The sequence below is a fragment of the Papaver somniferum genome, chromosome 4 (assembly GCF_003573695.1).
Source record: "Papaver somniferum cultivar HN1 chromosome 4, ASM357369v1, whole genome shotgun sequence".
NCBI classification, from domain to species: Eukaryota; Viridiplantae; Streptophyta; class Magnoliopsida; order Ranunculales; family Papaveraceae; genus Papaver; species Papaver somniferum.
Genome location: NC_039361.1, coordinates 78,033,241 through 78,105,329, shown reverse-complemented (window position 1 = coordinate 78,105,329; position 72,089 = coordinate 78,033,241). Strand labels below are relative to the sequence as shown.

Sequence of the window (72,089 nt, the reverse complement as noted above, 5' to 3'; positions counted from 1 at the left end):
GTATCGCCTTCCTTTTCCACCCCTTCTTTGATTCCTGCCATCTCTGTGTGTCCGATTCCTATTTTCTATGTTAGCACTAGATCTCTCATTGTACGAAGTTCCTGACACAGCGCCGATTGTGGTACGCCAGGTAGATTCTTTGGGTATGTCTTCTATACAGTCGGCGATCCTGTCGGCCGCTTCTTCTAGCTCTACAAAGGTTTGGAACTTGCAATTAATCAAGCTTACTTTGAAAGTCGGGGTCATTCCTCGTACGCAGATCTCCACAAGTGCCTCCTCATTGATATCTTTATGACAGTCTAAAGTCAAGCGTCTGAACCACGAGATATGTTTTCCTATGTCTTCACCTACTCGTTGTTCGCTCCTGCTTATATCTATTGCAGTGATTTTCCTTTTAGCCGAATAAAATTTTCCAAGAAAGAGTGTAGACAAAGTCTTCCAGGAATCGACACTTTCTTCTTTTAAATTGTCATACCAAGAGAATGCCGTGCCCGTAAGTGACTTTGGGAATTCTTTTAAGCACAATTTTTCATCATTGGACCTGTCGTTCATAGCTGACAAGAATCGTTTGAGATTTTCTCGCGCACTCCTTTGTCCTTCATATGTTTTGAACTTCGGAGAGATATAATCTTCGGGGTATGAGTACGTTTGGATATGTGCGGGGTATGGGCTGCTTACGCGGCAATGGTTGTCTTGTTTTACCACATAGTAGTTCTGATCTAGGTATTCGGCGATTGTATCTTGTGACGTTACTGTTGTTCTGTTGGCCGGGTGTTCTTCTTTTCTCGCCTCTTCTGGGGCGCTTTGTCCTGCTACGACCGCTTGGGTTATCCAGTTTTCCAATTCTTGTATCCTTCGAGCACGATGTTTCAATTCTTCTTGCATGCTCTGTAGTGCAAGCTATGCGGGTTCCGTTGATCAAGCTGCATGATTTGCCGATTGCTTGATGACTCTTAGGATCGGTGTTTCCTCCTCGCTGTCATCATCCTCTAAAGTTACTTGATCGAGGTTAATGGGTTGATTAGCCGCTTGATCTCCTGTAGCGCCTAGATCGGCGCCTCCTATGTTTGTCATTTGTGAGCTAGGCACGAGTCTCCGGGTGTGGTCGCCAAATGTTAATACCCAAATTTCGGTTTTAGGCCCTACCCGTCCTAGCTATTGCACATGACCTCACAATACCAATAATAGTAAGAGAGAGAGTTGCTTTTCCATTGTACTTTGTCCTTACTTATATAGGCTTTTCTGAAAACCCCTCTTTTTATGACATCATGCCACATGTCCCAAACCTTCTTAATTACCACTAATGTCATTCCTTAACATAACCTCTTCCTTCTTTGTTAATTCCTCCTTTGTCCTTCCACCCTTTATGGGTATCTTTTATGTGGGCTTGGGTTTAGTCCCCAAGCTCCTACGTCTTGACCCAAATTTTATCTCTACTCTTTGGGGTATCCCCATCCCGCTAAGGGGTGTCATTTTTCATGTATCAACACTTGCAATTACTAATTCTTGGAGTATTAAGCAATTAGATGTTTCAAATGCGTTTTTACATGGATTTCTCAATAAAGATGTTTATATGGTTCAACCTCCATGCTTTGTGGATCCCAATTATTCTGATCATGTATGTCACTTGAAGAAAAGTTTATATGGGTTAAAGCAGGCACCCAGGGCATGGTTTGAGAGATTTAGTACTTTTCTTGTGCAATATGGATTTGTTAGATCTATTTGTGATTACTCCATGTTTGTGTATACTTCAACTTCTGATATGATAATACTTCTACTTTATGTTGATGATATTATATTAACTGGCAGTTCTGATTCTCTTATTGCTTCTTTGATTCAAGCATTGAGTACTGAATTTTTTATGAAGCAACTAGGTGATTTAAGTTTTTTCTTGGGGATTGATGTTGTTAGAACTGACAATGCTATTTTACTAACTCAAAAGAAGTATACTATGGAGTTGTTATCTAAGTCAGACATGCTTGATTGCAATCCTTGTAATACTCCAGTAGTTAAAGAATCCAGGGTTTTTATACATGATGGTAATTTACCAGACAGATGTTGCATAATACAAACAACTTGTAGGTACTTTATAATATTTAAACTTGACAAGGCCTGATATTGCTTTTCGAGTGAATTATGTGTCACAATTCATGCATGCTCCCACAGACTTGCATATGCTTTTGGTTAAGAGAATTTTGAGGTATCTTAAAGGGACAATTGGTATTGGTCTTACATTATGCAAAGGTGATATATCATGTTTAAGAGCTTTCACGGATTATGATTAGGCTGGATGACCTGATACAAGACGATCAACATCTGGTTATGCTATTTTTCTGGGAGATTCTTTAATATCATGGAGTAGTAAAAAACAACCAACAGCGTCACGGTCCTCTGCAGAGACAGAGTATAAGTGTTTATCTGTCACAGCTTCTGAGTTAGAATGGTTATCAAACTTATTAAAGGAATTACATATAAATGTTTCTTATCCAATTCAGTTGTTCTGTGATAATACTTAAGCTATATGTTTAGATTCTAACCCTGTGTTTCATTCCAGGGTTAAACATATAGAAGTACAGTATCATGTGGTGAGAGATTTGGTGTCTATTGGATTTTCGAAGGTTATTCATGTTGCATCTGAGAATCAGCTGGCAGATCTTTTTACCAAAGGATTATGTTCTCCAACTTTTACACATTTAATTCATCAACTACTTGGTTCTTCTTCATCTGTCACTGGGATTGGTTCCTCTGCTTTTTCAACAGTGTCTCTTGTTCTTGAAGATATCTCTAAAACTTAAAAAATGTTTTTCTTTCAAGTTGATTCCCTGTGTGTAGGTATCAACTTGGGGGTGGGGGGTGGGGGGGGCTATTAGTAAGTCAAATAGTCAAGTCAGTCTTGGTCAAATAGTCAAGTTAGTCTGGTTTTGTCAAAGTTAATGATTGGCTTTTATTATTGTAATGAAACTTATAAATACTGTCTTAACAGAGTTAAATGCTTGTAACGTTAACTTTGGATTATTTTTAATAATAGAAAACCTTTCTCTGATATTTCTCAATTATATCTTACATTCCCAACTTAGATTTTACAAAGTCCTATAGAGTAGAACCTCTATATAAGAATACTCCATATAAGAATAACCTCCATATAAGAATAAAAATTTCTGGTCCCGATTTGGGCTAGTTATATTTAAGAATAAACTCCATATTGGAATAAGTCATATTTTTTCCGGTCTCGTCTTAAGGAACCTACCTCCATATAAGAATAATTCATAATAGTATATAGACAATATAGGTCATATCGTACATCGAAGTTTAAGACGAAGAGATTCTTTTAACCAATTTGAACTTTTTAGAGGGTATGATGTTTTATTTTTGTACGACTCACTCAAATATCTTTGATCATATGATTTTGTTTCTCAATTTTCCATATCATTGTTCAATTTTGCATGAATTATGTTACATAGAAATCTTTGTATAATTAACTAATACATGTGAAACTAAACAAATTTTACATGTGAAACTAAAAAAATTTATGTTTTCCTAGGTACTTCCTAGGTACATTGTGTTGCATAAAAAACTTCGTATATTTAACTTTCGTATCATACATGTGAAACTAAACAAAATATAACTAATATTATTTTCTAGGCACATTGTGATGTTTGTTGTGCGTAATTACGTTTTCTCCTAGGTACACATATAGTAACAAATTTTTGTTGATTGTTTCAAGTTAGACCTCCATATAAGAATAAACTCCATATAAGAATAATTTCTTGTGGTCCTTAGGATATTCTTATATAGAGGTTCTACTGTACTTCTTGATTCACGAGTTGTTTTCGGTTTGTTTCATTGGTTTTTGATTCTATTTTGCGACGTGTTACCATGGCACAAGAATGCATAAAAAACTAGAAAAATAATTCTTTAAACCGTCAGGGTCTATGTACATCAATGTGATGAACAAAAACCGCCAGACTCTAAGTACATTAGTGTAAAAATGCGTACAAGATAAGAAGATATGTATTTTCTTGGTGGATATAGCATCATTAATCTAATTGTCATGCATCACTTTTTAGTAGGTTATCATAAATAATGTCTATTTTAAATGCAAATGGGTTGTTTCAAACCTACTTATCATGCATATTCGTTATGTACGCTATTTTTTTCCTTCCAAAATACAGGTTTTCTTGTAATTAATGTAAAATTTAGTAGGATAATAAATCATTCAATTACTACGCATCTACCTTTAAATTGAATTTTAATTAATTATTACAACCAGTTTAGTTATAAGTTGATAAGTAACTTCTCGACTTTTAGAAAATCTTTTCAAGTGCATTTGCATCACCAAAATAAACTTTGTGATGGCCAGGCAAAAGTGGCCCAAAAGCATGAGTTGCATCATAACTGGGTATGGCATTGATAATTATTTCCCAAAAATAGATTACTCATAATGTTAACTAAACCAATAATTCTTCCAACATTATTGATTACTTAGTGCAACTTATTGAATTCAGTTTGGAGTGCATTCTTACATTAATCAGTTGATGCATAATGTACTTATCTATCTATTTCTGTTTCATCAGAAACGCTTTATTTCATTTTCAAATTTCTCTTATCCATTAGCACTTATGAACCTGTTGTCTCGTAAACAAACTTGCCTCATTTCAATAATTTCATGAATTGGCGGAGATAGTGAAATCCATTGCATAATTAAACCATTTGGGTACAACAACCAAACTAAAAACATATCTAAATAACAAAAAACTAAAAACATAGAGCGAAAAAACTAATTAAATGGTCAAAATTGTTGTGTGTGACAAATTAAATAATAAACGAGGTGGTGAATGCTGCATTCTTCAAGCATTGGATTACATCCAAGCCCCTTTTTTTTAAGAATCTCGAAATCCATTTCATTCATTGTATTGTATAGAGAAACAAAGGATATTTTCGTGTATCGAGGAAGATGTTCCATTTGGTCGATATTATCTATTGTACATCATTTCTTTTGGTAACTTGGTTTTTTACAATTGATTCAGTCCGGAGGCCATAAAAGTCAGACCTTTTATCTAAACACTGTACCATTTTGAAACATCAAATAAAATATGTAGGCGAACAAATTTCTTTTAGGATGTTTTTTCTAGTTCCCTACCCATTGGTACATTTTCTGAGTTTTTCAGGGCTCTTATGTCAGAAATCAGAATTTCCGGTTTTGAACATTAAGGACAATGTTGAGTTTAAGTGTGGGGGAGGATTTAAGTATCATACTATATGCATATACACATAAAAAAAAAATACAAAAATAATAATATTCTTTGATTTCTTGCATTCTTGAGACTTCACCTTTTGGAGTTAATTATGAGCTACTTAGGATGACACTCTAAACCTTTTAAGGTTGAAACAGTTCTTACAGCTATAGATTGAGTTCCACTTTATCATTCTAAAATTCTTATATATAAGTTCATAATTGATTGTGAAACTCAGTTTCTAGCAATAACATGGTAGTCGTTTGAAAGATTCATCCTCGCAATTAAACAATACTGAATCACTTTCTTATTATTTTTGCAGTTACATGTTTCTCTGAAGTGATTTGCTGGGATCCTGATACTGTCATGGATGTTGTAGCAAGGTAATCATTGGTTGAGTGTATAAGATCCCCATAGACAATTATCTTACACTCATAAAGGTGGGCCGAAAAAAATAAAAAAATGAAGAAAATAAAAAAATGAAGAAAATAAAAAATAAAAATATATATAAGGCTCCTCTTCATTTATCGACATTAACAATTCATAAGTCCGGAATATCGGAATAATCATGAAGTCGATGAAAACAAAAACATATCATCATTATATAGCAAGTCAAAAGACTATTGATGAGGTTCTCGATACTTGGGTAGCAGTATGTGTGAAACGTTGTCCCTGTCTTTGTCGCCTAAACAGGCGTGGAATGCAGGATCCAAGGCAACTATCACATACTGGCTGAAAAGAAACATGCGCTTAGAGTATCTAATCATGTATTTGAGTTAAATGGGTTCTTCTCTCAACTATTGTGCTATAAATAAGAATCCTTTGACGACATTCATACAAATATTGTGGGTAACATATTTCACTTAAGTCAACTTTTGCACACTTCAATTTTCTATTTCCATTCTTTTATTTATCCATGTGATTTCAGTATGCGAGTGTTTTGGAAAACGTTGCAACAAGTACGATGACTATCTTAGTAGAGTTTTGCAATCAGGTTGAATGTCATACGCAAGTAGTTGCTTGTGTGATGATTGGAATGTATGTGGGATGTTTGCAGCTAAAGAACTTATGCAGGCTAATTATTTGGCTTTCTACTTTGTGCCTGTCCTTAGTGGTTATTCCAAGGCGAGAAATTGGAGTAGGTTTTGTGGGTATACCTCTTGTAAAACCTCACGAGACTATAACTCGTCCACTAGGGATACCTAGGGGTTTAAATGCTTGTTGTACATGCTAAGTGTAACCGTAGTCTCAACGAGATGGAGTTTTATATTTAGGATTGGTTTGATTTAGTTTGCTCGAGGACTAGAAAAATCTAAGTGTGGGGGAATTCGATAAGTGCATAATTCATATGATTTTAGTATCCATTCCATGCTTGTTTTAGCTATTATTCTTGCATGTTTTCGTATTATTAATCTTGTTTTCTATTATTTGTCTCTATTAGGTGAATCATCCAAAAAGTAGCTACAAAGTTCTAAGAAGATCTAGGAAGAGAAGAATTCCAAGTATCCAAGTGCCCAAGTCCAAGAGAAGTGGAAGAAGTGCGACGAAAAGGAACAAAACGCTCAAAATCAAGAGAAGGGCCAAAGACCAATCTTAACTCATTCAAATTAAGGATTTCTCATCATCATCTTAAATAGAATTTAAATATAAAAAGAATCCAAAAAGAATGAGTTCGGACGAAGAAGTTGTGGTCAAAACAAGTTTTTTTATCCAATACCGAAGACAAGCAAGTATGCAAACGGGTATGCATACTTCGTTCCGAAAATTTCTGCTGGAATATGTGGTACACATACCGGTACGCATACTTAGCAAGTATGCGTACGGGTATGCATACTTGTGAATACCTAAGGTCATGTTTGGGGTCGTTATTTCATATTTTCGGGTCGGGTTCTTGAATCGAATTAGATACTTGATGGACAAGTAATGTAAACCGGCCTATATAAATATGTATTATTCCTTTTACATATCATACCGATCATCTCATATCAAAAGTTCTATATCAAAACCTAGGGTTTACCCCTTTAGGAGGAAACCACTATTCTTCATCTTCTTTGTAATATGAGTAGCTAAGTCCTTTGTTGATTAAGGATGAATTCAATGTTCCAAGCGTGAAGCTTTATTAGTAATACAAATTTACTTGAAGTTTTAATCATCATCGTTTGTTTTCACTATTTCTAGGTTTTATGATTGATTAAGTAGATTATTTGGAGGGCACGCTAGATTAATCTATTGATCATTCTATTGCTAGTAAAGGGTTATGATATCGGTGTAATTGTTGAATAATCTTTACACAAGTAGATAACATGAGACCTCGTAGAGGGATTTTGTAGATAAATCGTGTGTGAAGACAACATTAGTAAGTGGACCTTGCGCTAAGAGACTAACTGCTAGGATCAACGTAAGTTCACATAACTTAAAGCTTACGATTGGGTTACACCTTGAGTGCGCTACTCTTGGTGGTTCAGTTGGATAGAACTTGATATGCGAGCGCTCCGGTATCAAGTTACACAAGGAACTTTGAGGATAACACTTCTCTAGTTGTTATTCTATGGTTGGTGATGAATGGTTCTTATGAACGATAGATAAGTATTTTAATCCTGTTAACACTTGGTAACGGCGGAGGATTCCTTGATCATCTCTTTTCTTTATTGTCTTTCTATTTATATTATAACCAAATCCCCTTTGTTATTTACTTTATCTTGTTGATTAAATAACCTATCAATTACACAGCTCTCTGTGGGAACGATCTCTTACTACCGCTATATTACCAGTTAATTAGTGGGAAATATATTCATTAATTTGTTGCATTAGCGACACGCATCAGAATGTCAATTCCCTCAAGGCAAACTTGTTCAGGTAAGAATGAATATTATGCATCGTATTTCGATGATAGTAAGTTTTATGATAACTTTTCACATCATAACGATTTTCCTCCAAAGATCAAGAGAAAGAGGATTAATCGTAAACAATGTTCATTTGAAGATATCAAGGCTCATACTTGTGCCAATTAATCACAAGGTTGAATTCTCACTCTCGAAAATCCTGGTGGAGTGAGAGTTGAATAGGTATACTTGATGGAAAAAGTTTTTCCTGATTCTCCAGCTACTCTCTTATCGTTCTTAGCCGGTTTATCATTTACAAACATTTTTTGCACGAGTATTTGTTTGTTTCGTATTGTTCTTAATTTCTCAAGCAGTGTCAAAAATTGCTATGCTCTAAATTTTTCTCTCATGAGAACAAATTTATTTGTGAGCCGAGTTTCGTGAATTTACGCACCTAGTAAATATTTGCTAAACTTGTTTTTGCAATTTTGTTGTTTTTGGTATTTTTACCAATGTGGGTAAGTCTGCGTACGTGCGTATACCTACTTTACATGGCACGAACCAAACTTGGAAACCCTAAATTTTGTTTCATGTGAAACCCTATAAAAACCAAACCTCTCATGAGAGTACACATACTCTAGTTTTGCTTTTTAAGGATGAGGTCTCCTCCAAGTTCTTGGGATTTACCAGCTAATTCTATTTATGATGTTGTTTACCTTGAGTTCGTTTTAAAGAAGAAAAGGATCCTTTTAGAAGCTGACATACTCGAATATTGTGCATCATGATACTATGCTTTTTCTCATCAAGATCGAGAAAATGCTGAGATGGTCTCTGCTGAATGATTCTAGAAGAACCCTATATGTGATAACCGCAATCGCACGGTGTCTAACTAGTAGACAAAGGCTAGTACGAGTCGTTCCCACGAGGAGCGGTGGAAATACTGTAATCAACATCTCTGATGAACTAACAAGAATGAATTTTTGGGATTTTTAAAAGAATAATAACAAAGAATAAACTAAATTAACAAAATGAAATCAATGGAAGAGTCGGTAACCAGGGTTCTATGGTATCCACCACTATTTCTAATTGAGTACCGAAAAGCATCTGAATTCCAAATATGCATTTAAATCTTCATTCTATCGCAACACCTATTATTTTTATAATTATCGATAATAAACTCGTATCTCCTAAGTATAACTCATCAGAGTTTCCTAAGCATGGACTATCAAATTATAATGACAAGAAGATTATTGAAAATATAATTATCGGTTCACAATCACATTTGTGTCGTCTAAGCATAACCCATCAAATGATTTAACCTAAGCATGGATTACCAAATACTGTAACAAATAAAATTGGAACACGAAATATATTTATGCATTTAGGCTTTTACTTCGTACAAATCCGGTGGAGCAATAACAAATATTATTTATAAAATCAATAAATCATAAAAATTGGATTTCGACAATTCTATTCAAAATAGCCTAATATCAAATCAATCCAAATTAGTTCATAATGGTCTTTGCTTGAAGTGGTTTCTACCATAAAACCCTAGTTACAAATTACTAGCAACATATAGGCATAGATTTCTTAAAAATCTATAAAAGTATTGAACAAAAAGAGAGTTAGAAGATTAAACCGAAATAAAGACGGAACCTTCTTCGTCCTTGATTGTTTTCAACTCTCAAGCCTTCACAGTATCGTCGTCCGCCGACAGAAAATCCATCAATGGAACCCCAGCCAAAGAACTCCGAAACTGCCTCCTCTTGTCCGAATTTCCCCCAGACAGACCACCAACTGAGAACCCCCCGAACATGGTTGACACTCCAATTATATAACCACTATCTACTTCCCAAAAGTCCAAAGATATTATTACACATCCAAAATATCATAAATAAGGAATGTATATATCTTTTGTCGTCACTTTACCCATTTGAATCATATCTCAAAGCATCTTTCACGTGACTTTTTCCATTTCTTTATATACTCTCTTCAAAGATATTCCACATTTAGTGCTCAGTAGTAAATCACATTCCATGCATTGTATAATCCACTAAAGAAATGAAATGGAAACAAAACCAGTATAGTAAGTAGAAATGAAGTTAATTAATGTCGCCATATTCTTGTAATTCCACCACGAACAAAATAGTATGCCAAATTAATTCGAAGCCAAATCTCATTCCATTAGCCACGACCGTCCATATTTCTTTGACCGGCTCTGATTGGTCAAATACGCGCATAAGTCTAATTTCAGCCGTTTTATTATTCGGGTTACCAGATTTACTTGTATTTCCTACAAAAGCCTTAAAACAATATTATTAGTAAAATAATGAGTTCTAGATAATGCAGTTATGGGTGTAAATGTATCGCACTTACGTGCTTATCACTAAAGTGGTTCATGGTTTTCTCACTGATCTTGGGAAGACTCAACTGAAGCTTGAGAACTCTGTGAAGGATCTTAGTATGCTACGAACTGAGTTGAAAAAGGTTAACTCTGGCCTTGTTCTCATGAAGTCACATTATCTTCTCTGGAGATATTGTTGATGCTATCTGTCACAAGCTTGATGGTCCCGAGACCCATGAAGGTTCAGGTCGTGAACTCTGATTATCGCTTGTGGTCTCTCTTTGGTTTTTAGAATTGTTCTTGATCTTTTTATTTTTGTCTAGGAAATTTCTTATGAGAATTTATTTCTTGTCTTTTTTAAGAAGGATAACTAGGGTTTGGAATAGCTTATTGTGAGTACACATAGCTATTTCCAACATTTTCATCTTCAATGCTTTTAGATTTATTTATTTAAATTCTAAGTTTTTTGGAAGATGATTTTTGCAATATTAATCTTTATAGTTTCATATATTGCAAATTGTTATGGGATATGTTGTTTACGTCCGTGAACCTTGACTATCCCATATTTGTTCAAAAGTTATTTCTATTATATGTCGGTATGAAAGTATTGATAAAAGATAGAATTAAATTTTGACAAACAAAAGTTAAGCCTATTATGTCTTTCTGAAAATATTGATGGAAGATAGGATGAACATTTGTTTACAAATATTAAGTCTATTATATGTCATTGTGCAAATAGTGATGAAAAATAGAATGAATCTTTGTTTGTTCCGCAGTATTGATCCTTCCCTGATCCACATCTTTGTGCATATATTGTGTTGCTCCGTAAGTTTTCTTATGTCGAGCATGGCCAATTGAATTTATCATTTTTGTGGCTAATTCAATTGTAATTTTTGGATACAAATTCATGTTCTTGTGTGATTTGATTATGTCCAAATAAATCCTTCTTTTCTCGTAAAAGTAAGGTCGCTCTTGTTGTTCTTTCGGGAATGGCATTTTATGGGAGAGAGTTCTTTTTGGACTTGTGCTTAATCGTCAAATCTTTGTGGGGAGTGCGGCTATGGAATATTGTAGGAGTTATCTTGTATCTTTATAAACTCCTCGATGAATGCATTTAGCTTCGGCTATATGATTGCATCCAAATAAGTTGGTATGTTATTCTATTTTGGTGATGAAGTATCTCTATGAAAATTTCATGAGGATCCCACTAGTTTTCGTACCTTTTCCAATTTATATTGACATAAAGGGGAGAATTAATGAGTAGTTTCATACTACAAATACATATAGTTTACGGATCATTATGTAAGGGGGAGCGGTATTCATGTTGAGATGAAGTATTGACTAAGGGGGAGTGATACGTATCACCATAGTATTATTGTCAAAGTTGTGATACAATTGAACTTTGATGTTGTGTAATGATACTATGACACTGTATAACAATGATTGAGAGCGTTTTTTTTCTCATTGTTATCGCTACGAATCTTCAAAAACTATGATGCTGAGTTGAACACGTTTAAAATCATGGAGTACATGGAAGTGACGAAGATTTTGAGTCGTGTTGAAGATGCCAAGGAGATCAAGCATTTGGATGAGAAGCTACAAAGTTTTATTTATTTTGTAATCCGTATATATTGATAGTTTTGTCTCTAAAATTGACAAAGAGGGAGATTGTCAGAGCGCTGCTCGGTCGAACTCGCATGTGTTGCTATCTCAAGCATGTTTGTCAATGTTAGTGATCAAAACTATAAGTCTTGATTTCTAGTCTACTTATATATGTCTAGGAGTAGGACATAGATTGTGTAGTTGAGCCGTAGACTTCACGACATTCATCATTTGAAGACGAAGAACTACTAAGGAGAGTTTGTGGAACTTCATCAACAAAAGGTATGTGGAGACTAAAACTCATCTATCACTTGGAAAGTCTATTTCTACTCTATCTCCTATATTGAGACATAAATCGTGTTACGGTATAGTTTTCTATTATACACATTTGAGATTTCGAGTTGAGTTTAACTCGCTTACATATTTCTCGAAATATCTGTAGGTAAGATTTCGCTTCGACCTAGTTCATCTTATATTCTTGACGAAAGTTAAAAGATGATCATGTGAAAATTTTCGAGTAACATCTTACATGGTTTGTGTGATACAATCATTTGGTGTAGACTTGAAATGTTTCGTTATGATTATTTCAATAACTTGAAAATTGGTTTGAAGCTAATAGTGTGTGAAAACTGCTATTGTCATCCTCTAAGAAAGTTTCAATGATTGAAATAAGAGTTTAGAACACTTAACCATTATTGGATATGACATGTTGTGTACTCTTGCACATATGTAATCCATGTCCGGGAACCATAGAATACGTACCCGTACGCGTACCTGTTGGCTTGAGAAATCCGGGAACCTAAGTATGCGTACCCGTTCGCGTACTGGTGTAAGGTTCATGTCCGAATCTTCTGGGATTGGAAGTACGCGTACCCGTTTGCGTACTGGAGAAACCCAATCTTGGTCCGGGTATTTCAAGTATGCATACCCGTTTGCATATTTGAAGGTTAAAGTTCTAAAATATGTTGTATACATGAACTTAAACATTTATATAATAAGGAATGAAATCTTTGCAAACAGTGGCTATAATGTTCATGAATTGATTCGAGTGAATCAAACCAAATTTGTTTTAATTGTGTTCTTGTATATTTCTATGAGAATCTAAGCAATTGAACAACTCTTTACCTAGTTTCATTTGATTCATTTGAACTAATTATGGTTAAGATGAATAAGTTTGATTTGAGAGTGATGATATGGCTAACCTCGGTTAACTATTGTTGAACCAACATGGTGTACACATTTAGGTACGGTTACATAAACCTAAATGAGGGTACTTTTCATTTGTGTGTAACAAGCTAAGTTTGATCTAACAGTTGAAAGATATTAGCTTTATTGAATCGGGTTTTTCATCTAACGGTGAATATTGAATGATTTGTTACCAAGGTAACTTAGATTGCAAAACCTGATTAGAAAACTATATAAAGGAGAACTCTAGAAACTGGGAAACCTAATCCCCACGCTTATGTGTGTTACTAAATGCATATCTAGAGTCGATTCTCCTTTAACCTTATGTTTCTCTCGAGACCTTGTAGGTTAATAACTTGAAAGACTTCATTGGGATTGTGAAGCCAGACCCAACTATTTTCTTTGTAGTTGCGTGTTCTGATCTTGCCCGATTTTATCGTCTGAGTACTATCTTCTCTAATATTTGCTCGAGATCTAGTCTCCGATAGGCAAGATAAAAAGTAATCACAAACACCTTTGTCTCATCGTTTGTGATTCCACAATATCTAGTTTCGCTTCCATACGATTTAGATTATTGTGAGGTGATTGATAATACTAGGGTGTTCTTCGGGAATATAATACCGGTTTGTCAATTGGTTCCTCTTCACCTTGATTTATAAAAAGACGGAACAAAAGTCATAGGTATTTCTGTGGGAGACAGATTTATCTATTCCAATAGACTTTTATGTGTGAGACGGATTTGTTTATCAAGTCTTCGACTTTGGGTCGTAACAACTCTTAGTTGTGGGTAAGATCATCTAAGGGAATCAAGTGCGTAGTATCATGCTGGGATCAGAGACGTAGGAAACACAACTGTACCTTGAATCAGTGTGAGATTGATTAGGGTTCAACTATAGTCCAGTCCGAAGTTCGTTGGTAGTAGGCTAGTGTCTGCAGCGGCTTAATACAGTGTGGTATTCAAACTGGACTAGGTCCCGGGGGTTTTCAGCATTTGTGGTTTTCCTCGTTAACAAAATTCTTTTTCGCATTGTATTTTGTTATATAATTGAAATATCACAGGTTGTGCATTGAATCAATCAAATGGGAAATCCAACCTTTGGTTGTTGATTGAAATTGATTGATCCTTGAACATTGGTCTTTCGTACCGTTCAAGTTACTTCTCTTATATTCAATCGGGCTCGCAAATTACTATTTGATGATTGCAGATTGAATAGAGAGTAAGAAATATGAACTCTTGTGTATAATTTTCTCTAGATTGAGTCTGACTGTCTAGTTAATTCTCTAGAAAGTATATTGGAATAAGTCCTCTCAGATTTCTAAACAAATTGTTGGGTATGGTTGTTGTGCCCTCGCATTTTCAATATTTGGCACGAATTATCATTGTACACAGTTCTAGAACCCTGAATCTTAGTTTATACTCTTTTATGTAATTCCAAGACAAACTTCTCACATTCTTACATGAATTCCTTGCAAGAATTTAATATAAACTGAGAAAGTGTTTGTGTTATCTCAAGTTATCTTAGCTTGAATTCAAATCCACCTCGAGTCTTGAAAGTCTATAAATAGAGACACTCATGCAACTGGAATTCTTAATCACACTTATATGTCCTGTTTGTTTGCTAGAGTCGTCCTATATTAGCTTAAGTTTCCTCTGAGAAACATAATTAGGATTACGACTTGAAAACTTCACTTAGGGATTCGTAAACTCAGTCCTGACTATATTTTACCTGGTAGTTCGTGTATCATGATCTTGTTCTTATTGATCATTTAGGTTTTTGGCAATCTCCAACCAAGAACAAGATAAATAAAAATCACAAAGTTCATTCATCTCAGACTTTGTGATTCCTCATTTGTTTAGATTGTTCTTGAGAGTTGCTTAGTAATCCATGCTTCTCAGCTAACTAAGTGTTGAAAAGGTGAGGGTACCCAAATATACCTCAAGTTAAAACTTTTCCTACTTATAAGTCCTTTCTCCGAAAGTGATTGTCTATGGACTGAGTCGAGACAATGCAACTAATCGGTTCACATTTCGTGTGATCGTCTATGGATACGAGATCAAGACAATACAACAACGAAGTATGTTTACTTGATAAAAAGGTTCGGACTTAACCAAACATAATAGGATTGCTTATCAAGTAAATAGGAATTAATGTTTGTGTAATTTACTTTAATTATAATAAAACAATTATAATGCGGAAATATAAAGTAAATGACACAGCAAGATTTTGTTAACGAGGAAACCGCAAATACAGAAAAACCCCGGGACCTTGTACATAATTGAATACTCTCAGGATTAAGCCGTTACACAAAATTAAACCAACTTCGTATAGTTGAGACCAGGCAACTAAACCTATAGTTCACCTAGTTCCGTCTGTATTCCCACGCCTCCAACTTATAAATAAGTCACATACTTGGAACAATTCCTTTGGTTCGCATTCCAAACAGTAAAGGAACAACAAATCTGTTTGGTATCAACTCTATTCAACCAAGTGATGTGAGTCACACAAAGGCTCTTCTATTTATCTTAACATAAACTCCTTCGTCAGGTTCTTAGATCTATCTTATGTTCAATCACTAAAGCTAATTGTTAAGATTTTGCAATCAATACTTTTAATCACAAAGAATTGTATTGATGCCGATATACACAACTAATCAATCCAATCTACCACAAGGATAAACCGATTATAGTTGGATCCTCTTATACCGAAACAAGTATTGTGCACACCAAAGATTATGAAACCAAATCAGAAATTTTCAATATCTTTTTTGTCTTCAAATATTCTTAGATCTTCAATAAACACCTGCACACAACAACTTAAATCTCTTGTGATCAATCACGCACAGAACGGAGTCTGTTAACAATGGATTATCACAAGATCGTCTTTAGCACTAACAACAGTCTAAAGATCCATGTCGAAACTTCGATCTAGTTTGAGTGAATCTTATATCAGAAGAGAAGATTCTCAAGCATAAACAAACTAGGTGCAATCAAAGTTTAACCACCGTTATTCAATCAAATCAATCGAAAACACAAGATAAACCGCAATTATCTAGTTTCCCACCAACGGTACTCGTAGAGCTTCTCAATCCCAAAGAAGACTTTAAATTGAGCGGTCGTAAGAGATTTCACCTAATTAGGTTACTCTCCTCTCCGAATATGCAGCTACACCAGTAACAACACAACCGAGGAAGTTTGCTATCACGAAGGATTAGTTTGCTAGAAATGCAAACTTCAAGTATTTATAGACAAGGAAGTTAGGACACCTAGGAATTTCCAAAACCAAAAATATTCTCAAAGATATTCAATATATTCCAAATTCGTTTTCCGTAATTCCTGGAAATTATCTGTCCAAAATAATGACCGAAAATCTCTCTGGAAAATCTCAACTAGTAAATGCACATTACTAATTCTCATTTTCCTAAAATAAACTAACAACCTTAATTAAAAGATTCTTAACTTATTTATATTTCGATCCTGGGATTTTCTTCCGGTAGCTATTAAGGAATAACTTTGAACAATAAAAGATAAACATTATTGTACGTGTTCAAAGTATGTCGACATCCTTACTTTGTAAGTCCTCTTTCATACTTACAACATTGAAACCGATTTGCCACACTTCCAAACAAGTTTAGAATTGGTTCATATGACTTTCAAGAACTATGCGATTGATTAAGAAACACTTAATCACAAATCATGGGTTTAACGGTTCTACCAAAACAAGTTTCGGTTCTACCTCCATGTGAGTACTGTGCATAGTCACACTAGATTTCCAAAATTCGGTTGACTAGGTACTAGGATCGGTTCCCCACATATATATGGTATCTAATTATATGTGTTGCACATGTCCATAGAATCGGTTCCCATTTTGCCTAAAAACGTGTTGCACATGTCCATAGGATCGATTCCCCTTTCTGCTACAAACTTGCTGCACCTCATACAAGGATCGATTCCCCTTTGTGATGTGTTGCACCTCTTCATAGGATCGGTTCCCCTTTACCCAGATTCGGTTCAACAAATCACAAACTCGATCATACCATCTCATGTGATTACTTAAGATCGGTTTCACTAATAAAATTCATACCAATACATAAATCATGCCTTTGTTAATAGTTTTACCAAGAACACAAACAAGTCGTGAGCGGTTATACTAAATCACACATATTGGATGTTCACAAGATATGCAATGAATAACAATCCCAATAACGCCTGGCGATTTCCTTTTCAATTCATAAACAAGTTTATGAACTTACTTCCTTAAAATACATGTAAAAAATTATTTCCTAGGATGAAATCCTCACCTCATACCCATACATAATCACAATAGCATTTAAACGATTATGTCGATGTCTTATCTACAAAGTTTAATGGTTAAGCAATAAACTTCATATTGTATTCCTTAATACTATGTCTATCTAGAGTGTTAATGCTTCGCAGTTTCGTTTTCAATATGCACGACTTGAAAGATACGTTAGGGAATGAAACAGTTCAAGTAAAATATCACTAACCTCAAGTGGAAGAATGATGTTGTCGTTGTAGCTTCTTACTTCTTCACTTCTTCAAGTCTTCGCAATACTTGTAATGTCTCATATCCTAATACTTTCAAGCTAACCTATACGAAGTTGACTCTAGTACATACTCAAGCGACTCTTACAATGAGTTTTGATTCACTAAAATATGACAACCAAACTTAACATACCAACGCTTGGTGGGTTCAACCGAGCTATGCTCTAACAATCTTCCCCTTTGTCAATTTTAGTGACAAAACTCTTACAATCATATGGATAAACAAATTACAAGAATTCATTACACATACGCTTGATTCCCGAATTCAACATCACAATAACCTTTATTCATTCAATCCTTAAATGTCGTTGTTGACATTATAATAACAAAGATAATACTCCACCTAAAGGTGAGATAGGTAGATTTCATCAATCCGCACGTCTTTGTTATACCAATTAATATGATATGCTACTCCCCCTTAGTCTATGCTTTCACTCTTTTTTTAGATAAACGTTTAAGCACAATTGTTCCTTTCCTTAGTGATACCAATCAATATAAAATCAATACCAATATCACTTGTTTACTCCATATATTTCTCTCCCTTTTTGTCACAAAATGACAAATAAACGAAAAAAATAAAGGACAACAAGAAAAGAATCTTATAAATCTCAAAATATACTTGCAAACCTATAGAGTTAAGCACGAGGGTTCCACACACCATTTTTGATAACCAATATCAAAACCTAAACTACAAAGTAATTTTCTTTGATATGTTATCAAGGAAACAATTGCCCGAAGGAATTTTCCCAATTTAGTTTAGCAAAACAAAAAATCAACTAAGCAACTTAGTCCCTTTGCTAAACCGATTGTACAAATACAACCTCTTCATTCGATAAGACCAAAATAAAGATAACTCTATTTTTCTCATCAGGTTCTAATTATCCATATAAATTAGACCTTTCAATTTTAAACAAGACAAGTACTAGGTTAGTTAACTAGCATCTCTTGTTAAGGAATTCGATTAGACTTGAATAACCGAAACCTCCACTTTGATAAGTTTAACTAAGATAAACTTAGCTTCTCTTATCCGGAATCGAATTGGACTAAACAATCCATCCCGTAAACCTTTTATTTAAGCCATAAATAATTCATACAAACCAAATTAATCAACTTTCAAAATTATTCACCTCAACCGGAAGCAATTGAATCAACATAAGCATTAAAACACAGCAATTTCACCGAAATTTTGTAAGCCTAAACAATTGATACCACACAATAAAACAAGATAACAATAGTTTTTCTTAAACGGAACCAATTGAATCACACATACATCCATACACACATCATGGAATAAAACATCAATTGCACCGAAATTTTGTTAAGCAAAAGCAAAATATATATGAAATAAAAATCAGGCTTTTCTTAAACAGGAAAAAAATTAACTAACAACATTGTTACCTCAAATTTCGCATCCACTTCTCCAATATGTTTGCATCTTCGTCCAGGGAGAATTGATATCGAAATATCATCATGTTGTCATCCTTATGCAAAAACAAAAAAATAACAACAACCAACCTTTACCAGAGAAAGGTTGAAAATCGGTTTTTAACTATTGCAAGCAAAAGTTGAAATTCGTCGAAACACATACGCTTTTATGCTAAACCAAACTGATTCAACATATTGTGACTTTTTCACATATTGTTTCTATCATATCCCCTCATGATCCTTTGATAAGGCCTACCAACATGGGTTAGAACTTAATCCTGCTAAATCAAAAAGTCACCCAAACCATAAGGGTTCATAACATAATGAGATCGAATATCAAGGTAATAAAACCAAAATCAAACATCCCATAAACATCCATAGAAATAATAAAGCATTCAAGCACAGGCTATGAAAATCAAAAACCATCATAAAAAAAATTATAAATCAAATAATTTTATTCATAATAGTTTTATTCATAATAGACTTAATACAATCATTGAAAGAAATAAAAAATTGATGTTTATTTCTCCTTTGCAACTTAGTCCTTTATATCAGTGCTAAATGAATGTGGATTACTACTTTCAGACTTCAGCTTGTGAATTTCTTCAAGTAGAAAACCTTGTTGCTTGACCAGAATCTCTTGCAGGTGAGAAATTTTCGTGAAGGATTCTGCAAGAGCATGTGATTCTGTCTTTGATTGAACACAAAAGTGTGTCAATGCTTCAATACACTGATCTTTTTTCAGAGTATTCTCTCTTTCCTTCTTGCTAAGCCAATCTCCTTTTCTAATTTTACTCTTAATATCAAGTGAAAATCCAAACTTAATCTTAAGTTGATCTTTTTGTTCTAGCATCTTGCCAAAAGAAGATGTTGGATCCAGACTCATGGTTCAGAAAAGAAATGACCAAATAAGGAGAAGGATCTTTTTATAATTTTTGTACTTCCGAAAATATAATATTCCTAAAAATACGAATATATCAAATATTTTCAAATACTAGATTTTAATTCCATAATCTACACATAAGTGCCTTGATTTTTCTTCTTCCCCACTCAAAATTCGGCACACATGGTGAGGAAAGAATTCTAATACCGATTATGTGGTATTAGTATGAGATTTTCTCTCATTATGGAAATTAGAACAAACAGATTGTCCTTATCTAGTATAGTATGAGAAATTCTCTTCTTGTTACCTCGAACTAACGAAGTATCTTGATATTGACTTGGGTTGCCTATGCAACTTTTAGCAATTCTGTTTTTGAGGCAGTTTTTGCATCTTGTCTTATTGTTTCCTTTGCCATTAGATGATTTAATAACATCGGAAGACATGTCCAATTTTAAAATGGGTAAATCACTAATGTAGGAGGAAGAAATAAGATTGACAACTAATGCAATTAATATTAGATGTTTCCTCTTCTTCAGAATCATATGAGTCAGAGGTCTCATCTAGAGTTACAGCCAATGCCTTTCTTCTAGTGTATTTCTTAAGATTGGGACAGTCTTTATCAATATGACCAAACCCTTTACACTTAATGCATTGCGGCTGATATTGATCATCTTCTTCATGATCCTTTTTGACAGGAACTCGATCTTGTGGACGAAAAGATCGATGACTATCCTTAATGAATCTCTTATTTCGCTTCTTTAAGAGATCTCAAAACCATCTAGTAATCAATGATAATGATTTTTCAATTTCATCATCAGAATTTTCTACAATATGTTCATATGAATCATCCATCTGTCTACTCCTCTCCATTGGAGCTTTCAGAATTTTTGCAGCTTTAAAAGCGATTCCTTTACTTTGAATAGATTGTGATTCACGGTCAAAGATCTTTAACTTTCCAACGAGTGTGATTCGTGGGAGAGTTGAGAGATCATTTGCTTATATGATTGCATGCTTCTTAGAATTGTATCTTGGTGGCAACGATCTGAGAATTTTGTATACTATATCCTTTTCAGAGATAGTCTTTCCGAGAGAGAAAGAGGCATTGATTATCTCAGAGAGTTTAAGATGAAACTCTTCAAAAGTGTCGTTGTCATCCAGTTGAAGGTTTTCCCAATCGGACGTAAGAGTTTGAAGTCTAGCTTCTTTCTCGGAAGTGTTTCCTTCGAATACGATCTGAAGATTATCCCAAGATTCTTTCGAAGTTTGACATGTTGATACATGATGTTGTAGATCACGGCTTACAGCATGTATTATAGCATTCAAACCATCTGAATTCTGCTTTGCAAGAACCTTTTCTTCATTTGAAAAATCTACTAAGCGTTTAAACTCAGTTTCTGAATTTTCTATCTTTGGACGAATATAACCATCAACGACTAATAGCCAAGTATTAAAGTCCCGTGATTGAAAAAAATCATAGCAGATTTCCACCATAGATAGTTTGTTCCGTAAAATCTTGGAGGTACGTTAGTTGAAGTCGATTCATGAGAACTCGAGTTCATTCTTATAGGTTGGATCGCACCAAACACAGATTGTTAGATCTTTTCGTGTTTGCCTGCTTTGATACCAATTGAAAAGGCGAGGGTACCCAAATATACCTCAAGCTAAAACTTTTCCTACCTATAAGTCCTTTCTCCGAAAGTGATTGTCTATGGACTGAGTCGAGACAATGCAACTAATCGATTCACACTTCATGTGATCGTCTATGGATACGAGATCGAGACAATACAACAACGAAGTATGTTTACTTGATAAAAAGGTTCAGACTTAACCAAACACAATAGGATTACTTATCAAGTAAATAGGAATTAACGTTTGTGTAATTTACTTTAATTAACTTGTAATGTCTCATATCCTAATACTTTCAAGCTAACCTATGCGAAGTTTACTCTAGTACATAATCAAGCGACTCTTAAAATGAGTTTTGATTCACTAAAATATGACAACCAAACATGACATACCAACGCTTGGTGGGTTCAACCGAGCTATGCTCTAACAAGTGTAAATATTCTAGATTCATGAGGTTTACTAGACTTTGTCCATTGTAAATAGATTTCTAAACCTAAATCGAAAGTTCAAAAGGGAAATCAAATAAGATTATCTGTTAGAGGTTGATTGGTATCAAAAGTCTTCGCTTAGGTTAAAGCAACTTTTGGGATGTAAAGGATATCAGCTAAGAGAAGCAATTGCGTGGAACCTTGCGAGGTTCAAGAGACGTAAGGAGCAGAATTGCTTGGAGGGTTAATTCAGTCTCAACTACATTCCAATACGAAGTCTGATAGTAGGCTAGTGTTAGTAACTGCTTAATACAGTTTGGTGTTCAAAATTAAACGAGGTTCCAGAGTTTTCCTGCAGGTGTAGTTTTCCTCGTTAATAAAACTTATGATGTCTTGTATTTTTCTTTTTCCATACTATATTATTTTATCTTTATAATATGAATAACACAAGTAATATTTATTCAATATAGGTAGTTTAAGTCCTTATTAATTGTGATATATAAAGAGACTTGTTCTTGTTGAATTCGTATCTTGAAAGATAGATTATAAGTTTTATAATTGTCAGAATTTGGATCTCCTTGATTTGGATACAACTAGTTTGTTATTGGATATTGATTTGTTAGATTTTCAAAGAACTCATCTATACAGTCAGGTTCACAGATTTATTAGTCTATATATATATATATATATTGATTGTGGAAGAGATAAGGGAAAAACTCAATATGCATATTGTTCAAGGATCTTTAATTTAGGTATACTTGTAATCGTATTAGGTTTTATCCACACGGGTTTCCGAACGAAAAAATTGGTGGTGTATTGGTACCCTCTCCATTTCAATTGGTATCAAAGCAAGCGAAAATCGTTACACCTAACAAGTCTACGTTTGTGTCTATATGAATCTAAGGATAAGAGTTCAATCTCTATTAACGCACCACCAGCTTTTGATGACACAAATTACTTATGGTGGAAATTAACTATGCGCTCTTCCAAGATCGTGATTTCCAAACATGGGCTCTTGTTGTAAAGGGGTATGTTCCTCCAATAGTTACAAAAGGAAAAATAATTGTTGTTAAAGGGATAATTATACATAGTGAAATCGGAATCAGTGCTACAAAGCATGATTCTGATGGATTGAATGTTATCATCCATTTCATAAGCTAAGATATTCAATATCATGTGTCTACGTACACTACGTCGAAGCAATCTTGGGATATCTTGGAAACCATATTTGAAAGGAATACCTCGGGAAAAGAAGCAAGTCTTCAAAACCTAACTTCTGAATAGGAAAACCTTTGTATGATTGATGAAAATTCATTTGAGAAATTTAGTCACCAGTTATCTGAGGTAATGAATGCCTCTTATGTGTTAAGTAGGGCTATTTCCGAAAGGGATATTATGATGAAAATTCTGAGATCTTTGCCAGATCAATACGACTCTAAGAAACATGCCATCACTGAAGGATCTTTCAACACTTTCCAGATTCAGCCTCGTCGGAAAGTGAAATGACGAGGGTACCAAGTACACCACAATCTTTTCGATATCAACCTATATAACACACACCTTGCATGGTCTAATATAGACAAAGACTGTAAAGAAGATAGCAACAAACATGATGTACACTTGGTATATAATTTAAGTTCGTTAACGAGGAAACCATGAATGCAAAAAAAAAAAAAACGGGGACCTAGTCCAGTTTTCAATACTCTCATAATTAAGTCGCTACAGAAAGACTACTACCAACTTCGTATAGTTGAGATCATGTAAACTAACTCCAAGTTACCTAGTTCCTTTACTATCCATGCACCTGCTACCAATCTGGTCAACTCACGTGAATCCTAAAATAGATTCCACTATCTTAAGTTGCTCAGCCGTTGTGAAGACTCTTACCACTCAACTCCTTTTGATCGTATTGCGAAACAGTAAAAGACTAATATGTATAAGGCAACCACTCTAAATCTCATGAACTAAATCAGAGATATTGTTGAGTATACAAAGGATCATTCGTTTAAACTACTAAACTCCTTCGTATCCGTTCAGATCAAATAAGATATCGACTATCAATATAATCAAATCTTAGCTCAATCTATCAGATTCGTATCCTAAAGAAGACCACCAAATAATAGATCGTCGATCCACACAACAAGTTATGAAATATCAAAGATAATAAAACTTGTTGGATCCCAGCCAATCAAGTGTGCACGAAGTATTTCACAAATATCAGATTCCAATCAAAAATCTTTTTGTCTTCGTATCTTCAGTATTCAATGTACCTACACGAATAACTTAATTCCCTTATGATCAATTACGCACAGAACGGAGTCTGTTAACAACGGATTACAAGCATATCTTCATATCTAAAATAGGCATGAACTTTGTCGATCCTTGACCTAGTTTGAGTGACCTTATATTAGAAGAGAAGGATCAAGGAATAAACAAACCAGTGATTATCAAGGTTCAACCAACGTTAGTCAATCAAATCAATAATTGTAAACTAAAATAACAATATGATTTTAGTTTTCTACCAAAGGTACTTACAGACGCTTCTTGATCCCACATAAGACTTTAAAGTGTGGACATAAAAGATTTCACCTAATTAGACTACTTTCTTCTCCAAGATAATAGTCCAAATAATATTAATAATTAGCTATCACGTTTACTACAAAATGAAGTGCGTGTCGGGATAAGTCGGTAAGAAGAACAAACTTTATTATTTATCGAAGGTAGTTTGGACATCAATGAATTTCCCTAACCAAAAATATCAAAAGATATGCAATAAATTCCAATTTCTGGTTTTTTCTAATTCCAACTAATATATCGAAATCTCTCATGGATGACAACTTGAAAAGACGATGGTGCCAAACACGCCACAATCTTTTTGGATCAACCTATTCAGATATACCATAATCATTTCAATCTAATAAAAATTAAAAATTGTCTTAATTATGATTAATCATAATTATAATACTTTAATTATAATATATAAAGACAATTATAATGTGGAAATAAAGTAAAGCACACACCAGAATTTTGTTAACATGGAAAACTACAATCTTTTAGAAAAACCCCAGGACATAGTCCAGTTTTGAATACTCAAAGAATTAAGACGCTACGGAAAGTAATCTGCAACTTCGTGTATACGAGACCAGACAATCTAAAATCCTAGGATTTAACAGTATTCCTGTTTTGATAATAGCTAGCACAACCTAAGTTCTCAATAGACGTTAGGATATTTGATATCCTAGCAGAACAAATGTTCCCTTTGAGACTAGATCTAGTAGATCTTCTTAATGGTTCACAAATTGCAACCAATCTTTCAACCGGTAAGATAAGATTCCTTTGGATCGTATTCCAAATAGTTACAGGATCAATACAGTTTGGTAACCAAACTCATTTTCCAATCACAATACAGAAATATATGATAAAAACCCAGTTTAGGGTCTGTTACCAGATCTGAAACTCCTTGGTTAAGAGATCAATCAAGACAATGACTACCCAAACAATCAATCTTGATTACAATAATAAAGTCACAAACAACTTGTAGATTTCAAAAGATTTATGTTTACCGAAATAAACAACTTTGCAATCAAGTCGCAGAAAGTCACACCTAAATAAAACAAAAAATAAAGTCTTCAAATCTTCAGTCTTCGATTTTATCTTAAAAGTAACAACCTACAAAACAACTTGATTCCTCTATTGATTTGTTGCACAGAACGGAGTCTGTTAACAATGGCAAATCAATAGACCTATATTACAGATCTAGAATCACTTAAATCTGTAGTGGTCAAATTTTCAAAGTCTTGAGTGACTTTATATCAGAAGAGAAAGATTGTGGAATAAACAAGAACTTGTATAAAAGTTAACATACTCGTTAGTTCACAATCAATTCAAAGAAAACTAAAATAATAATATGATTCTAGTTTCCTACTAATGGTACTAGTAGACGCTTCTTGATCCCAAAGAAGTCTTTAAACTAGCGGACGTAAGATATTTCTCCTAATTAGGTTACTCTCCTCTCCTAGTATTAAAATAATACTATTAGTCGGATACAACAGTGACTACGAAACGAAGTGCTTGCCTCAGGATAAGTTTGTAAGAAGAACAAACTTCATTATTTATAGACCAAGCAAGGAATTTCCATAACGAAAATATTCTCAATATATGAAATAAAGCACCTAAATTCGGTTTTGCCTGATTCCAACCAATATCCAACTGTACAACCAAAATCTCTCTTGGATAACTTAATATTAGCTAGCACTTAACTAATATATCTTTCCAGAGATATGTTTTACTTGCTGGTAAAACAAAAACATATTCACTCTAAAATATTAAAAATATCATCAATTATTTTGGTTTGGGATCTCACATTTAGTATCAAGATATATCTTTGAACAATTAATAAATAAGATTTCAACTCATGTTCAAATTACTCATTATGTCAACATCTTCAACTTTCCTATTTTGCAAACCCAATTTCTAAGTCACACAAACCCTAAAGTGGGACCGGTTCCAATAGGCAAAACCTATTTTGGAATCCTAACATATGTTGGAAGTCAAGGTAGAACTAGTCCCAATAGGCAAAACTGATTTGTCTAAGTCACGTAGGGATCAATTCTACCTTGACTCCCAACATGAGTTAGGATCAGTTCTACCTTGATTCCCTATATAGTTTAGAATCGGTCCAACCTTAAGATCATACCTATATAGATTGGTATCGGTCCAACCTCAAGATCTTCAGTGAAAACCGGACCTTTAATCCTCTTGATTTCTTTCAACTACGAAACAAGTTCGTAAGTCCACTTCCTTGAACTCATATAATTAAACATAGTTTTCCTAGGCATGAAATCCAACCTATGTTTATTACACAATCTAGTAACAAGTTACAAATATTATATGTTTATGTCACAATTACGAAGTTCAAAAGATAAGCGTTATGCTTCGTAATTATATACGTATATTCTTCCTTGACACTTTGATCATAATAAGATGATCAAGTGTCTAATACTAGAGTTTCATATATATAACTTCGCATGTTATGTTTTCAATTAAAAAAACAAGATAAAACTGGAATAAGTCAAGTTTGTAGTTATTAACCTCAAGCCGAAGGATAATGTCTTAGTTTTCTTCAGCCCGTATTCAGATATTCGTGAGTAACTTGACCAAATTCCAATATTTCTATCGTTCCTAGTCTAACCTAACGAAGTTGACTCTAGTTCACTTATTCATCGATTAGATATTTGGAACTAATATGACAAATAAACTTGACATACCAATGCTTGGTGGGTTCAACCAAGCAGTATTCTAACACAACTCAATATTAGCTAGCATAAATATACTTTACTTATATATTCTCCAAATATATGTTTTACTTACTAGGAAAGTAAAGAGATAAATTCGAAGATATAGATTTGAAAATCCTAAAAAAGATTCTCAAATATATCGGTTTGGGATCTCACCTTTTGTATCAAGGAATATATTTGAACAATAAATAATTAATATTTTAGCACATGTTCAAATTACTCATTATTTCAACATCTTGAACTTTCCTAAATAGTAATTCACCATATGAACAACAAAAATTGAAAGAAAAGTGAGAAAGGTATTATTGGAATCAAAAAATTGATATGCTAAAGTTTTTGATATAGTAGAAAAAAAAAGGGATTCAGTAAAAAACAATGACTCAAATGGTGCAACATTCTATATCAATATATATCTACCACCAAAAAAATGGTGGTGGATATATATCTTAGTTAAAAGCTATATATCCACCAAATGGGATAGTCCTCTTATGGCAATTATGACTCAAATAGGATTCAGTAAAAATAAATAAATGATGCAACATTCTATATCAATATATATCCACCACCAACATGGATGTCTTAGTTAAAAGCTCTCCTGGGAAATTCTTTAAGCCTTCTAGAAGGCTAAGACAAGGAGACCCTTTATTTCATATCTTGTCATTTTCTGCATGGAAGCCCTTTTCAGAAGCCTGATTACTGCTTAGCAGTTGAGATTGATTTATGGGACCAAACTTTGCCTAGAATCTCCTCTCATATGCCACCATCTTTTTGTTGATGACCGTATGATATTTTGTAAATCCCATATGAAATAATGCTAGAATCCAGTGAAAGTTTTCAGTGACTTTAGTAAATCCTCGGGCCAAATGATCAGCTTTTCTAAATTAGGTATCTTCTTCAGCAAAATACTGCCCCAGACATTGCTGACAACATCAGTAACTTCATGCAATTTTAAAAGCTTGAAATTAAGGGTAATACCTAGGTTCACCTCTCTTCACTAACAAAAAAAAAATTCAAACCTTCAAGCCATGTATTAACAAGCTTAAGTTAAGACTTGCTGGTTGGAAAAATGAAACTCTTTCCATAATATGTAAATCTACAATTATAAATTATGTTACCTCAACATCCAGCACATATCAGATGAACTGCTTCAAGCTCCAAAATCCACTTGTAAGGATATGAAAAAAAAAAATTCAAAGAGATTTTTTTCTGGAATAAGCATCCTTAGAAACCTAAGGGGTTATATTTCATTGCTTGGAACTCTGTATGTAAGACAAAGGAGATGGGTGATCTGGGGTGTAAGAATTTGGATTTCTTCAATAATGCTATGATCACTAAAATAACATGGAGGCTTATCTCTTAACCAAAATCAATGTGGTCTTCCACAATAAAAACCACTCACTTTGAGGGTCAAGAGGTCATCATAATGAGCATTAAACCAAAAGCGACTGATTCTTAGATTTGGAAAGGTATTTTGGAAGGAGTGGCCAATATCATAGATACTACAGATAGAAGGTAGAAAATGACTCAAAAATTCACAATTGGGAAGATAAATGGATAAACACCAAAGATAACATTCTAATTAAACCTCATCAACCTCCAAATGATATCACTACAATCAATCAGATTATAAATATCATATCCGAGTGGGATACTAGAGTATCTCTCTTGCACTTTGGTTATGTCTTGAAGATCAAACAACTGTTCAAGATACTAATTTCAACATTCAAGAAGAATATATCGTTATCTGGGGCCTTCATGACAAAGGAGTATCTACAATGACAAGCAAATTTATGAAAAGTTTAAGGGGGACACTGTAAACACTGTTTGGAAATATATTTGGAAAATGGATACTTCATCGGCCATACAACTTTTTCATATGAAAATGTGCTTATGGAATCCTTCCTACCAATGCCAAGACTGCTAGTATTTTCAGCTACATCGATCCTATATACAACTTCTGTAAAAGTGTAAATGATGACATTACCCCTACCCTGGCGTCTTGTCCTTTTTCTTCCTCTTTATGGACTCAACTATTTGGATCCCAATATCAAGTGTTTGGAGACTCCACTTTTCTTTTCTTTTTGGATTGCTTAACAAGTGGTCCCCCTCCCCCCCCCCCCCCTATCACCCTTTAAACAACTAGATCTCTACTTATAACACTACTTATTGGTTCACATGAAAAGCCAGATGTAACTTTATATTCAAAAATCTTACCCCAGTTGATGATTTTATAACTAACAATGCCAGACAACACCTTTGTTACTTTGATAAATTTATGCACAATCAGTACCACATCTTGAACAATCTTACTATCAAAGGGATACTCCATAAAAAAAATAACATCATGGAAAGAATCACCATGCACCACAAAGAAAAATTTGGATTCACTATTGATATTAGCACACTAGATCTTCATTTGATTGGAGCTAATGGAAACTACTACCAGTATACTAACTTTGCTCTTGTTGCTATGTCTTTCTCAGGGAATTATGTCGGATCAAGAAACTTTAAAGATTCTATCCCTGGAGATTACAAAGAAAGCAGAAGAGCAGAACTAGCATTGATCTGGGGTAAGGAATTTCAAAAAGCCATCATAGACTATCAAGCTCTGGACGATGCAACTTTAGAAAAATAAAATAAAGGAAGCTTAGAGTAGAAAAATTCAAGCCAGATTCAACCTAGGATTTCACCAAATATAAGGCAAATTTTTTGAAGGAATTGATTTTATGCTAGGTAATCTGATCAAGGTGGGGCAAGATCTGAAAAAAACGACAAACAGTTTAGCTAAGTTAGCAGTCGATGCTATCGTCTTAGGAAATTTAAATTGGAAAGGTCCAAACTTGTTGCAGTTAGTTCAAACCTTTCAGTCGGTAAACAATATTGACATTAGTAATATCTTGTATGCTAATGCAGGGACTTTGCATGGTGCTAACCTTAGCTCCGCCGTCAAAATGTCTGTGATTGAGTAGATTGAATCTAAGGTCTTTGATAGGGTTGAATGGCCATTCCTAATAGATGTCCTTAAGATATTTGGATTTTCTGAATACTGGTGTCAACTGATCTCTCAGTGTATAAGCACAACTAATATTTTCATTCTCTTAAATGGATCTCCTTGCACTTCTTTTACTCTTACTAGAGGATTAAGATAGGGAGATCCACTGTCTCCTGATAGGTGTCGTAAACACCTTCATTTTTATCTATTGTTTATGCTTTCTTTGCTATTATTCGTGTGAATTATGTATCTTATGTTTGCTTTTGAGTTTTATAGGTGTTTTGGAGTCATTGGAGCAAAAGGAAGTGAAACTCGCTCAAATCCATGATTTCTTCCCAATCATCTTGAAGAGAACAAAAAGAAGAAACTAGCAACGAAAGAATTAGTTCATTCCGGATTCATATGAGAAAGTTATTTGCAAAGCCATTGAATAATCCTGCCAGTTCCAGGGAACTGATAATACATGAATTAAGCAGGAAAATAAACTGTCAGTCCTCCAGAACCGACAGTTGAATGGAATAATGGCTGGCCCTTATCCAATCTATCGAGGTTCCTTGATAACTTAATCTTCTTTTACACCCAAAATTAGGACTTCATCAGAAATTCAGACACATTTTAAAAGGGGATCTGAGAAGAGTTTTGCTGCCGCTTGAAGCTTTGGTGAAACGAAATTTGCTGGGAAGAATATTTAATGAGGAGAAGGAACATATGATGTAGCTACATCGTCTGAGGTGAGTAGTGATGGCGATTGAAGAATTCAGAGTTCGAACTGGGCAAAGTTTTAAGCCGATATCGAGGTTCAGACCGGGAAGTAATTGAGATGGGAAATTAGTGAAGCTGTTGATTTATCTGCGTTGAATTGAGCAGGAAATAGTGGGTTGACCCTAAATTCGTATTTTGATATGGCATAGACAGAAATTCAAATTAAGAAATCAGCCAAGAGGGTTATCTGCTGGTGGTGTTGTTCTTGAAGAATTGAGGGATCGATCTGAACAAGGAAGTTGGGTTGTGATTGTAATCATGGCCGAACTGAAGGAATTAGAAGATGGCTTGGAGTTCAATTGGTGACTAATTCAAGAATGAAGCTGAAATTGTGTTCTTGTTGTTGCAGTTACCAAGTGTTGGCTAGAGTATTGCAGGTCAAGAGCTGGACATGGCCTGGAAATGGTTCAGCTGAACTGGTGCTGGTAATTATCTTTGAGCAGGGATGTATAATTGCCTGGGTTACTGCGAAGAAGATACAAGCAGGAAAGCTGAAATGAAGATAAATTTGCAGGCAGTGGTGGTGTTGCAGGTGATAATGCAAGTGCAATTGCAGTTAGGATCCAGAAGAGCAGTACAAGGAGATGGTGTGCTGATATTGCAGTACTGAGTTCTATTGAGTTTAAAGCAGAGAATGGCAGCAGTTGGTGGTATGAGTACAAGCTGCAGAGAAGGTTGATGCTGCCGCATACTTGGAAATGAGCTGTTACTGATAGGATGAAGCTAAGTAAAGAAGGGAAAGTGCTGGAATGGATTATGAAGCTGCAGATGGCCGAGATTGAAATCGATGGTGTTGCTGGCGAGCTGAAGTTGAACCTGCAGTGAAGTATAATGGAGATTCTTAGATGTATGTTAGGACATGATTTTGCAGAGAAAGAGCTGCTACTGGTAGGAATTGCAAAACTGGCGGTGCTGTTGTTTTCGAAACTGCAGGTAATGGATTGTGCGAGAGTGCAGCAAGGAATGGAATGATGGGAGTTGAGCTGCAATTTACTAGCTGGTGAAGGGCAGTGAAGGGTTTCATCTGAACTGAAGCACATGGAGTGATATTGTTGTGAGATGAATTAACAGTGGGTTTGCAATATGTGCATTTATCAAAGAGTAGCTTGAGCAAGTCAGCTGGAAACTTCTTATGGGCTACTACAGGGAAAGCACATGAGGAAGATTGAATGGATTTGTGGAGTTGGTACTGACAGGAAAGAAGATTATAGAAAAGTGAACTGAACTAGATGAATGTTAGGATTTGAATGCTGTGAATGTATGCAGAGAAGGAGATGAAAATAGGCCGGAATTAGGCCTGGAAATCACCCAGAAACAGCCAGAACTCGGCCAAAATCAGAGTCAGGCAAGTTGACTCACCGATTCAGTAGTTTTCTCAGATGGACTTGGGCCTCACTTGTGGGCTCTTTCAAGGACTGATTTTTGGCAGAAGGGTGCGACCAGATTTGGGAACTTGAGAAACATATAAAAAAGAGAGGGTTTCTATCTTTTAGAGGGGCTTTTTTATGATATTATCTTATTCTCTACTTTTGTTCTAGGGTTTAGAAAGATGAAACTATTATTTTTCTTCTTGTGATGAACTCCTATGCCATGAGTATCTAGATTTTATTATTGGTTAAGGAATAAGATGGATTTTCATTCAATAAATTAGTTTTGTCTCCATGTTTTGTCGATTATGATTCGCTAGAAATTTCGCCATGTATGATTGATTATTAGTTTTGTCAAGTTGCAAATTGGTAGAACTCGTAATCATATCTATTGCTAGTTTAGGGTTTATTATACGTAAACGTGATACACCTTGAATACACGTAGCATAATTTTGATTATTGCTTGTAGTGATACATCGTAGTAGTCACATGTGGATCATAACCTTTGTTAAAATGGATTAGTGCTTTTACACGTTCGTTTGTATTGATTAGTCTTATTTCATAGAACTTAGTGCTCTTAGGGAGTTAAACTTAATTGTGCTTTTAAACTTTAGGTTGCTTTCTAGGAAGAATTCACTTTCGCATCTTTTAATGTGTTTGTTGATGACAAGAGGAAATTAGCGGGATATTCTTGCGATCAAGGTATCCTAGGACTTTTGATAAAAGTTGAGATTAAATATCAATTATAGTTATTGTTACAAATTCATGTTTGTGAATGAAAACTAATCCTTGACCAATATCTTCATCTCATTGATTTGCTTGTTTATTTCATTATTTGCTTTTAGTTTATTTTCCTTTACATAAAAATCAGAAATCCCCCTTGTTTGTATAGGAAACCGAAACAACTTGACAACCTAGATCCTCTATGTGGGAACGATCCTTTCTTACCCTTGCTATATTTTATATTTTGAGTAGTGATAAAGTAATTTATTTTTGACGCATACGACAGCGATCAAATTTTGGCGCCGCTGCCGGGGAGGCAGCGGTTGTCACTTGTTTTTGGTTTTGGTTTTGTTTTTATCTTCTGGTTGTTAACCTTGTTTTGAGAATCGTGTTTCAGGTACCAATTTCTATGGACGGAGCATATTGGAACAACGGATACGGTTTTCAACAACCTCAACAATATGGAAACTACCAACCATCTCAGGGTTATAGTCAACACCAATTCATTGGTTATGATCAATATCCTACGGAATACTGTGGTCCTTTTACATATCAACAACCTTATGGCGGGTATGTGTGTGAACAACCACAAGGATTGGAGGATTCTTATGCTCGTGAACAACAAGTCTCTAACTTGTTAGACAACTTTTCCAACTTTTTAAGACAAAAGTTTCAAAAAGATAAAGAGGCTACAAACGAGCAACTCCAAGAACTTCGTGAAGGTATGGATATCTTACGAAGAAGCATTAATGAATACAAGGAAGAAAGGTATGAAGAAGAACTTTGTTTTCAAAACAATAACTATTCTAATGTGCCTGTGGTTTGTGATGAATATTTGATTGATTCTACTGTTGAAAAGGGCCAACCTTTGGGGTCTTTCGTTGATAATTGTGTAACTACCTCAACTCTTGATCTTAATAATGATCATTCACCTATTCAAAAGGATGAGATTGAGATTAGAAACATTAAATTCAACGAGAACCAATCTTATGTTAACTATGAAAGTGATGATGATTATGAAGATACATCTCTTGAACCAACTCATGGTGACATTTCCCAAAGGTGTAAAGCGGAATCTTTTTGGGATCAAAATGAAGACGAAGAGGAATATGTTGACACTTGTGTAGATTAATCAAGCATTGATCTTAATAATAATCAAGAGCCTATTCAAAGGGTGGAGCTTGAGGATGATGCATTTTTGAGTCTTCTAAAAAGTTCCTTATAGCGAAATTTGCAGCCGGAAAAGAGTTTGAGCCTAATGATGACGAGTATGTTGAGAATGTGACCGTTATGACCAATATTGTGGAAGACCCAATTGATCTTGCAAAGGATTATAATGATGATGTTAATGCCGAGACTTTAGTTAAGGTAGAAACGGATGAAGAATGGTTGTAAGGTTTGATAGAGGACCATGATATAAAAGAGGTGAGTAATTCACTTGAGTTTTTCAAGGATGAAGAGGATTATGTGATACAAGAGATTGTGCAAGGTTTGTCTAACCCTTTGCATGTTGTTTCTTCTCCTTTACCTCTTGTTGGTTTGAATGTATGTGCTTCGAGAATATTGTTGAATGACTTTGTTTCTCGATTTCCACCATTAGAAACATTTGATTCTCATATTATGAATGTTTGCATAGAAGAAACCATAGAAGTTCCTGAATTTTATGTTCTTTATACACTTCCAAGTGTGGACAAGAATAAGTGTGGGGGAAACTTCTATTGGGCTATAGCTTCACTTTTGCTTTATTATACTAATGTTTGTGTGAAGTTACTGTGTGCAGAACAGGTTCTATGGGTGGATCCCCAAATTTTCCGATTGTTAGTATATGGGGAGTGAATCTTACAAGAGTCAAGTCGGGCCGTCGACTTTAAAACTAGCGCTTAATGGGAGGCAACCCATAGGTTCTGTATTTCTTATCCTTTTGTTTTTTCTTTTGTTATTTACATATCATGTTAAAATTTCTCACCTTGACTTTACTAGGACGATTCAATTACATTGAGGACAGTGTAAAGTTTAAGTGTGGGGGAGTGGTTAAGCATGTTTTTTTTTATAAAACAAAAAAAAATTTAAAAAAAGTATTGCATAAAACCTCCAACTTTTAGAGATTTTAGAGTCACTAGCATACTTCTAGGTATGTTTACATAGAGAATTCTGACCGACATAACTGAACTTGGAAGTGTTAGGGAACTATATTCAGATTTCTTGCTTGTTAGAGTGTTAAATAATGGATTTAATCATGCCGGTGATGCAAATTAGGAGCAGGGAGAAATGCATTATTAGAGTTGCTGATCAATCATTAGTGGAGACTACCCTATTTATATCATGTGAGGCACCAAACAGAAATTTTTCCATCTAACTAAAGAGCTTTCTTTTGAGTGTGTGTCATCGTACGTTAATTCCGGGTAGAATGGTGAGCTACCCAACTTCACACCAATTTTCAGCACTATTTTTGATCTCTTGAGTGCTAATTTTGTCAATCATGAGGGTGACGTCTATGGATGAAAGCCTCCTTCTTGTAGTTCGATTTGCAGTTAGCACCATTCTCTCTCTCGACAACAACGGATCCATAGAAACGCTACCATCATCAACAACAAGGAGCAACATCAAAATCTACAAGGAAAGTTGAAGACGTTCAAGGTTTACAAGCAACGGAACGAGAAAAAAGAGCAAATTTTATATCCAAGTAAAGCAACATACAATGAGAAGATTTTTACATATACGTTGAAGACTTATTTACAAGAGCAAAGAAAAGCAAAAGGTGAGAATTATTGAAGTTTATGATTTCGAGACGATACAAGTTGTGAAGAATCAAGCGGTAAAGTACTTTTCCCATGGCCATGGCCATGGTTTGTTTTATTTTGTTTTGTATTTTATTTCTCTTATTGAAAAAAAAAAAAACGATGATAAGAGAAATTTTGGTATTTTGGGTTTTTATTTATTTTATAATCCGTGGGGAAGGAAAATCTATAAGGAAGTCTCAAGCGACAAGGATTTAAGATAAAGAGTTACAAATTGTCAAGGAATTACGAAGTTCAAGTGTTTATCATCAATAGTTGAAGACGAAGACTAAGAAGATGAAGACGAGGAACCGAAGAAGTTTCTATTGGATGCGGTGAGAATGGTGTTATCATCATTGCAATCGGATGTGAAGGTAAGTAAGTAATCTCATCCTCGATAATAGTGGTTGATTTCCTTTCTTAGAGATCATCAGAAAAAATGGTTTTTCAAAATGTTAAAAGATGTGGGTTTTTAAAATATTTCGGAAGTTGTCCTTCCCACCATTCAACGTGTTGCAGGATTTCTCTCTTCATTCCTACCTGCACTCATGTGAGAACCATAAAAAGCCGTCTTTTTGAGTGCAATTATCATAAAACCATTATTGGTGAGGCAGAAGTCGAGGCGAAATGCTTATTGATCGCTCTAAAACACGCGTTCTTTCATTATGGTGTGGTTATTTCTCACTCAACATTTAAGAATGAGAATATGTTCTTTGGTATTTCTAACTTCTTACGCTTTGAAGTTGTAAGTTTTAGTTTGATTTGCTCGAGGACTAGCAAAGTCTAAGTGTGGGGGAATTTGATAGGTGTCGTAAACACCTTCATTTTTATCTATTGTTTATGCTTTCTTTGCTATTATTCGTGTGAATTATGTATCTTATGTTTTCTTTTGAGTTTTATAGGTGTTTTGGAGTCATTGGAGCAAAAAGAAGTGAAACTCGCTCAAATCCATGATTTCTTCCCAATCATCTTGAAGAGAACAAAAAGACAAAACTAGCAACGAAAGAATTAGTTCATTCCGGCTTCATATGAGAAAGTTATTTGAAAAGCCATTGAATAATCCTGCCAGTTCCAGGGAACTGATAATACATGAATTAAGCAGGAAAATAAACTGTCAGTCCTCCAGAACCGACAGTTGAATGGAATAATGACTGGCCCTTATCCAATCTATCGGGGTTCCTTGATAACCTTATCTTCTTTTACACCCAAAATTAGGACTTCATCAGAAATTCAGACACATTTTAAAAGGGGATCTGAGAAGAGTTTTGCTGCCCATTGAAGCTTTGGTGAAACGAAATTTGCTGGGAAGAATATTTAATGAGGAGAAGGAACATATGATGTAGCTACATCGTCTGAGGTGAGGAGTGATGGAGATTGAAGAATTCAGAGTTCGAACTGGGCAAAGTTTCAAGCCGATATCGAGGTTCAGACCGGGAAGTAATTGAGATGGGAAATTAGTAAAGTTGTTGATGTATGTGCGTTGAATTGAGCAGGAAATAGTGGGTTGACCCTAAATTCGTATTTTGATATGGCATAGACAGAAATTCAAATTAAGAAATCAGCCAAGAGGGTTATCTGGTGGTGGTGTTGTTTTTGAAGAATTGAGGGATCGATCTGAACAAGGAAGTTGGGTTGTGCTTGTTATCATGGCCGAACTGAAGGAATTAGAAGATGGGTTGGAGTTCAATTGGTGACTAATTCAAGAATGAAGCTGAAATTGTGTTCTTGTTGTTGCAGTTACCAAGTGTTGGCTAGAGTATTGCAGGTCAAGAGCTGGACATGGCCTGGAAATGGTTCAGCTGAACTGGTGCTGGTAATTATCTTTGAGCAGGGATGTATAACGGCCTGGGTTACTGCTAAGAAGATACAAGCAGGAAAGCTGAACTGAAGATAAATTTGCAGGCAGTGGTGGTGTTGCAGGTGATAATGCAAGTGCAATTGCAGTTAGGATCCAGAAGAGCAGTACAAGGAGATGGTGTGCTGATATTGCAGTGATGAGTTCTATTGAGTTTAAAGCAGAGAATGGCAGCAGTTGGTGGTATGAGTACAAGCTGCAGAGAAGGTTGATGCTGTCGCATACTTGGAAATAAGCTGTTACTGATAGGATGAAGCTAAGTAAAGAAGGGAAAGTGCTGGAATGGATTATGAAGCTGCAGATGGCCGAGATTGAAATCGATGGTGTTGCTGGTGAGCTGAAGTTGAACCTGCAGTGAAGTATAATGGAGATTCTTAGATGTATGTTAGGACATGATTTTGCATAGAAAGAGCTGCTACTGGTAGGAATTGCGAAACTGGCGGTGTTGTTGTTTTCGAAACTGCAGGTAATGGATTGTGCGAGAGTGCAGCGAGGAATGGAATGATGGGAGTTGAGCTGCAATTTACTAGCTGGTGACGGGCAGTGAAGGGTTGCATCTGAACTGAAGCGCATGGATTGATATTGTTGTGAGATGAATTAACAGTGGGTTTGCAATATGTGCATTTATCAAAGATTAGCTTGAGCAAGTCAACTGGAAACTTCTTATGGGCTACTACAGGGAAAGCACATGAGGAAGATTGAATGGAGTTGTGGAGTTGGTACTGACAGGAAAGAAGATTAAAGAAAAGTGAACTGAACTAGATGAATGTTAGGATTTGAAAGCTGTGAATGTATGCAGAGAAGGAGATGAAAATAGGCCGGAATTAGGCCTGGAAATCACCCAGAAACAGCCAGAACTCGGCCAAAATCAGAGTCAGGAGAGTTGACTCACCGATTCAGTAGTTTACTTAGATGGAATTGGGCTTCACTTGTGGGCTCTTTCAAGGACTGATTTTTGGCAGAAGGGTGCGACCAGATTTGGGAAATTGAGAAACATATAAAAAGAGGAACCCTGATTTTGGGCATACCAAAATCTTTCTAGGCATACAAAACAATAGTCCCATCTTGGGTGACCTTATAAGGGGTACCCTATGGGTAGTTCAATTACCTATATACCCTTAATACAAAAATCTAAAATCAGTTTTCCAAAAAATCAAAATCAGTTTCCCTTACCATCTCTTCTACCTCCTCCTCCTCTAGCCGAACTCTTCCCCCTCCTGCGAAAAAAAAAATTCATCATCGTGATTAATTGTCGATTCGTAAAAATTTGATCGTCGATTAAACTCAACCACATAATGACTCGTACAAAGAAAAGCAGGGACTAGGCAAACCAAATCGTCTTCTAATCTATCAATTGAAGAAGAAGAACCAATTGAAGATGAAGGTGTAGAAACTGAAAATCAACCACCAATTGACCAGAAATTGAACCAACTGCATCTCCAACTCCGGAAATGAGGATAAGAAAGCAAGTTTTACAAACCCAATCTCCTATTTGTTGTTTTTCATCGTTTAAATGACAGTTACAGTGTTGGGTTCGGCTCAAAAAATAACAAATTGATGTTCGACTCATACGATTTTCGAAATATAAGCCGAACCGGTAATTATTTTTTTTCCGAGCTATTCAGGATGTTGTTCGGCTTACTACGAAACTTTCATATGAGCCGAACTAGTGTCTAGCAAACAGTTCGGCACATGCAGTAAACAGATTCAGTAAGCCGAACCGTTCATCAATTGGTAGATTCGGCTCATAGATGTGAGCCGAACTTCAACCCTTTTCACTGAACCATGATTCAAAAAAACTAACTTTTGATAATTGAGAGCTATAGAAGTGAGATTAAGTATAGGATATAAGTGTACCTGTGTATTAGAAGCATTGGGTTCCTCATCAATGTCTTCATCATCAGGATTTGGCTCATAAAAATCATCATCTTGAGTTTGTGTTTGAGTTTGAGCTTGAGTTTGAGTGGGTGTAAAATCATTCTCATAATCTAAGAAATCAACCATTTCTGGATCATTGTTGTACTTGATATGTATTTCCTAGGTTTTTTAGATGAATGATGACCCTCCTCATGCTCCATTGAATCAAGAATTAGAATTTTCTCACTTTCTCCTCAAATTTTTCATCTAAACAACTCTTATAATTCTGAAAATTATTTTAATCACTAAACAAAATATTTAATCACTAATCAAGATTATTAACACTAATATGTAAAGGGCAGATTTTCCATTAAAAAATTTTTGGGTTAAGGGGATATCTGATTTTGCTATTTCACAACCTTTTTTTGTCTTCATTCAGTATGCCTTGGAAGATTTTGGTATGCCCAAAATTATAGTTCAAAAAGAGAGGGTTTCTATCTTTTAGAGGGGCTTTTTTATGATATTATCTTCTTCTCTACTTTTGTTCTAGGGTTTAGAAAGATGAAAACTATTATTTTTCTTCTTGTGATGAACTCCTATGCCATGAGTACCTAGATTTTATTATTGGTTAAGGAATAAGTTGGATTTCCAAATATGGGTTTTCATTCAATAACTTAGTTTTGTCTCCATGTTTTGTCGATTATGATTCGCTAGAAATATCGCCATGTATGATTGATTGTTAGTTTTGTCAAGTTGCAAATTGGTAGAACTCGTAATCATATTTATTGCTAGTTTAGGGTTTATTATACGTAAACGTGATACACCTTGAATACACGTAGCATAATTGTGATTATTGCTTGTAGTGATACATCCTAGTAGTCACATGTGGATCATAACCTTTGTTAAAACGGATTAGTGATTTTACACGTTCGTTTGCATTGATTAGTCTTATTTCATAGAACTTAGTGCTCTTAGGGAGTTCAACTTAATTGTGCTTTTAAACTTTAGGTTGCTTTCTAGGAAGAATTCACTTTCGCATCTTTTAATGTGTTTGTTGATGACAAGAGGAAATTAGCGGGATATTCTTGCGATCAAGGTATCCTAGGACTTTTGATAAAAGTTGAGATTAAATATCAATTCTAGTTATTGTTATAAATTCATGTTTGTGAATGAAAACTAATCCTTGACCAATATCTTCATCTCATTGATTTGCTTGTTTCTTTCATTATTTGCTTTTAGTTTATTTTCCTTTACATAAAAATCAGAAATCCCCCCTTGTTTGTATAGGAAACCAAAACAACTTGACAACCTAGATCCTCTCTGTGGGAACGATCCTTTCTTACCCTTGCTATATTTTATATTTTGAGTAGTGAGAAAGTAATTTATTTTTGACGCATACGACATCGATCATCTCCCTGTCTGTTTATTTTGTGTATGGAGTCATTTTCAAGGTATCTCATCCATGCTGAGCAGTCCAACCTTATTCATGGCCTCAAAATCACTAAACATGCTCCTAGCATCTCTCATCAGCTTTTTGCAGATGATTGCCTTCTGTTTACTAAAGCTACTCACAATGAATCTAGAAACCTTATGTTTCTAATTAAGGATTTTAGTAATATTTCTATCCAAATGATTAATTTTGAAATATCTGCTTGTTTTTTCAGTAAGAACGTTTTCCCTGATCAGTGTGCATCCCTTATTAGGTCTATGAATGTTAGGAAAATAAAAATGAACGAGAAGTATCTTGACATTCCTATTTTCATCAGTAGAACTGAGCCAATGTCATATTCAATACCCATTATGATTCTAGAGTAGCTAACTAGAAAGGTAAGAAAATAGCACAGTCTGGTAGATCCATTCTTGTTCAGCACACTCTTAAATCCTCAACGAACTATCATATGAACTTTTTTCTTCTCCCTGATACTATCATTGACAAAATGGAGAAATCACAAAGGGATTTCTGGTGGGGTAAAAATGGTCATAGGGGTTACCAATTTAAAAAATGGGAAAAGGTCTTCACTCATAAGCTTCAGGGTGATTTAGGTTTTAGAAATTTAAGAAAAATGAATCTAGCTCTTCTCACCAAAACAACTTGGTTTTTAATCTATAGTCCTAATGAATTCTGGGTCAAAATTCTCAAGTTTAAGTATTTCAAAAATTGTCACCCTCTGCATTATAAAAAAACCTTGGAATATGTCATGAGTTTGGTATAATATCTGTCATGAACTAGATATCCTAAAAGAGCATGCTCACTGGGATATTAGAAATGGTAGCTCTTTTAATGCTTTCTCTGATAATTGGATCCTTAATCCAACTTTTCATCTCTGTATTAATCAACCCAATCCCAACTATAGGGTCTCTGATTTTATTAACCATGATACAAAAAAATGGAATGTTTCTTTAGTGCAAGATTTCTTTACTAGGGAAAATTGTTTAAAAATTTGCAGCATGAGAATTCCCATTTCTGGTGATGATATCCTTATTGGCCTTATAACAAGAATGACATATTAACAGTTAAATCTGTTTACAAATTGCTAGCTAATGAACTCCCTCATAATTCAGTCAATAATCTTGACATTGAAGTGCACAACGCCCTTTGGAAGTCTCCTATATTTCCTAGAACTCAACTCTTTTTGTGGAAATGTGTGGAAATATTCTTCCTACATGTAGTAAGTTAGCTAGGTACAATAATAACCATGATACTAGATGCAAAGTTTGTAATCCTAATGCTAGCGAAACCCCAGAGCATATGGTATTTCATTGTCCCTTTGCTAAAGATGTTTGGTCTAACCAATTGTCAGTCAACTTATTTTGCAGGATTTGAATTCTAACATTAGCTTGAAAGCTTGAGTATCTAAATGGCTCACTACAGGCCACTTACAAAATTATCTAGTTATAGCCATGAATATTATATGATGTATTTGGAAGAATAGATGTTCTAAAGTCTTTGAAGATAAAACTCTTAACCCCCAGGCCACAACTAGGACTGCACCTAGAATACCTGAAGAAACTATCAATACTCTAGTATCTGTTGCCATTACTAATACTATTAATAAAGTTTCAGACAAAGAGCCTAGTTTCCTGCACCAAATTTCAAAAGATAGTCTAGTCTTTTTTTGTGATGTTTCTTTTTACAAGGATACTAACAAATATGGCATTGGAACTGTAGCAATGAAACCTGCAGGTGAATTTCAAAGGCTGCAAACTAGCATCAGGAATGGAAGCAAGCCCTGAAGCTGCTGAATGTTGTGCTCTTCTAGAGGATGCCATATGAATCAAATAGATCAATTTTCGAGATGTTTATTTAGTTAGTGATGCCAAAAATGTTATGGCATATCTTAATAATAAAATAAAGACAAACTAGTTGGGCCTCCTGCTCAGTCCTTTTTTTTAAAGATGTTTATTCTCTATATAAAAACATAGTTTTTTCGAGCGACGTGGTTAACCGGAGCTTCTGGTTGATTCTGACCCCACCAAATTCTTTTAATGGAAATTTATTTGACGTGGTGGAAAATATTTTCTGGTCCACATGATTTTTTTTTTAATAGAAATGGAATTACTTGTATTACCAAAAGAAAAAATCTTCAAAAACTAAATATCTTGCCAAAAATATATTAAATCAAGAAACGATCACGTAATCACAATTTTTTAGTAAAAAATAGTAATCAATCATGCATCAATCATATAATTAATCAATCGTGTAACTAATAAATTAAAAAACAATAAAGAAAAATGTCTAATGCTCGCTTACAATTATCAAAATCATTATTTTCTAAATTACAAATCCATACTATTAATTAAAACTAAAAGATTGAAATTACATTTGCATGAGAATTAAAAAAAAAATTAAGTAAGTTATGGGTACTAACCTTTGAATCAGATGCTGTGGATTTTTTCATGAAAACTTTTTAGTGATCCTGTCCAATTATATAAAAAAACAGTATTAGAAAAATACACAATTGATAGATAAAAAAGTCGAAATCCAAATTGAGACACAAGAAAATACAAGCATACAAAAGTTGAAGTAATAAAAAAAAATTCTCATTTTCATATTGCTTTTCTTAAATTTGTTCATACCATAATTAAAAATAAAAAACATCTAAAGTGAAAAGTAAATTATTTAGTGATCTCTTGGTATGTAATATATTTTTTATAGAAAAATATTTGAAGCAATTTAAATACTCAATGTAATATATTTTTATTACAATAATATCTCCAACAATTAATTACAGTAATCTGAGAATAGTGTGGTTACTCAAAATTAGGAAAGTTCGGTAATAATTCGGGTGTTGTTTCCCAGACCGTAGATTTTTCCTCTAAGCCGATAATTTTCTTTCAGGAAATTATGGACTTCGATGTTCTCTATATAAAGAACTCGAGTAAATGTAAGGTCTCATCGTCTTCGTGCTGTTTTTTTTCCTTTGTTTCTACGGTTTAGCTTTTTTATTTCTCAGTTTTTTTAACCTGCAGGTGATCATGTACCTTTTCTCCTTATATTGGCGATAGCTTAAAGTCGTGTATTTAGAAGGTGATAAATTTACTGTTTTGTTCTGTGCTATTGTGTTGTGTGATTGTAATTTTTTGTTTACATTCTGAGGCTTTGTGGTCCTAATAATAAAAAATCACACTAAAGGTTTATTTTTTTTACTGATTTTGTTTTGCAGTTGTAGATGATGTATCATCATAGCGCTTGATGAATTGTTGAAATTGAATTTTTCGGTTCACTTCTAGGACCTTTTTCTTTTCTATATGTAGTAATCTTTGTTTCTTATTTTTTCCCTGTTTCCTATGATTTTTACCCAGGTATACATTTTATTGTGGAATAGTTTCTTAAAAATGTTTCTACACATGGCTTCAGGTAACTTGGTTTGATTCTGTTTATGGGCATTTCTTTTACTTTCAACAATCATAAAATCATATTTAATCATTACTTTTTTTTATTCATTCAATTAAGAAAAAATAATAATAATATTTTTGAAGGGAAAAAAATAATCGTGAAATCCTATTTGTTGTCGGTTTCTGTTTTGTATATATTTGTGATTGAGATTGAGAGATATAAACCTTCCAGCATTGTTATTGTTATTACCCTTTTTAACAGATGTATGTGTCCTTAGTATGATTAAAAGGGATTGCAATCACATAATGGAGCTAAATGGTCCGATGGAGGCGAGCTGATGTGTTATGGCTGAATTTTTTGGGCAAGGTTTTAAGATTTTTGGAATGTGTAGCTTGCTTGAAAATCTACTTGATCCACTCATTTGAAAATATATTCAATCATATTTAAAGAGAAACTATGTGTTTCTACAAAGTGATTTGTGCTCATTGTAATACAAATATTGTGGCCAGATTGAAATGATTATCAATTCAATAAACTTGTGAGTTCCTGCTAGATCCTCTGGTTTGGTGTAGAAAAATGTGTGTATCTGGTATAGGCTTTTGTGCGGTTTCATCTTAAACAACAGACAGTTTAATGATATTTGCGGTAAATACCATATTGAAAATATTTCTTTCAAGTTGATGATTTTGAAAATCTATAAATATTCTCATTAACGATACATGTAGAATATCCAGTTGCAATATTTACACCATTTTGACATCATTTTATTTCCTTGATTAAATAGGTGAAAAAAGATATTACCATGCTAACTGTTGCATTATTTACATAATTTTGGCATCATATTTCTTGCCTCGAATAAAATGATTCCGGCTAAAAGGATTAAGAAAATGTAAAACGGTAATTCTTTTTAGCCCACCAGTATAACCCACCATTAAACCCACCGCTGATGTGGCGTTGACATGGGTGAACTTTTCTGTTTCGTAGGATTTCTCTCTGCTATGGTGTAGTTGTTTTTTCTTTCTCTGTTATCTCTGCTGCCATTGAAGAACATCTAAAGAAGAACTTAAATCCATCAAAGAAGAAAAAGAACTACCACTAGGTAATTTGTAAACAGACCCTTATTAATAATCAGACGGAATTTAATTAATCACAATTTTTTATTTATTAGGGTTTATAAATCTTAAATCATTTATATGATTCAGGTAAGAATATTCTATATGATTTCCATAAGTCGATGAGGTAAGAAAATTTTACATTCCTGATGGTATGCCTACTAGGATAATTAGCTCTCAACTCTCGTGTACCCGTGGAAGGCATACAGGTGAATAACTATAGTGATAGTTAGAAAATGTGCGAACCCTCGACTCAATTAATTTAACGGGAATAATCCATTCTACAGAGATCAAATCGAGATGATCATAAAATGCAGAGCGTCCATCTATAATAGAGAATTGATTAGGGAAGTTGAAATCTTGGTCATTATACAGTTGATTTTAAAGGAGATGTGATTATGATTTTGGATGGAATCCATGATGATGTTTAGCATTGTTGTGAAGAAAACAACCAATCTCTGTCTTTTTTCTCCTTCGTTACCCTCTTTTTTCTTCGACCTAAATCAACAACGAAAAGAAGAAAAACAAAAATCACATTGGCAGAATGAAAACAATGAAAACCTAAAAATTCAATCCACGTCGGCGCCTTCTCAGCAGTGGGTTTGACCGGTGGGTTGAGTAGAATCACTGAATGTAAAAACTTTGTATAAAATGATTTCGGCTAAAAGCAGTAAGAAAATCTGAAGACTTTCTAAACTTGGATAATAGTTCATTTGGAAATAAATCAACTCTAGATGGAAAAAAAAAATCTTAAGGATTTTTTTTAGTACATAATGACTTTATCAAAAGCTCATTTTTGGATTATCATAACATACTTCAATTTCTCTGAGCGTGGGATGTTTATTTGACGTAGAAATTGATGGGATAAATCATATTGAACGTGGAGGACGTCTTTCCCCTAATTCAATGTGTACACACTTTGATTTTTAGAGATCATTGGTAAAGAAAATTTGTTCATATTTTATTTTGACGATACAATAATTCATGCAACAGGAACATCATCGAGTACAAGGACTAAATATTAGAGCCAGTAACTCCGAAAGAAGCAAGGATAAATCGTTTACGACTTATGGGTGTGATATTGGAAAGAAAAACAAGAGAAGACGAGGAATATATTTCATCTCGGATGCAGGTGAAGATCTATGTGTATTTACGGTGTGCATGGAATTTTAAATTTTGTTCCAGATTTTATTACAGATGCATTTTTGTTGAATCTTGATTCATGTAACAGGAAAATACTCAAATAAATCATTTGAACACGTAGAACCATGCTGGTAACCGTGGAAGAAGCAAAATTAAATCAGCGTATGTGTGTGATATTTGAAGAGGAGAGACAAGGGAAGACGAGAAGTGCATACCAAAAACTCGGATTCAGGCGTTTATTTCTAAGCATTTTTGTGTCCAACGGAGCTAAAGAGGTATGACGTTAGGTGTAATACCAAACCATGATTTGGGTATAGGTTGGAATTTTGTGCATTAAATTCATCTATTGCTAGAAAAAAGAAAAACATGTCATTGAGAGAGTTTTGAACCCATAAGAGAGGAAAGAAAAACATTTTAATGCGCTAATGTAATGTGTGTGTAGGAAATTTGCAATCAGTAGTGACACTGAAAAATCCACGACTGGATCTAGAACAAGCGATAAATAAATAAACCGTCAGAGACATAAAAATAAGGTTGCAAAGGTGGGGGTCAGACATTAATAAGGGGTGGCCGTTTTTTACGACAATATGAAGTTGATGTGTATGCATGCTTAGAGGAAATGATCAACACACTGTTCGGGCTGAGTTGTATTGCAAATCACAAGTTGCATTAGTAAGAGGAGACACCGATGGAGAAACTAATAGAAAGAGAATTGTATTGCCTTCTGCTTTTACAGGTAGTCCAAGATACATGATAGAGCATTATAAAGATGAAATTCCAATCTGTAGATGTAAGGACCTATCCGATATCTTTCTAACGTTCACTTGCAATCCAAAGTGGTCTGAGATCCATAGTGAGCTGTACTGATTCGTGGGCAACGTGGAGATAATAGACCAGATATTGTGAGTAGAGTTTTTAATTTAAATTTAAAGGAGCTGATGAAAGATCTCTGTGGAAGAATCATTTTGGGACGGTGACTGCAAGTATGTTTTTTAGAATTTTTTGGTATACATGTTAGCTTTATATACATCCAATAAATTAAGTTGTTGTTGTCTATTGATAGTTAGTTGCAGATAACTGCAAGTTTTGAGGTTTATGAGTCTCACTAAGCATTTATTCAGGCATGGAATATGATGGATCAAAATAAGTAAGTACCTTTTATTGTTTGTTTCAGCAGTGACTTGATCTTTCCCCTTTGATGTGCATCAATATATACAATCGAAATTCAAAATAGAGGATTGCCGCATGCACATTCTTTTTATGTCTGGATAAAAAGAAAAAACCACAGGCTCCATCATAAATAAATCGTATTAATATTGACAGAAATACCTAACAAAAAAAAATGGTTACAAGTGGGCAAAAAGTTGTTGTTTGGTCATGGTGCATGGGCCTTTTGGAATTAACAAACCAAACCAGAAATGCAAGAGAAACAAAAAGTGTTCGAAACACTATCTAAAGGAACCCCACGTAAGGATAATGGGTATATGGGATAACGGTCGATGTAAATGGGTATCCAGTTTATCGGAGGTGCAAGAATAATGTGTATGCTCATAAGGATGAAGTAGATTTCTTTAACGAGTGGTCATAGACTTGATTGTTCAATTCGATGCACACTTCAAAGGGAGAGGACGGCTATCAGTGAGAAAAAAAGTCCAAAAAAAAGAAAAGAAACCGAATTAACAGTGGTTCTATATGAACCAAATTTTTAGACTATGGCAAAACTGCCCCCTCACATGGGGGTGGGCTCCGCCCACATGGAGTTAGCAGGTGGCCACTTATGGTGGGTCCCACTAAGAGTTTTGTGAGGAGTGGTCTTGTGGTAATTTTTCTTCTCGGTTCAAATAGACTTTTTGCCGAATTAAATGGAAAGAAAAAACAAAATACCCAAATCTTGAAATGCAGAAAAGGTTATCGATAAACAAGTGATTATTTGGATTTTCGCCAAGTATTAGCAGAGTCATGTTGGAGGATTTCGTGACAAGAATTAAACGAATATAAATATATAGCTGGGAGACGTGGAACAAAATTCATACATCTATATCCAGAATCGCGATCCAAGTAAACGGATTCCCTATCATTTAGAAGGTGAGCAACAAGTGTTTTTCAAGGATAGGGATAACTTGGTCTTTTTTGGGTAGAGAATAATTGGAAATTTTCTGAGGTTAGAATCATACCGATTCTAGATCAGAAATATCATAACACTTGTAAAAGATACGGAGAAACGAATAATTTGATGACCAACTAAAATTTTTTTTTAGCACTTTTTGGGTTCATTTTTCATGTTCTTGAACACAAACTAAGGTTTATTGATTATTTATTTGTAAGGATAATGTAATGGTTGCTCATTTGTTATCCCTTTCCCGAGCATAAACAAAAAAATAGAAAAACTAGTTTGATTAGATTTAAACATATCAAAAGATCTCTTAATGGTGCTGCAGATATAGCTGCAAAACACGGTAAAGTTGGGAATCTATTAGGGAAATGGGATGAAAACAATTGTCCCTATTTTCTTCAAAATACTGTAAACTCTCGTTAAGTAATGAAAATATTATTTTTCCTGGAAAAATAAAAAATAAAAAAAATAGATTATTCCCCTGAAATGGTTTTATTTCAATAGTCAATATTGTTTGACTAAAGTCATACCATCTAGTGCCCCTGCCCTAACATTAGGCGCGCCTCCATTTGCATAACTCTGGCTCTTCCCTACATTTCTAAAGCGGGAGAGGCTGACAGAGCGAGAGCAACACTATTCTCCATTACCAGATTCAATGAAGCTTCGACAGTAGCAAATAACGAAACACATCATAAATCAAAAAAATCCGCTTGAGATTCTCTCCAAATAAGTTCAATTTGTTTCAGTTCCTTATCTCGTAGATATTTATTTTTAAAGTAATACCGAAACCACCACCAACAACCAAACCTAGGGTTTAATTTATTTTTTTTCGTTTCTTTTCTTCCAGCGTTCAGATGTCTGCAAAATGGAGAGCTTTACAACATCGTCACCGGTACACATACACAGCTATAATGTTCCCTCAATCATATATCGATGCATTGAATAGTTTACCATCAGATACTTCTTCTTTGAAATTTTTTACTGAATTAAAGAGTTAGTTTCTGTAAACACAATTTATTCGCAAGTGAATAATGCAAAGCCGCTTTCTAAAGCTTTTAGTGAGTTATTAGTTAATGGTAATGAAGATGTTGTTTCTGTTGCCGTGCGGTTTTACTTAGAGATGTTGTTTTCTGAGAACTCGCTTCCATTGCATAGAACACTAGTTTCGGTGTTTGTTAAGTGCCGCAAATATCAGTCTGAGATTGCGGGTTGTTTGAGGTCGTTCTGTGCGGAGTATGGAAATTTAAGTGGTAATGGGAAGAGATTTATTGTATGTAGGGTGGCATTATCGATGATGAGTTGTCCTAAGCTGGGATTTTTGGTGGATATTGTTGATGAATGTTGTGTTTTAGTAGCTTTGGCTGTGATTTTTGGTTTGAATGGTGTGGTTTCGGAGGTTGATAATGGATGTAGACCTTCGCCTTTGGTTATGGAGCAGAGTCAGGATGCATTGTCATGTTTATATTACCTGCTTCAGCGTTTTCCTTCCAAGTTTATGGAGTCGAAGGACTGTGGAGGTGGTTTAGTACCCAAAGATTCAACTATATTTGAGATTGCTGTGAAGGCGATATTAAATATCTTGAAATCAGTGGCTTTTTCAAGGGATGCGTTGGTAGCTGCAGGTGAGAGTTTTTGTGCGGCTCTCCAAGTGTGTATGAGTCCTGAAGAGCTTGCTTGCTTTACAGCTAAGGCATTTTATTCTCATACTAGTGGTGGTTTTACTGTTGATGGTAAGACGGAACTTGGGGTATCGGATCCAGAGTTGCCATACAAGGGGGATTTGTATTCAGAGATTGGAAGCTTATCGGTGTTGAGTAGGGTCTGCTTATTGAGAGGAATTCTTACGGCAGTTCCAAGAACGGTGCTGAACACCCATTTTGTTTTATCAGCAAATAACATGGATGTACTTAGTGTTAATGAGTCAAATGGTAATTCCGCTTGGACTATACTTTTTGACGGGATTTTACCTGAACTATGTAACTACTGCGAAAATCCCGTCGACAGCCATTTTAACTTCCGTGTGTTGACTGTGATGCAGATTTGTATGCAACAGATTAAAACATCGATATTGGCTGAGCTTGCAAGAGTATCGAGCAATTATGATCCCCTCTCCGAGGAAATGGGTGCCAGGTTGCTAAGAATAGTTTGGAATAATTTGGAGGACCCCCTTAGTCAGACCGTCAAACAAGTTCATGTCGTATTTGATCTTTTCTTGGATATCCAATCTACCCTACGCAAGGAAGATGGTAGTGAGAGAATCAAGTCTTTTCTGAGAAAGACCGCATCAGATCTTCTGTACTTAGGGGCACGTTGCAAGGGCAGATATGCTCCTCTTGCTTCTCTTACCAAGAGATTGGGAGCAAAGACTATTTTGGACATAAATCCTAATATTCTTCTTGAAACAGCTTATGCATACATTGATGATGATGTTTGTTGCGCTGCAACTTCATTTTTGAAGTGTTTCCTCGAGTGTTTGCGTGATGAATGTTGGAGTAGTGACGGCATCCAGAAAGGGTATGCCATTTTCAGAGGGCTTTGCTTGCCTCCTATTTTACATGGATTTGTTTCAGGGGTTTCAAAGCTGCGGTCCAATTTGAACACATATGCCGTATATGTCATTCTTGAAGTGGATGTGGATAGTATATTTCCCATGCTTAGCTTCATTTCAGTTGGACAACATGAAAGCTATTCTGAGTTGGATTTTTCTGAGCTTGCTGGTGCCAAGATGGCTTTAACTGTGGATCAGCAGGTGGCTGCTTTGGTATCATTGCTCAAGGTATGCCGATTGCTTGCTCTTATCGATGGGGATATTGACAATTGTAGTGATAACTGTAATTTGGAATCCGAAGGTTCGGGAGATTTTGCACTTCTTTCCATAAAGGGAATTAAAGTGAAAGTGCCGGTGAAGTGGTTTATATTGGCACTCACCCATGTTGATGAGACCCTCCGGATAGATGCGGCAGAATCACTATTCTTGAATCCAAAAACAGCTAGTCTTCCTTCCCATATGGAACTAAGTTTGTTGAAGAAATCTGTGCCCTTGAACATGCGATGTTGTTCAACAGCTTTTCAGATGAAGTGGTCCAGCTTGTTTAGAAAGTTCTTTTCTCGTGGTCGTACTGCTTTGGAGAGACAGGTAAAACTTGGTCACTGGAATCCTCTTGCATTTGACAGTAATGTCGTGAGCTCGGATAAGGGAATGGAGGGAACTGATGTCCACCGAGCACAGGATCTTTTTCATTTTATGAGGTGGTTTACTTCTTTCCTCTTTTTTGCATGCTATCCTTCTGCTCCATATGAGAGAAAAATCATGGCGATGGAACTCATCTTTATAATGATTAATACCTGGCCTATACTACCACAATCAGAAGTTAGTTCTTCTCGTCCAATCTGTGTTAATCCTTATAGTGAAGGATTTACTTCACCTGATTCAACTTTGTTACTGGTTGAATCAGTAATTGATAGTTGGGATAAGCTGAGGGAGAATTCTTTCCGCATTCTTCTACATTTCCCTACTCCACTTCCTGGAATATCTAATCCCGACAGGGTCAAGGAAGTAGTAGTATGGGCAAAGAAGCTGATATGCAGCCCGCGCATTAGAGAATGTGATGCTGGAGCTTTGGCCTTACGGCTCATTTTTAGGAAGTACGTCTTGGAGCTGGGGTGGATTGTGGGAGCATCAGTCAATGTGGTTTGTTTTCAGCGCCAAACTGGGATGCTCAATGAAGCTACTTGTATATCCAAATCTGGACACCCAGTCATAGAGTATATACTGTCACTAATCGACTGGATGCGGGTTGCTGTGGGTGAGGGAGAGAAGGATCTTACTGCAGCGTGCAGGAATAGCTTTGTTCATGGTGTACTGCTTACTCTTAGATACACATTTGAGGAATTAGATTGGAATTCTGATGTGGTCTTGTCCAGCATGGCTGAGATGAGGCATGCACTTGAGAAGCTCCTAGAGTTAATTGAGCGGATAACATCACTAGCCCTTGGTGTGGTTTCAGCCGATGCATGGCACCTGCCGGAGGACATGGACGATATGGTTGACGAGGATGCATTTATCGAGGATGTACCAGTAGAGATGCAGAATCCTCAATCCTCATCAGAGTTCCAAGTCAACTCGAACCTCATGGATAACAAAGAGAATAGCAGGCCAACAGAACAAATTGTCATGGTTGGTTGCTGGCTAGCTATGAAAGAGGTAAGCAACTTACTCTAGTGCTAAATTCTATTCATGCTAACTCAATGTGCTAATATCTTGCTGCAGTTGTAGTTTATTATTTTACGCTTGTTTTTCATTATTTTGAAAATAAAAGAACTAATTGCATAGCAGTTTCTTGTAAGACCTCAACCAGGAACTTTTGTCGTCCCTGAAGTTTGTTTTTCTCAGTATGACTACTTAGTCTACTTTGCATATTATTTTGTCAATTTCTCATATGTAGACAACTTAGAATCCTTAAGCTATCTTGATAGATCAGAAATCGTTATTGATTATATTTATTTTAAGCCAGAAATCATTATTGATAAAAAAAGATATTTCAACTTCAGGTTAGTCTTCTTCTGGGAACCATCACGAGGAAAGTTCCCCTTTCAAAGTGCATTCTATCAGATCCATCGGATGCTCTGGAGTCTGCTGATGAACTTCCAAGCACATTGCCTGATGCAATCCTTGACACGGAACAACTGCAGGCAATTGGCGATCATTTCCTTGACGTGCTTCTGAAAATGAAGCACACTGGTGCCATTGATAAAACCAGAGCTGGATTTACAGCGCTTTGCAACAGGCTGCTTTGTTCAGATGATCCAAGGTATGCTCCACTTATTGCTTTTGAGAAGCTATTTCTGACCTGCTATAATTCTCTTGACTCTGCCCGTACCTCATTCATTTTATAAAAATTCAAAGATAGTTAAGATATTTACTCCCCTGAGAAAAAAGAAAGAAAGAAAGGCAACATTAAGAATCAGACACCAGACAATTTCTCTCCCAACACTGTTTGTGATGTCTTTTCAGACTTTCAAGAATGACAGAGTCTTGGATGGAGCAACTGATGGGAAGGACCGTTGTTAAGGGACAAACGGTGGATGATTTGTTACGAAGAAGTGCTGGGATTCCTGCTGCTTATATTGCTCTTTTTCTATCAGAACCGGAAGGGACACCCAAGAAGCTCCTTCCACGGGCATTACGGTGGCTAATAGATGTCGTTGTTGTTTCACTGCCAAATTCAGCCGAGGCTAATCAACAGAAAGGTGGTTCAAGCAATGACGTAGCAGCAAAACCAGCCTTAATATGTCAATCAACCGATCAGAATAAAGAAGCTTCAAAGATACGAGACGAGGGTGTCATTCCCACTGTACATGCATTCAATGTACTTAGGGCTGCTTTCAATGACACCAACCTAGCGACAGACACATCAGGTTTCTGTGCTGAGGCTTTGATCATTGCAATACGTTCTTTCTCTTCACCATATTGGGAAGTGCGCAATAGTGCTTGTCTTGCTTACACTGCTTTGGTTCGTCGTATACTTGGATTTCTTAATGTCCAAAAACAATCTGCACGCCGTGCATTAACTGCTCTTGAGTTTTTCCACAGGTATGTCACTAGCTGGTTTTAGTTTCCCCCTTTTCTCATCTAATTTTCTTACATGATTGTTAATGTGGACTTTTTTGAAAGGTATCCTGCATTGCATCCATTTCTATTCAATGAGCTAAAAGTTGCAACTGAGTTGCTCGAAGATGAATTGTCAGATCACTCAAAATTCAACATGGGCAAAGTTGTCCACCCAAGCTTGTGCCCTATCCTAATTCTATTGTCCAGACTCAAGCCTTCTGCAGTAAATTGTGAAGCTGAAGATGATTTGGATCCTTTCTTGTTCACGCAATTCATCAGGAGATGCTCCACCCAAAGCAATCTCAAAGTCCGTGTGCTTGCATCAAGAGCTTTAACTGGTCTGGTATCTAATGAGAAGCTGCCAATGGTCCTTCATGATATTGCATGTGGGCTGCCAATTTCTAGAAACCAAACGCTGAGCAACTCTAGTTCATCTGGATCACCACAGTTTGTTTCCTTTAATTCTATTCATGGGATGCTATTGCAGTTAATTTCTCTTCTGGAAACCAACTGCATATATTTGGTCAATAACTTGAAGAAAGACCATACTCTCGATGAGTTGATCCAGGTGCTTCTGACGCGATCATGGATCGGCACTCCCAAATTTTGCCCTTGCTCTATACTGAGTACATCTTATTTGAAAGTGCTTGATTATGTTCTTGGCATTGCGAGAACATGCAGCGTAAATAATTGTTTTCGGGATATTAGGGGTCTCCTTCTGCAGTTAGCATCTGAATGCTTAGATGTAAATGAGCTTAATGGATCTGAATTTTATGATCCAACTAGAGCCGAACTCCTCAAGCAGGCAGCTTTCTCTTATTTCAATTGTGCATTTCAACTTTCTGCTGAAGCAGCTGATGAGGGATACAGGATGCTGCAGGGACATTCATCAGCAGCATTGGATTCACTTAAGTTAACCAAATCTGAACCTTCAGTTCCTGGACTTCAAGAAAGATTAACCATCTCCATCTCAGATCCATCGTATGAAGTTCGAGTTGCAACATTAAAATGTCTTCTTCGGTTCCTCAACTCAACAGGATCTCATGATTTGTCTAATAGTGACATCAACATTGTTCACCAGTGGGCAAATACCAAATTGCAACCAACACTGATGCAGCTCTTGCTTACGGAAAAGAACCCAAAATGCACTGATTACATGCTGAGACTTCTTTATTCTTGGAATTTGCTGCAGTTCCAGAAATCGATTGATCAGCAAAACATGGATAGCAATATAGCATTTATGTTGGTACAATGGATTGTGATTCCATGTTCCAGTTTTGGGATAGCTTAATATCATTGAAGAAGGTGTCAACACACAAAAAGGTTCAACAAGCAGTCATGTGCTGCATCGGCATATGCATTAAACGGTTTGCAGACTTGTTTAGAAGCTCTGTTATCATCCAGATTGGAGAGAAGAAAACACGTGATTGTGGGAAACTTGAGGATTTGGGCATGTTGGGCCATATCTATGGATGCATTAGTACTTTTGTTGACCTGGTTACACAACACGGTGCTCCATCCGAGCCTGTGAGCTTGCGGAGAGCGGCTGCAGATTCCATTTTAGCATCCGGGTTACTTACCGAAGCTATCCATCTCAGCTCTTCTGTCTCTAATTCCGATATCCCATCTGAAGAAGAGTGTTCATTCAGTCCATCAGAAGTTGCTAACTTGTATGCTCGTAGAATCCTTGATCTGTGGTTCATGTGCATTAAGCTGTTGGAGGATGAGGATGATCCGCTTAGAGAAAAATTTGCTGACGATGTTCAGAGGTGTTTTACTTCTCAAGAGTCCGGTATAAATCATCAGATTGGATTGGTTCCTACTCAAGTTGAGAAAGTGATAGAATTAAGCTTTGAATTCCTATCTTCAATGTTTGGTCACTGGCTTGTCTACTTTGAATACCTTTCGAGATGCGTTCTGAACACTACAAGTCACACGGTAGGAAGAGGGGATCTTGTTAAACGGGTCTTTGACAAGGAAATTGATAATCATCACGAAGAGAAGTTGATGGTCTGTCAAATTTGTTGCTTCCATTTGGAAAAGCTTCCCACTTCACCATCTTGGGCAGTTGGGATATCTGAGAAGAAAGAGGTTGTGATTTATTTAAACAAATGGAGAACTAGATTTTACCATCAGTTACTGTTGTTTGTGAACGACTATCACGTATTAGCGGGCGGAACTGAGTGGATTGGTGGTGCAGGAAATCATAAGGAGGCTTTTACATCTGTTTATGCGAACTTACTTGGCCTTTACACTCTCTCCAGGTGCCTCTTCAACTTTGACACTGATGTTTGTATGCCTCAGTTGTCGGACCTTGTTAATCTTGGAACAGTTATGGTATCGTTTCTCAAAAATCCTCTTATATCCAACCTGTATTCATTAATGATTCAATCACATGAAAAAAATGCTCGGTTGTGCCGACGAGTCTTCAAGCCCTACCTCAAGAACAGCTTTGGCCATTTGGGAGGGTTTTGATCCGTATTTTCTTCTGAAGTAAGGTTTCATCTGTATGGTAGTAGCTCTCAGTTATATTATTGTTACAGTCCCTTCCAGGGGAAATTGAGAAAAAATATTTTAGCTGAAAGATTAGCTTTATATGACAATGGAAATTTTGATGGTGCTGGTACAAGTTAACTGATTCACAAGTTGTATTGTTTTTCTTCATAAGCGAATCAAAAGATATTTCCTTTTTTTTGTTTCAATCTTTGTCAACACTTACTAGGATTTTTAACAAAGGCATAAAGCAGCTGCATTTTTAATGGCACCTACAATGAAATTAACTTCTCTGACAATCTTCCGTATACGGAATTTCGATTCAATCTTTTTAAGCTTTCCTTTTTTCAATCACGGTGGTATTGTTGCTGGCTATTCTTGATTTCTCGTTTGTGAGCTTTAAGAAGATCAAGGCCGAGGAAGACATTAAGCAAGTTCATTCCAGCCATACCAAAAAGGGCAAGTGGGAGCTCTACTCCTTTCCCAAATTTGTTTGCATCTCTAATAAGCTTGGTAGTGATGAGAATATGAGACCCAAGCCTTGCAAGGAAGAACGTCATCCAACTCAGAACCCACTCCATTTTCACTATTTTGCTCTTGGCGTTACGAACTCCAGCCATTCGCCTCAGTTTCCTCACGTGCAGAAAAATTGAATGCAACTCGCAGATGAGTGTGAGAATAAGGTAGTTGATGGTCACGTTCCGATAAAGTGCTAGTGTAAAACAAATCAACAGAAGGAAATGATGTACTAGAATTGAAGGGATGTAACCGCTGTAGAGATGGTGCTGGAGCATATCCCACTGATCATAAGCGAAGTAGCCGCAGGAGAAGCACAACGCAGTATAGGCACCAGGCCATGTGCCACCAAATAACTGTGAATGGTCAAAAGCCTCCTCAAAACTCTTTGAGGCCAACTGATTAAGCAGAATGAAAACTACTGAAATTGAACAAATGGTGGAGTGAAATAAAGAGACACTAGTGTTGACAGTGAGAGGATCTTTTGAGACGGCAAAGCGCATAACAAAGTTCGCCATCTGGTAAAAGCAACAGCCAGCAACAACATATACAAGCTCTACCCTCTTGAAGACAATCTCGAAAATTACTGAACCGAGCCAAAGAACCAAAGTTGCTCCAAAGAACACTGGAGTAATTTTATTAGTTCTCAATGTAACAGAAGCATTTCCATGGTTTTTCTGGCTCTCCTCTCTCGCCATGTCGTTCTTCTGAATTTCTTTCCTGACTCGGACACAACCTTTTTGCCTCCAGGTGTACATAGACAGCCTCCACTGAGAACTGCAAATTACATTAAAGAAAAAAACAATCTCTCAACCACAATTGAATTTTTCTACTCATACAGGAAATTCTAAAGATGAATAGTCTTAAACACCAGTAGTATGACATAATTTAAGAGGTTCTGACTTCCGTCATGGAACCATTGTAATCTGTACTGAAATTGGCTAATTTTGAACAAAAGGGTTTACAAATACAGTAACAAGAAACAAATTGGACATCGTAGACTTTAAAAAATAGATGATTTTCTTATTAATTAGATTCGTTAGAAGGTTTTGACTGCAGACAGATTTCAAAGATATCCTGAACTGATTCAATTTTCAAGTGTTGTCTGAACTTACACTGAATCCGATTAGGAGAACCCTTCTTCCATCATCCCCTTTCCTTATCACTCTTCTCCTCTCTCTCCTTTTTCTTGTTTCTCTTATTATTATTATTCATTTGTTTCATTTTTCTCCAAGACAATATCTTTCTCTACTCCCCAGTCCCCACAGTCTGGAGTTCAATATAGGGTTGAAATATCAGTTTTCCAGAGTTACAAGGACTTGGAGGACAAAATAGAGTAGGCGTTGAGAAGATGAGCAGGGTGGAAATATCATAATGTATGATTCATAGTATGCCACGTTGTTTTCTTTTTCAGGAAATATGGGTAAATTTTAGTATGGCTATCATGATTGATAAATTTCAGTTATTACATTTCACCAAACACTTTGTAATATATTTCAAACTCTCCAACTCCAACAATGTTTCCAACTACTTTTTGCTTGGTTTACTCTTTCCACATAGCTTTGGAGCCATTGCGTTTTGCCCACACACTGATAGTCCACATGGTGACGGGCTATCCTTGGCAGATTTTCAGCTCTTAGATTCTCCATGAGGGATGAGCAATAAGCAGGGTGTTGTCAAGAAAGTACAAGATGTGAAAACGAAAAAGACCAAGGACCCAATCCAAGTGACGATTTGGTCCCTTGCGCGTCAGGACTGCTGAGATGAACTATGGTCTTCTTGGTAATGGCTTTGCCAAGCCAGAACTTGATGAACTCTGTCCACCGAAACGAGCTGGTGGCGTCATTGTACGAGGAGCAATACTGTAGGCCAAGAAAGTTCAACAGCGAGTGAGGAATTTACTGTAATGGTCAGAGATGGGAAGAGAGATTCAAAGATAGTGGAAGGGGAGGTCTGACCGTTGATTGCTCAGCAGGTTCCTTTTTTTCATTGCCGCTGTTTTAGCTTCATGGCTGTTGAGACAAAAGAATGAGATTGTAAGTTACCGTTATTTTAACAAAATAACTGCGCAGTGAAACTGCCAAGATCCTCTCATTGACAGTCAAGATGTGCAAACCAGCAAATGCTAGCTACTAAATAGTGATATGGCATTCTAGTGAAAACATATATGTTTTTTACATTTGTGCTGAAGAAAAATCAAATATATAAATTGATTAAATTCTATCACCTATTAAGGAACTCCATTTTTGCCTTCTTAATCAATCTACCCTTTGTATTGGTTGAATTGCTTCCAAATCCACTGCCTGTAAATGATAATCAAAAGCAAATTAAATTGACAACCCTAGTGCCTCGTGGAAGAGTGAGGAAATACCAAACAATGACAAGCACCAGTTAAAAGCGCTCTTTTTTAGCATGTGAACCTCTAGATGGAGCTATGCATATGGATGCATGGCAACCCTTTTGAGTACCACAAGAGGAATTCGCATACGGTAGTTACACAAACTACAAGAGGATAATTTTACCTCCTGCTCCTCCCCAAAAAGGTCGCTTGGCAGGTGGAACTTTTGTAACAACCTGAATCTGGCGACTTTGTCTTCCTGCAGAAAGTATTTTCACCACCACTTAGTAATAAGTTTAGTAGAGCTACAGAGGCTATGAGGTTTTATACTTCAGTTTAACATTATACTCAAGGGTTGGATTGTTGACACAAAAATCACTCAGAGCAAAAAAGTAGATAATCCCATCTTATTGAATGCAAAACTAATGATTTTATTTTCGTTAAGAAAGCTAACTATGACCGTGTTACTGGAATATTAACAACATTAGCAAGACTAAGTTATTAACAAATCTTAACATTCAAAATAGTAAAGAACTTACTATTCTGTTCCTTTTTATAGAGTTCTTTAAGTTTATTCCCAGATTCTTCTTGAACACTCTCCAAGTCCTTCTGCTTCGCCTGTTCAACAACACATATTCCTTTTTTTAAGTTCATATATATTAACTTCTTGAAGCACATTCCAATTATACAAACAAACACATAATGAGCTCCTCAGTAGCGCAATAAGTCAAGCATGCTTGCTACCCTCCAATTTCTATTACATACACGCTTTTTCTTAGCAACAATTCTTTTTGATGAAATTTACATACCTCATATAGCTGCATCCATTTGAAAGTAACTTTCTTCCTATTCATCCGCTCAATAAGCGTTTTTGTACTTTCAGCACCAAAATGCTTTTCATAAAATTTCCTCCATAACTTATCAGTAACTGGACTCAGGTCTCTTTCCTGCAACACAAAAACGAACACAAAAGCAACAATATTAACATCGATATCCCCGTAAAGCCAAGCTTGATCTATTCAATCAGTTGAAAGTTTTTCAAGCATACTATAGATGACTTCTCAATGTGCATCAACTGATCAGCTGTACAGTGAGGTAGAATTTCCCCCAACAAATCAATATCCGTTTCCCCAACATCTCCAAGATACCTAACATTGTCTATCGCTGTCTGCACACATAATTCAAGTAAAGTTGGAATCTTTCTTCCATACATTCTTGTAGTAGCACTTCTCTGAATCAATATATAGTCTTTTTGACAATCAATCCTCAGAAACCTGCACCAAATAACATCATAACAAAAAAAAAGAGTCATGTCTACGAAACCTCAACAACATCCTCAACTCTTTATACAAGTAATCGAACATGTAGAATACAAATCAATAAAATTCACCTATATTACATAATATAAGCCATCAAAAGAAGAAAAAAAAAACAGTTCCCTTCAATCTTTTTAGCAATACTCTCATAGTGATTTACACCATCTATCAAACACTTGATGATTAATAAGTAAAATCGAAACATCGACGAAAATATTAAAAAAATTGTTATAAGAAATATATAATCAGATCATATATAGATTTCAGTGGTCGAATTGAATCAAAAACAGATTAGATCGATGAGTATAACATGCAAATAAAGAAAAAAAATCATGAAAAATATGATAATTAAAGGATGAAAAGGATGGTGATTTGCCACGTAATTTAGGGAGAATATTAAGGACCTAAGAGTGTAAGATCCTGGGAAAAGATGAAATCGAAGAAGAATCAATCAAGCATCAAATTTCGACTTTCTTGCTTCCTTCTTCTTCTTTTTCTCCTTCTTCTTCTTCCCTACTTCCTAATCTTAGCTCATATAGGACAGTTAAGGACCATTAGATGTACATCTGCTTTGAGGGTTGGTAATTTTCCCACGTAAGCATCTTTTTGTTTTTTCCCTCATTCGTACGTCCTCCCTCGTTTCTAAAAAAATAGGCTTGTTTGATTTTCAAAAAAATTATTGGAACCACTTTTCCATATTTTTCCTGATCTATTCTTTGGTCCCCACTCATTTGTTATCAGAGAAAGAGGAGAGAGAAGTGGTCTCTTTTTTGTATTAGGAGAGAAAATGGAGAGAGAAGTGGTCCCTCTATGGGTATAATAGTAAAATCATAACATTTGACTTTCCACATATGGAAACAAGCCTATTTTTTTTAAATTCCCAAAAAAAAACCTGCCTATTTTTTAGAAACGGAGGGAGTAATTACCAATATATGAACTTTCTAAGGACGATTCCCATGAGGTTTATCCCGGACATGACTGCTAATGGGGATACCAGTTTCCTGAGAGGGTACCAACACCATGTAAAACAAACGTTTTCTGTCTTATATGGATTGTGATCTCCTCTCTATTAATCCGTCACCACCTATTAGTGATGGTGTCTCCCGGATGAGCAAATGAGGTTTGCTACAAGACTTGGTCAGGTGTTGGGTAAATTGTTGTCTGAGGAGCAAGAGATTTTTACGAAGGGAAGAAAAGTTTATGAAGACATTGCTTTAGCATATGAGATGATCAATGAAATTACTGTAGACAGAAAACGTGGCAATGTGGGTCTAAAACTAGATAGATATTTCACAAGTTTTTGACATTGTTAGCCGGGACTTTGTGACTGAGGTTTTTCGCAAGTATGGTTTCTCCGAAACACGGTGCAGTTGGATTCTAAATATTTGTGCTCGGCAAGAATCTCGGTTTTAGTTAATGATGGTCCTGAATTTTTTTACGGTATCTCTAGGGGCTTGCATCGAGATGACCCTCTTTCTCTTTTGATTTTTGTACTTATTGAGGATGTTTTAAGTCGTAATCTATCTAATTGTTTGCTATTAAGAGGATGAATTGCATGGTTAAGAAGAAAGGTGTTGCCCCAACACACCTTTTATTTGCTGAAGCTATCATATTTTTTTGTAATGGTAATCGACATAGTATGAATATCTTAATAAAGGCGTCAGGACCAGCGTGTTTCTGGCTAATCTGTTAACAGGCAAAATAATAAATTTTACTATGGTGGTAGTTCGGAAGAGCCATTGATAATTTCCTTGGTATGGAAAGAGCTATATTTCCTGATAGATACTTGCAAGTCGGACATTGTTCGCAACACTCATGTCAGGAAAGTAGTGGAGAAGATAGTGGATAAGTTAGATGGTTGGAAGGGTAAGTATTGTCTTTCCAGGCAAGATTGGTGTTGGTTAGATCACTTATTTCCAGCTATGTATTCATTCTGTGGTAGTCTTTCGTTAGCCTGAAAAGATGATTGAGTCAAAAGGTCATTCGAAAATTTTTGTGGTCTGATGATGCTGAGAAACGTAAGTATTTAAATATTGCATATGATAGTATTTTATGTCCACGCAAAGAATGTGGGTTAGGCGTTAAAAGATTGGATGTTTCAACAAAGCCATGCTTATGAAGCTTTGGTTGAGCATCAGAGATGCGGACAAGGTCTAGGCTATGTTTACAAGGGATAAAAATATCGAACAGAATCATAATTTTATAGATTATAACCTTATGCCTTTATTTTTCCCAAGAATAAGATGGATTTATAATTTTGCGGAGAATCATACGTGCTGCATTCAAAGAAATGTCATGAATATTTCTTATTTTTGATAATTGGTGGGGAAATTTATCATTAGCAAAGAAGCTTGGCATTACTTCTTTTAGATGAATGATTTTGTCTCGAAGGTAAGTTATTTAATTGTTAATGGAATTTGGGTACTTCCATCAAAAGTGCATACTGTGATGATTGAAGTTAGTATTGATGTGGATAACTTTCCAATTCTAGTTGATGGAAATGATTACAAAATATGGGACCTTGATTAGAATGGTGTTTTGTCTGTCAAGTCTGCAAAGGCTGCTTTGCGAACTATATATGATGAAATCCCTAGTGAAGCTAATGCGGAAGAAGTGGTACATCCATGCCTGCAGTTCAATATTGGAATATTTGGAAGATTGAGTGTTTTGCAACTCGTAACCTAGTAGTAAAGAAGTTAGGAATGAAGATGTCAACTCGTTATTGCCTTTTCAAAAAAGATAGTGAATGTTTGCAACATGTTATTTGGCATTATAGATTTTCTAGTAGGATTTGGGCATGGGTTGTAAGGATTTTTGATTTGCATCCATCTATGGATCTTGCTGGATCTTATACGGCTGCAACATGGAGAAGTAGAATGATAAAATATTTGTGTCTTGCTGCCAATTTAGTTGTTTGCACTGAATTGTGAAAATTATGAAATATTCTGAAGATGCAGAGGTAAAGTGGGTTGGTTTTAAGGCTAGAGTTTATCAGGTTATTCGCATAACTCAATCTGCATGAAGGGTCATATGTATAATTCTATAGAGGATTTGCGCATAACGAATTATTTCAGAGTTAGGCATAAAGTATCTAAAGATACCACGCCTGTTGAGATATCTTAGTCTCCTCCAGCGCCTGGAGAGATAATGATTTTCTATGATGGTTCATCAAAGGGAAATCCAGGCCAAGTTGGTGCATGAATGAATGTAAGAGATGCTAACTGTGTTGTTTTAGGAGCTTTAAGTATTGGTATTGGTTGACAAACCAATTATATTGCTGAGATCAGTGCAGTGATTTACGGCCTAGAAATGGCGCGAAGATAGAATGTGAAGCATATTTGTGTCAGATCATACTTAATGAATTGTGTTCAGGATTTGAAGAATGGTGAGCTTCCGTGGGATTTGAGAAACGAAAGATTTCTTGTGCTTTTTATGGAAGTATTTGTTGTGTGTGCATCTATAAGGAAGTAAACTTTGTTGTTGATCACTTGGCCAATGGAGCATGTTTGCTGGCCGGGAATGATATTGAGCTTTTTGAAGGTAGGTCTGACTTTATTCCGTCTGTGGACTGACCTGGTAAAATCTACTATCGTTTCAAATAACCTTGTGAAAGTTGTTGGTGGCTTTTTATCATTCTTTCTTTCATAATCTAATCTTTCTTATTTTCTTTGTTTACTAATATATTTATTGACCGACTAAAAATACACTATAGTAAAACCCGAATAAGATTGATGATCTGCAGAGAGGCAAATGAACTGCCTAGAGGATAAAAGCATTGTCTCTAGGCCTTACTATTGTCGTTCAACGACTACAATATGAATTTATGCAATGTTGAACGTTTTTTTTATAGTATAGTGTCACTTTAGTTAATATTCGAACTACAGTGTTCTTAATACGCAATAAGATTTACTGTTGTGTTTTTGATACTCTATAAAATGTACCGTAATGTTCTTAGTATCAATACTATACTCAATATTTTTACCGAGTATGTTTACAAATATTCATTTTAATTTTCTATGCTATTGTTGAGAGATAATTCATTTTGTGAAAAAGAAAAAGGCAACGTACGATATGTAAGTGTTACAATAGACATGTCTAAGACTTTTGATCGGGTGACTAAGATTTTCTTAACACTTTTTTAGATATAAAAAATGGTTTCTACAAGGATTTGCGTGCCTTAATATTTTAATGTGTATAATATTTTTTTATTTCATCTTATGATAAATGGTGCATCTTCAGAGACACTCAAATCATGTAGATGTTTTAGGCAAAGGTATCCACTGTCCTTATACCACTTCATTTGCACATGTATATATACTCCAGGCTTCTGTCGGCTAAAGAGAAAAAAAACTTGGTATTAAAATTGCATAAAACCGTGTGCTTGTCTCATATCTCGTGCTTGAATGTAATTGAAATCTTTTCGCTGAGATTGACCCTTAGCCGCTGTAAAAATATTTTAAATTATTCAACAATTTAGATTTGTTTTCGGGCACATGAATAACTTTTCAAAGTTTAACTTTTTTTTCTTTTCCATTTTGGATATCAAAGAATGATAGAGAGACTTATGAAACTTAAAAAAAATCAATGTTAAATATTTTTACAAGGATACTCTCCGTTGCATATCGACAAGTTACCTAAAAACTTCTGATTATTTAGTTGAAAAAAAATCCAGGATGAAAATGTAAAATCTTATCTCAGGCAAGTAAAATGGTGTTAAGGTGAGTTTGGTATTGTTGTGAATTTTAGAAAAGTAATTTTCTGTTGTGTTGTATTATATTTTCATGTGTTTTGATGTGAAAATAAAACAACTGAACCTTTGGTAAACTATAATATATAAAGTGATGGGGGACTAACAAACTGTAAATTCAACTTGATAAATTATCATGTTGAAGTTTTGTTGATATAGATAAGAATACCAAAAAGAAGAAGTCTTCAATATTCAAAGTAGTTGTTGTATAAAACACTTGATTCCTACTAATGATCAGATTAAAATATCTATCTGCAAATCTTGTATCACAATATCTATAATAGTCAATCCTCAAACAAACTTGAATGGTCCTATAGAATAATCGAGTTTGATTTATCAAGGGTAACTATACCATTAGTCAATCAAATCAGTAATCGAAAACTACAATAACGTTAGGATTTAGTTCCCACCAATGGTAATACTAAAATATTATTGATACCAAAGAAGACTTTAAACTAAGGAAACAAAAAAGATTTCACCTATTTAAATTACTCACCTCTATCAACGAGTTGGATTTCCACACAAACAGTTAGGCAGTGTGTGTAGGGATGAGTTTGTAACAGTACAAGATCCATTATTTATAGTGTTATGACCATGGATTTTTTGGAAAACAAGGTATAATCAATTTCAAAAGTTCCCAAAAGTACGCAATGAGTGTTATTTCCGAGTACGACAACTCTCAATTGTATTCCAACTCACTCTTAGTTGACAACTAATGTTAGATAACATGCATTCATATACTTTTCTAATATAGTAACTAGAGATATGCAAACCTATGGGATATGTAAGCACATAAATTCGAATATCTAAAAAGATATTGAATATTTCGATTTCAGGATCTTTCCTTGAGTATCAAAGGAAAACACTTGAACATTAAGATATAAGAGTTTAGAACATGTTCAAATCACTATCGACATCATGTGAATATTTCAAGTTCAATCCGTGTACATTCTTGATGTTTGCAGAAACCCGGAGATAACAAACATATCCATAATGTATAAACACGTTTGAACTATGTCAAGATCGATCCTTGGATCGTTCCTGACATGGAATTGGTGCTTACCACTAGGGATTGGTCTTGAACCCACTTTCAAAAACGAAATATAATTTTGTATGTCTACTTACTTGAATTAATTTTATGATATTTCTTTCAATCATTAATCCCAAGGGTTGAATTCATCCGTAAGTTCGATACACTAAATATAACAAGTTACCAATTATAGCGTAATGTCTATTCAAGAAGACCATAGATAAACTATACTTTGTAAAACAATATACTCAAGTTGTAAGAAACAACTCGTATATATTTCTTTGATACTTTATCATAGTGTAATGACAAATTCACCGATATTGGAGACAAGTAAACAAACTTTACTTTGTATGTTATGTATTCAATAAATATGACTTGAAAGAACAAAGATATAAATGGAACACGTCAAGTCTTTTGTTACGAACATCGAACTGAAGGATGACATGTGTTTGTTAATGCCGAAACGTCTTCAGGTTCTTCATGAGTAACAAGAGAGAGTCTTAACATTTCTATGTTCGTAGCATAAACTAATTAAGTTGACTATAGCAATCAAATCAAGCAACTTCGAGTTTTGAAACTAAAATATGACAATACCAATGTTTGGTGGGTTCAACTGAGCAATGCTCTAACAAGATCTAAATATAAGATCCTTGACTCTGAATTAATCATAATAATTTCGTTTTTGTGATTACTTGAGGGGTTAGAAGACATTTGGTTTCCTTATTGTTTTTAAGACTTTCTAAAGGAATTGGGTTCCACAACTCTTTAAGAGATAAAACAACAAGTAACAGTAGATTATGTTGGGTGATTCACGTGTGTTAGACAAATTAATTGTAGGCTCGGGAATTCTGAGTAACTAGGCGTAGTTCATTTGGTCTCAAATACATAAGGTTGCAAGTATGAATCTATGTAGTGTTTTAATCATGAGAGTATTCAAAATTGTATTAGGTCCTGGGGGTTTTCTGCCAAACAGTTTTCCTCATTAACAAATTCTTATGTGTTTGTGTTTTTACTTACTTCGCATTATATTTATTTATTTATTTATCATAATTAAAGTAGTTACTGGTGTATGTTAACAACATATTGGATCAATCCCTTTAATCTATTCATTGATTAGAATCCAGATTTCATTCAAGATCACCTTGTTAAAGTAATCATTAATCGTTGTTAAATCGATAAGATTATACAAGGTTTGTCTGATGTAGGTTATTGCAAAAGAATTGGTGGTGTACTCGATACCCTCATCTTTTCAAAGATACATCAAAGTAATTCCGGATAGTATTCATTCTGAAATTTTCATTGTCATACAATATAGAGTTAACAATTTTTGGTATATCATTGTATAACATGAATGAGATTTTGATAATTGGTTTGATGTGGTAACTAAAAATCAGACGATTCAGACCACTTTCATTCTATTGCTGATAGAACCTCTCTAGATCATACTTCTGGCAGTGGTCTTAGTAAATGATTCTATTGCTGATAGATTGCAGACCTCTACAGATCATGCTTCTCATGGTCTTCCTTGTGATGACATTCTTGGCCATGGGACTGAACTTGGAATCCCACCCAAGAATACTCACATAGTGCATGAGAGAGGCTAAATTTCCATAAGCGGTATTAATAGTACAAAAAAGCTACCGCCTTATTCCTTATCTCACCCGATGGTTCAACATGAAATACCTAAGGTTCCTGAGGACCGTGTTTCTGTTTCAAAGTACTCAGACTCGTTTTTCCAATTTGAAAACATTGGTAGGGAAATGGTAAAAGCTGCAAACCCAGATATTCCTCCAGGATGCATTCGCGGGGCAGTTGCAGAGCTCTGGCACAACCTCTCTGAGGAAGAGAATGCTCCATTCGTCAATAAGGCGGATGCCGAGATAGAGCTTGCTCAACAAGAAAACTTGGCTGCAGCAGAAAAACCTGCATAGCAGAATGAAAGTTTGAGAATTCTTACTTCTAAGAATAAAACAATAGAAGAGTGGATGGTTTCACTCAATAGCCTTACAGTTCTATATTTAGAAGAGTGGATGGTTGTACTCGATAGCCTTACAGATTTAGAAGATGATGAGTCTTATTAGACTCCATATAATATCTTGAGACTGATCCAATACGTGCACGAATGTTTATGGCTTTATCAGCAGGTTTTCGTAAGAAAAGGCTATTGTAGAAAATCAGGTTTTCCACTAGGTCTGTTTAGTGTATGAGGAATCCTATTTGGAATAAACACTCTTTGTTATTACCAGCACATTAGAGCAACAAATGTGTATTTTATATTGAGAGATTTTAAATGTTCTCTCTGAAATTTAAATGAAGACTGAGCATAAAATTTAGTACCAAAAAGAAAAGAAAATAAAAGTCCACATAGTTATGTCAGAAGCATTACTAACTTGCGACAAATGATTTGAAGAGTTAATGTCACAACTTTTTTTTAATACTTATCTAGATCCAAAAGTTGGTGTATTTTCTTGTTTTTTTAGTAGGGTTTGACTTGGGATAGTACTTATATTTTAAGATTACAGTTTCTTTTTTCTTAAATGCTAATGATTCTTCGTGCTAGATAGCTTAGATAGTAAAGCTAGGTTATGTCTATGTTGATTCCTGATTCCCATCCCACCCCATTCTTTGTTTATACAAAATATTATTTTAAGACTTCTAATAAATATATTTTTCATCTTTTTTTGTTCCACCAAAAATCTCTTTGGATTTTATCAATTTTATTTGTTCAGGAAATGCCAGTTCTTTTGGTGGTTAGAATAAATACCGACTTATCGATTTAACTAAGAGTATTCTACCGGCTGGATTAAGCAACTTAGATTTCCATCCTTGTAAAGAATCATGGTAGTTATTCAAGAACGTCTCAAAGTTATTAGTCTTAATTCTATCGAAAATATATATATATGAGTTCCCAACTTTTATCACTTTTTAATACTTTTCTCATTTAAGAATCCTAGAAATAATCTTACACCGCTTGTTATGCATTTTAAGCGTGAAACATATTCCAAAGTTTCGTAAGTTTATTACTTGTCCAATCATTTCACTAAAAGTGGCGAAAGCATGCATAACATACTTTGCTTCAAAAATGTTTGTTCTAGAAAATCATCAACAAAGAAAAGATGAGAAATATGGAAGCATGTTTTGTTACATTTATTCCTGAAATCTTGTTTTCCGTTTTAGCTTAATGTAATCTAGACATCACCTCCATACAAATTATAAAATGATTTTGTAAAAGAGTGTGTCCTTGGCAAAGCCCTCTTTTCACATTGAAATTTTCTATTGGTGAACCATTTAGGAGAACTAGAAAAGAATTTGTGGTATTACAATATTATTTGGTACTAATCTTATTTAAATCAAATGCCATAAGAGTTTTTTCCCCAAAAACTTCCATCAATCTATCAAAAGCTTTTGATATATCAATTTTGAAATCCAAGTTGTCCTTTTTTTTCTCTCTAAAGAAACCTTGAACTATATTTGCGAATCCATCTGATCGTGATGAGCCCCATTGGTTCGGGTATTTTTAATCCCTTCTCACTGGGAATGATACGTTAGTAAATTATCATCTTTTGTGATACAAGGAGTAACTAAATTCTCTAGCATGTTCTCATGCTGAACTTAACTTGAGAAACCTATATTCTTAAAGTGTTTGATACAGAGGGATTATAATTGTCTTTAGTCCATAAACAAATATCATCTCTCAAAATATGAATATGGTTAATTTTCCTGATGTTTGAAGCAGTTTGAGAAAATTTTACAGTGTTTATGTCATATTGTTTTAGGAATTTGTCTTTGGACAGGTGATTCCAGTAATCAGATTCTTTTGTACCAAATGTTGAGTTGACTACGATAACGTTTAATTTCAAGAAAAAAAATATATATGATTTACGAAATTTTTTAATGTTTTATTAAGCTTGTCAATATTAGTAAACCTATTTCAAACTCATTTTTATTCCGTTTCTTAAGGATTTTTGAAAAGTTAAGTTTTTAAAAAAAAATTTGTAAGCATGGTAACCACTATCATTTGTGTTCCTGCTTTGCAATACACATCTCTAAAGTGTCTATGATCTAAACTTTTTCTACTTATCTGGGAAGGTTTATAAATTTGTTGTTTTAATGGTTTAGTTTTGTGATCATATTTACATTAACAAAACAATCAACTATAGTATCAGAATATAAAAAAGGCTAACCAGTTGAAATAAGAACTCTATAGTTCTTTTCATTTATATTTTCATGTCCTTTTCGATTATTCGACCAAGTAAAATTCCTTGATATCAAACGTTGTTGGAAACAATGAACGAAAAACAGATTATACAATAATGAATCTCAAACGGTTAAGTCGCGGACCAAGTCGCTATCTTTAAGGTGTTTCGTGACTCTGCCTCTTGATTGTGCTGGCAGTCAATTCTTGTCGAAAACCCTATGGGATAAAACAACTGATAAATCTGTTGTTCGATTTCTCTGCACCTTGAGAAATCTAACCAAGTCTTACTCTTTCTAACACTTGCTCAGAACACAAATAGATGAAAATGTTATATATTCATCTTTTCCAGAAACTTTTCTTTTATAACTCAAAGAATCAATACGGTTTTAATGAAAATAAATTTTGCAATAAGTGCCTGCTGAAAATCTTCCATAACAGCCATAAAATGACAACAATATAATCACCAAAATTAATAGAATTAATTAGGGAATATTAAGTTCAAAAAACGTTTTGAAAATCAATAGTTAAAACAACAAAAAATTAAGTTTCTGGATCAACAAACCTTTCAAGACCCCAAGGCCCCGCTCTCCCGGATTTTTCAATACATATAGATATATAAATATATCTAGTCAAATGCATGGGGTGAGACTTGAACCCAAGTCTATAGTGTGGGAGCCCAAAATAATAACACCACACTATCTATCTATCTATCTATCTAAGTTTAGTATAATATTACAAAACTATGTTTTTAAATATATATCCCAACAAACATCTATTAAACCTAAATTTTGGATGTTTTTATGTATCTATCTAGTGGCATTTGAGGAACAATAATTTCTTCCCCGTTTCTCGTTAATGTGTATGATGAAATTTAGGTCTCCTACTATTTATT

At 35.1% G+C, this 72,089-nt stretch overlaps 3 protein-coding genes and 2 long non-coding RNA genes across 7 annotated transcripts; 3 read left to right on the top strand and 2 right to left on the bottom strand.

The window, feature by feature from the left end:
- Nucleotides 1-44,187: 44,187 nt before the first annotated feature.
- On the top strand, nt 44,188-45,051 carry LOC113274015. Its single transcript, XR_003322710.1, has 2 exons — nt 44,188-44,271; nt 44,408-45,051. It is a non-coding gene; the product is annotated as an uncharacterized LOC113274015 (long non-coding RNA).
- Nucleotides 45,052-45,418: 367 nt separating this feature from the next.
- On the top strand, nt 45,419-47,860 carry LOC113274014. The gene is made up of 4 exons (XR_003322709.1): nt 45,419-45,679; nt 46,686-46,824; nt 46,924-47,110; nt 47,278-47,860. It is a non-coding gene; the product is annotated as an uncharacterized LOC113274014 (long non-coding RNA).
- Nucleotides 47,861-49,541: 1,681 nt separating this feature from the next.
- On the top strand, nt 49,542-57,147 carry LOC113275960 (thyroid adenoma-associated protein homolog). Its single transcript, XM_026525546.1, is given in 6 exon segments — nt 49,542-49,929; nt 49,932-53,152; nt 53,500-53,759; nt 53,963-54,541; nt 54,623-55,790; nt 55,793-57,147. Coding segments are annotated over 6 exon segments (6,597 nt in total). The 5' UTR covers nt 49,542-49,802; the 3' UTR covers nt 57,035-57,147.
- LOC113275961 lies at nt 57,124-58,828 on the bottom strand. The gene is made up of 2 exons (XM_026525547.1): nt 58,684-58,828; nt 57,124-58,345 (listed from the first exon to the last, which is right to left on the bottom strand). The coding sequence occupies exon 2, from the start codon at nt 58,324-58,326 to the stop codon at nt 57,400-57,402; it is 927 nt and encodes a 308-aa protein (XP_026381332.1). The 5' UTR covers nt 58,327-58,345; nt 58,684-58,828; the 3' UTR covers nt 57,124-57,399.
- Nucleotides 58,829-58,947: 119 nt separating this feature from the next.
- On the bottom strand, nt 58,948-61,757 carry LOC113275963 (transcription elongation factor B polypeptide 3-like). 3 transcript variants are annotated; one of them, XM_026525548.1, is made up of 8 exons: nt 61,627-61,757; nt 60,955-61,180; nt 60,716-60,853; nt 60,446-60,524; nt 60,091-60,165; nt 59,796-59,871; nt 59,527-59,580; nt 58,948-59,430 (listed from the first exon to the last, which is right to left on the bottom strand). In XM_026525548.1, the coding sequence occupies exons 2-8, from the start codon at nt 61,117-61,119 to the stop codon at nt 59,337-59,339; spliced, it is 681 nt and encodes a 226-aa protein (XP_026381333.1). In that variant the 5' UTR covers nt 61,120-61,180; nt 61,627-61,757; the 3' UTR covers nt 58,948-59,336. The 3 variants fall into 3 exon arrangements, with proteins under 3 accessions (XP_026381333.1, XP_026381334.1, XP_026381335.1); XM_026525549.1 differs by having other exon boundaries at nt 61,599-61,742; XM_026525550.1 differs by lacking the exon at nt 61,627-61,757 and adding an exon at nt 61,297-61,522.
- Between the last annotated feature and the right edge of the window lie 10,332 nt (nt 61,758-72,089).

Bases quoted from the DNA above. Each gene is read 5' to 3' on its own strand.
- LOC113275961 (XM_026525547.1), bottom strand. From the start codon at position 58,326: ATGTACACCTGGAGGCAAAAAGGTTGTGTCCGAGTCAGGAAAGAAATT.
- LOC113275963 (XM_026525548.1), bottom strand. From the start codon at position 61,119: ATGTATGGAAGAAAGATTCCAACTTTACTTGAATTATGTGTGCAGACA. The intron at 60,854-60,954 runs GTATGCTTGAAA...TTTGTGTTGCAG, and splicing joins ACATTGAGAAGTCATCTATA to GAAAGAGACCTGAGTCCAGT. The intron at 60,166-60,445 runs GTAAGTTCTTTA...TACTTTCTGCAG, and splicing joins CTATAAAAAGGAACAGAATA to GAAGACAAAGTCGCCAGATT.